This window comes from Pogoniulus pusillus, chromosome 8 (genome assembly GCF_015220805.1).
Source record: "Pogoniulus pusillus isolate bPogPus1 chromosome 8, bPogPus1.pri, whole genome shotgun sequence".
NCBI classification, from domain to species: Eukaryota; Metazoa; Chordata; class Aves; order Piciformes; family Lybiidae; genus Pogoniulus; species Pogoniulus pusillus.
In genome coordinates this window covers 20,101,701-20,172,752 of record NC_087271.1, presented here as the reverse complement: position 1 = coordinate 20,172,752, position 71,052 = coordinate 20,101,701, and the positions used below count along the sequence as shown (strand labels likewise).

General features: G+C 49.9%; 1 long non-coding RNA gene across 1 annotated transcript; it reads left to right on the top strand.

The window, feature by feature from the left end:
- Positions 1-34,569: 34,569 nt before the first annotated feature.
- On the top strand, positions 34,570-47,062 carry LOC135177870 (uncharacterized). The gene is made up of 4 exons (XR_010303211.1): positions 34,570-34,613; positions 41,280-41,309; positions 41,717-41,831; positions 46,543-47,062. It is a non-coding gene; the product is annotated as an uncharacterized LOC135177870 (long non-coding RNA).
- Positions 47,063-71,052: the final 23,990 nt, after the last annotated feature.

The window sequence follows — 71,052 nt, the reverse complement described above, 5'->3', positions numbered from 1 at the left end:
GATGAAGGGTCAGCAAGAATGCTGTGCATAGAGCAGAAAGGACCCTGGGGAAGGGTCTGGAGTATGGGTCTTGTGAGGAGTATCTGAGGGAACTGGAATTGTTCAGCCTGGAGAAAAGGAGGCCAAGGGGAGGGCTTCTGGCTCTCTACAGCTCCCTGAAAGAAAGTTTGAGCCAGGTGAGGGGGACTTTCTTCTCCCTATTAAAGAGTGATAGCACAAAAGGAAATTGCCTCAAGTTCCCCTGGGGAGGGTTTAGGTTGGACATGAGGAACAATTTCTTCCCCTTGAGGGTTGTCAAGGCCTGGTGCAGACTGCTCAGGGCAGTGGTGGAGTCCCCATCCCTGGAGGACTTTCAAAGCCACGGAGATGTGGTGCTGAGTTAGTGGTCTCTTGGTGGTACTGGGTTAAGGGTTAGACTTGATGCTCTTCGAGGTCTCTTCCAACTAAAATGCTTCTGTGATTCTATTAGAGTATTTACCATTAGCTCTGTCTCAAGTGGCCAATTACTGTCATTTTTATTCCCTTTTATTTTGAGATTCAGAGAACACTCTGCAAACAAACCTGCTGATGTTCCTCACCAATTCTTGCTGTGATTATCCACTTTCCTCTTCCCCTGTGTTTGTCTGTACAGCCCTGTGTTGCTCCTGGAAGCGTCTCTGGCTCCCACTGTTCCACACCCCTTGGCAGCAGCACCACTGGTGACACCAACATGCTCTGCAGGTAGCAGTGGAGCTCCTGCAGCGCCCCTGAGGAGCAGCTCTGCTCAGCACTTACCTTTCTGCAGAGGGAGTAGGAGCCCATTGCCTCCACTAGATAAATCCAGCCTGAACCGAGCCCAGATGGAGCGCATTGAGCCCAGCCCAGGGCCACTCTCTGCCTCCTGACCTCTAGCTAGGTCCTGGCCTCCATCCAAGAGATTTGTGGTGAGCAGGGCAAGAGAGGGGATTCTGCCCCTTTAGTCTGCTCTCTTGAGAGCCCACCTGGAGCCCTGTGTGCAGTTCTGGAGCCCCCAGCACAAGAAGGACATGGAACTGTTTGAGCCAGTCCAGAGGAGGCCACCAAGATGCTCAGAGGGCTGCAACAGCTCTGCTATGAGGACAGGACAAGAGAGTTTGGGTCCTGCAGCCTAGAAAAGAGAAGGCTTTGAGGAGACCTTGGAGTGACCTTCCAGTATCTTAAGAGGGCCACAGAAGGGCTGGGGAGGGACTATTGTTGAGGTCTTGTAATGACAGGATGAGGAGGAATGGTTTTAAACTGGCAGAGGGGAGATTGAAACTGGCTGTTAGGAAGAAGTTGTTTGCAGTGAGAGTGGTGAGACCCTGGCACAGGTTGCCCAGGGAGGTTGTGGATCCACAACTTCCCTGGTGGCATTCAGGACCACGTTGGATGTGGGCTTGAGCAACCTGTTCTAGTAGGAGGTGTCCCTGCCTATGGTGGGGGGTTGGAACTGGATGATCGTTGAGGTCCCTTCCAACCTAAACCATTCTATGATTCAGGCTACAAAAGGGATTTTCACCACTTTTCTTTTTCTTGCTGTGATCTCCTAGAGGTGAGATGGTCCTGGCTGGAGGCCCAAGGTCTGTGGCTTGTTCTCCCTCCCTAGAGCAGTTGCTATGACCTCAGTGATGTGTGCCAGACATGGGAAATGTTAAACAAAAGAGTTGGATTTTCTTGGAGACAAGGGAAGCTGTGAGACTTTCAAAACTTGTCTGCTATGTAATAAACTCCCCAAAGCTCCTTTTCCTGGAGCTGGGCTGACCTTTCAGCTGCGATGAGCTTCTGCTTTAATCCCTGAATTACATTTTGGTCTGCATCTGTGTGAGCAGTCTTCTGAGACAGCACATGTGCCTTCATCTGAGGAAGTCTGTGGTGTCTTCCAGCAGGTGCTGAACTGCAGAGAGAGCTGGGGTGGAGGGAAGAGAATCAAGAACCAGGCATGGATTCAGCAAAGACATTGATCTCCAAGACACTGTGTGTTTCTGCTGGGTGGATAGATGCCATGTGGCAGTGGGCACTGCATTGCAAGCCTCCTGCAGCAGTCTCCTTACTCCTTGTGTGCTGCTGCTTGCATGAGAAGTGTCTCTGAAGCACCTGGGTGGCAGGCCACTGCCTCACCCTATGACAGCTGGAGCGTGAGTTAGTGAGGGATGAGGGCTCAGATCCTCCAAGTGGGTTCTTCACCATCATAGATATGTTCAATAAAGTGGATGAGTCCATTGAAACAACCCCTTCACTGCTTCTGTCAGATCATAGGATCATAGAATCAAGCAGGTTGGAAGAGACCTCCAAGCTCATCCAGGCCAACCTAGCACCCAGCCCTATCCAGTCAACTAGACCATGGCACTAAGTGCCTCAGCCAGGCTTTTCTTCAACACCTCCAGGGATGGCAACTCCACCACCTTCCTGGGCAGCTCATTCCAATGCCAATCACTGTCTCTGGGAAGAACTTCCTCCTAACATCCAGCCTGAACCTCCCCTGACACAGCTTGAGGCTGTGTCCTTTTGTTCTGCTGCTGGTTGCCTTGCAGAAGAGACCAACCCCACCTGGCTACAACCTCTCTTCAGGTTAAATCCCACCACATCTGCATTCAGGAGATTATTCTAGTACCTGAAAGGGGCTACAAGAAACTGGGGAGGGACTTTTTACAAAGGCTTATAGTGACAGGATGAGGGGCAATGGCTTTGAGCTGGAAGAAGGAAGAGTGAGACTGGAGATGAGGAAGAAATTCTCTACAGTGGGACACTGGCACAGGTTGCCCAGGGAGGTTGTGGATGTCCCTTCTCTGGAGATGTTCTGGGTCAGGTTGGATAAGGCCTTGATTGACCTGTTCTGGTGGGAGGTGTCCCTGCCTATGGCAGCAGGAGTGGAACTAAATGATCTTTAAAGTCTCTTCCAACCCAAACCTTTCTCTGGATCTATGGAAATAAGCCAACAAAACTGAAATTGGTTTTAGCAATTGATCACTTCAAAAGAGCCAGCTGCAAAGGAGACCTTTTCTTCTGCTGTGTGTTTCAGATTACATTTGCTGTGGTCAATCAGAACCCTCCTGCTAGCCCAGCACATGGAACTCCAGGCCCCTCTTTAGAGGCTGAATGCTTCACAGCAGAAAATGCAGGGCTTTATCATTCTCCATGTTGGCTTTTTTGTTCTGTTTTAGCACAAATAGTTCACAAGTGCATGTTAAAAACACGAGATGTCTGTCAATATCTCCTCACCTCCTCAGCAGTTACTCTCTGAACACATGATAGGGTTGGTTGTTTTTTTTTTGTCAGGTAACTATGGTGATGTGCAGGGTTGGGATTTTGGAGGGGGAGGTTTTGTTCCTTTTTGTTGCTGGTTTTGTTTGTTCACTTTTTTCTCCCCTCTCCTGTAGGTTGGGTGCTGTCTTTTATCTGCTTAATAAATAAAAATCACCTTTTTTTTTTGCTAAGAGAATATAAATAAGAAGATCAGAGCAGCACTGGTGTGATGTGTCACAGCTAAAACAGAGTAACAAACAGCTGCATTTGCCTTCACAGTCTGGTTTGGCTTGGAAGCATCCCCAGCTCCAGTGGGCTACCTGAAGATAGGGGCATGGTCAGCCTACAGCTTTGTGGAAGGGCAACACAAACCCCATAAGTGGTCTCATGAAGTCTAGAATCACAGAATGTCAGGGGCTGGAAGGGACCTCCAAAGCTCATCCAATCCAACCCTCCTGCCAGAGAAGGATCTCCTAGACCAGATCACACAGCAACACATCCAGGGAGGGTTTTGAGTATCTCCAGAGAGGGAGGCTCCACAGCTTCCCGGACAGCCTGTTCCAGTGCTCTGTCACCCTCACAGGGAAAAAAAATCCTCCTCAAACTTCCTATGCCTCAGCTGCCACCCATTGCCCCTTGTCCTGTTGCTGGGCATCACCCAGCAGAGCCTGGCTCCAGCCTCCTGCCACTCACCCTGCACATCTTTAAAACCATTGATGAGGTCACCTCTTGGTCTCCTCTTCTCCCAGCAGCACAGCCCCAGCTGCCTCAGGGTCTGCTCATAAGAGAGAACCTGAGCAGCCCCAGACTCCCCCATGACCAAAGTGGCAAGGGCTGAGATACATCCTTCCAGCTTTGCATTTGCAAGTGTACCCAAGACCAAGCCTGCAGCGGGCATGGGACATGCACAGTCACCTGAGAATCTGATCACTCCTCCAGAGTAAGGAGCACATCAAACTCCGGGGCTGACTTGGTGTCATTTTGGGCCATGTGCTCCTCACTGTTCTCATAGCTGAGGGGGAGGAGGCAAGAACCTAAGGAAAGACACTCCAGCCATATTCCCAACGGTGCTGCAAGCCACAGTCGAGGGTGGCCCAGAAGCTGCTTTGCAGGGACATCAGCCAAATGGAGACTTCAATGTTATGGGCTGTCCCAGTTTGAGGCCACGAGCTACCTGGGGCCCTGGGATGGGCCTCCATCCCCATGGTTTTGTTAAGGGAGACCTGGGACCCCTCCAACTACCACAGTGGCTGAGTGGGGTGCACACAGCTTTCAGACACTCAACTGATGTTCAGCCTTCAAAGGGCCTTCAGGGAAGGAAGCTTCTTCACAGGACCCTATGCAGGCTGCTCTGCAGTGACACTCCCAATCTAGTAGGAGATACAGAGTCCAGACAATCATCTCCTCACTGTCAGTACAGGCTGGGGGAGGAGGTGTTAGAGAGCAGCCCTGTGGAAAGGGACTTGAGGGTGCTGGTGGACAAGAAGCTGGACATGAGCAGGCAATGTGAGCTTGCAGCCCCCAAGTCTGAATGGTCCTTGCAGCCCCTTCCAATGTAAACCATTCTGTGATTCTATGACCTGTAGGAGGCACAATCACCACACAGTCAGAACAAACAGCTGCTGTTTCTCAGCTCGCTGCCAGCACAGCAGCTGTGTGGCCTGGAGATGTTCAAAGTCAGGTTGAATGTGTCTTTGGGCAACCTGGTCTTGCATAAGGTGTCCCTGCCCGTGGCAGGGGGTGCTGGAACTAGGTGATCTTTGAGGTCCCTTCCAACCCAAACCATTTGAGGAAGAGACCTTAAAGATCACTTAGTTCCAACCTGCTGCCTCAGGCAGACACCTCCCACCAGCCCAGGTTGCCCAAGGCTTCATTCAACCTGGCCTTGAACACCTCCAGCGATGAGGCATCTACATCTTCTCTGGGCAACCTGTTTCAGTCTAAATCTACCTTGCTCTAGCTCAAAGCCATTGCTCCATGTCCCATCACCACAAGCCCTTATTAAAAAAAGTCTCCCCAGCTCTCCTGTAGGCCCCTTCAGGTACTGGGGGGTTGCTCTAAGGTCTCCCTGGAGCCTTCATTTCTCCAAACTGAACAGCCCCAACTCTCTCAGCCTCTCCTCAGAAGCGAGGTTCTTGAGCCCTCTAATCATCTTCATGGCCCTATCTGGACCTGCTCCAACAGTTCCATGTCCTTCATGTGCTTGGGATACCAGAACTGGATGTTCCTGGGTGAGCACCTAAACTGAGCAGGATCCTCACCTCCCTGTCTGAGCAGTTCTGAGAAATCACACATTACTGTGTGATGCAGCTGTAAGCAGGAGAGGATTCTGCGTGTCCTCTTGCAGAAAGGCAGACCTCATCCTCCTGAGGAGCTCTGGTGCAGTCAAAAAAAGAAACTCCCCTCCACGTCAGCATGCCCAGAACCATCCCTCCAGAGCACAGCCATTCACTTTGGAGCTGCCCATGTCTTGTCCCTGTGATGCTCCTGAGGAATTGTACCAGGAACTCGTCTTCTAAAGAGCAGATTCCTTTTCCTGACAAAGGATGTCCCATCTGCCACGTCAGCTCTTCCTTGCGGAGATGTTACAACTGTGAGCTTGCTCTACATGCTCAGAATCCTGTTGTGATCTGCTTCTGCTTGATCTCCAGGCATGAGAGGGTTTGCTGGCTCTTTGGTCTCCATTGACAGTCACGCTGCCAGCTTCCCTGGGCGCTGAGACGCTGTCCTCATGCCGCTGCTCAGGGGCCTGGGATGTGCTGCCTTCATCCCCTGCTGCAGCTCTCTGAAAGCTGCTCTTCTTCCCTGACGCATCTAAAGCCTGGGAGGAAGGGTCAGTGCCAGCACTGCTGTGGTTTGGATTCCAGGCACGTGATGTCTGCCTTTAATCTCAGGTTCTCTTCTTGGATTTTACCTTAAAAAAGCAATCCCAGCTCTGATGTAGGCAGCGCTCTCTGATGTGGGCCACTACAGTTTGACATCTCACAGTGGAAAATGCAAGTACTCAGCCAGAAGGGCTGCTCTCTACGACTCCCTGACAGGAGGTTGGGCTGAGGTGGGGGTTAGTTTTTTCTCCCTAGTATTAGGTGATAGGAGGAGAGGAAATGGCCTGAAATTGTGCCAGGGGAGGTTTAAGTTGGACATGAGGAACAATTTCTTTCCTGCAAGAACAGTCAGGCACTGGAACAAGCTGCCCAGGGAGGTGGTGGAGTCACTGTGCCTAGAGGTGTTGAAGAAATGTGTGGAGATGACACTTTGGGACATGAGTTGCTGGCCATGGTGGTGTTGGGTCAGTTGGACTTGATGATCTTAGAGGTTTTTTCCAACCAAACCTCTTCTGACTCTTAGAACTGCATGTGCACAGGGATGGGACATGAATCCAAGCCTGTATCACCTCCATCACCCTGTCCTGTGCCCAGGTCATTGACCTGTCCTGGAAAACTGTCCATCAGTCAGCAATTAGTATGGAGGAGAGCAGGCAGAGGACTCCTCAAATGTGCCAGAGACATCCTTGTTGCCCTCCATGCTGTGGGACTAGCGCAGCCCCGGTAGCATCTTCAGCAGCTCCCACAGCTTGTGGGGCTAATGTGGCAGAAATACCACAGAAATCTGCAGGTGGTTCATAGTTTAATTTATTTACTGTGCTGAGGCAGGAGAAGAATGATCCTGCAATAGCCCTTGGTTGGTGCCATCACCTTTCCTCTCCAGGAAGTTCATAGGGAAGCATGCAGACATTGCATTTTGAGATGTGGTTAAATGGCCTTAGTGGTGGTAGACGAGGAGTTGGACTAGATCTTAGAGGTCTTTTTCAGCCTTAATCATAGAATGTCAGGGGCTGGAAGGGACCTCCAAAGCTCATCTGGTCCAGCCTCCCTGCCAGAGCAGCATCACCTACAGCAGATCACACTGGAACACATCCAGATGGTTCTCGAATATCTCCAGAGGGAGACTCCACAGCCCCCTGGGCAGCCTGTTCCAGTGCTCTGTCACCCTCACAGGGGAAAAAAATTCTTCCTCTTGTTTACAAGGAACTTCCTATGCCTCAGCTGCCACCCATTGCCCCTTGTCCTGGCACTGGGCATCACCCAGCAGAGCCTGGCTCCAGCCTCCTGCCACATCTTTATAACCACTGATGAGGTCACCTCTCAGTCTCCTCTTCTCCAAGCAGCACAGCCCCACCTCCCTCAGGCTCTCCTCCTAACAGAGGTGTTCCATTCCCTTCTGCATCTTTGTGGCTCTGCATTGGACTCTCAAGCACCTCCCTGTCCTTCTTGAGCTGGGGGGCCCAGAACTGGACACAATACTCCAGATGTGGCCTCGCCAGGCCAGAGTAGAGGGGCAGGAGAACCTCCCTCCACCTACTAAACACAGCCCTTCAAGTACACCCTAGAATGCCATTGGCACTCCTGGCCACCAGAGCACACTGCTGGCTCATGGCCATCCTTCTATCCACCAGGACTCCCAGCTCCCTCTCCTCTTCACTGCTCTTCAGCAGCTCCCTCCTCAACCTATAATGGTCCCTGGGATTGTTCTTTCCCAGGTGCCAGACTCTGCACTTGTCCCTGTTCAACTTCATTCAGTGTCTCCCTGCCCAGCTCTCAGCCTGAGTCTCTCTGAATGGCAGCACAACTCTCTGCTGTGGCAGCCACTCCACCCAGCTTGATGTCCCCAGCAAACTTGCTGACAGTGCACTCTGTGCCCTCATCCAGCTCATTAGTGGATATGTGGAATTAGAGTGGTCTCAGTAGTGACCCCTGAGGGACTCCACTAGTTACAGGCCTCCAGGTGGACTCTGTCCCATTGAACACAACTCTCTGACTTCTTTCCTTTAACCAGTTCCCAGTCCACCTCACTACTCCACCACCCAGACCACACCACCTCAGTCTGGCTATGAGGCTGCTGTGGGAGACAGCACAATTTCATGATTCTGTGAAATGCCAGCTAAGGTAGGGGTGAGCATCCCCTCTGAAACACACAAGACTTGATTTGCTGTGCTGTTGAAGGCAGGGACTTGTAAGGATGCTGTGAGGTCCTGCTGGAACATGGGTGAGATGCACCATGGCTGGGACCAGGCATTGGGGCGCTTGCTCCTTGAGAAGGACCAGAAGGGTGCAGTCAGCCAGGGAAAGCCATGCTTAGGTCAGGTCAGGTCTTGCCAGTCCCCAGCAGCCTCAGCTTTGCTGCTGGAGATGAGACAGCTCCTGGGAAGGTTCTTCCTACAAAGCCCAGCCTATGCATGGGTCATAGCTGTCAAGTGTAGACCTGTTGTCATTGATTCTTAATTGTCAGCACCTGAGAATGTCTTCTACCTCAGCTTGCTGCAGGAAGAGATTAGCAGTGGGAGGCCATTGTCAGCTATTTGAATATAGAAATAGAAACCAACTGAAATGTCTAAATATTGACTCTGGTTTCTGCCTATGACACTGGGGAGCTTCTGAGAAGAGAACAGTGATTTAAGAACTGTGTCACATTCAAGACATGTGCTTCCATAAGGTCAGGCTGAAAAGGCTGGGGTTGTTCAGATTGTTTTTTAATCCTTTTTTCTTGTTGTTGTTATTATTTGTTGTTTTTTTATTTGTTGTCCCATATTATTTATGGGACCAGATGGGATCCACCCTAGGGTTGATAAGATAGCTGGAAGATGAGCTTGCCAAGACAGTCTCAGAATCAGAATCAATCAGGCTGGAAAAGACCTTCAAGATCATCAAGTCTAACCTATCACCTAACACCTTCTAATTAACAAACCCATGGCACTAAGTGCCTCATCCACCCTCCTCTTAAACACCTCCAGGGATGAGGACTCCACCACCTCCTTGGGCAGTCCATTCCAATGCCACTCACTCTTGCTGTGAAAAACTTCTTCCTAACACCCAGCCTGAACCTGCCCTGGCAGAGTTTGGGGCTGTGTCCTCTTGTTCTGTCACTGGGTGCCTCTCCATCATTTATCAACAGTCCTGGCTCATTGGAGAGGTCTCTGAAGACTGGACACTGCCAATGTGGTGCCCATCCACAAGTAGTGTTGGAAGGAGGACCCAGGCAATTACAGACCTGTCAGTCTGACCTTAATGCCAGGCAAGATAAGGGGACAGATCATCCTGAGTGCAATCACAGGGCATCTACAGGATGGCCAGGGGACCAGACCCAGCAAGCATAGATTCAGGAGAGGCAGGTCCAGCTTGGCCAACCTGAATTCTTTTTCTGAACAGGTGACCTGCCTGGTGGATGTGGGGAAGGCTCTGGTTGACTCTGCCATTCTTCTGGCAGTCTTCCAGTGCTTAAGGGGCCTGATCAGAAAGCAGGGGACAGACTTTTGAGCAGGGCCTGTTGTGACAGGACAAGGGGTGATGGTCTGAATTATAAGAGGGAGATTCACACTGGAGGAAAGGGAGAAATGTTTGACACTAAGGGCAGTGAGAGCCTAGCCCAGGCTGCCCAGAGGGATGAGAGATGCCATTGCAGATCAGGTTGTCTGGAGGCTCTGAGCAGCATGGTGAAAGGTGTCCTTGTCAAGTTGGAACTGGATGATCTTTAAGGCTCCATCCAACCCAAATCGTTCTTTGATGTACACCACAACTCCAGAAACCAGATTCCTGCTGGAGCTCTTGTGACTGAGAAATGCTTAAAAGCCTCTAGAACCCAGCATGAGGTCGTTCCACCACTCTCCTCCTCATGTTGGTCCTGAAAGCCTGGCAAGTCATTAAAGCCTGTGCCTTTTGCTGCTCAGAGCTGTTGAAGAAGAAATGTACAAGAAATAGTTCTGACTTGAGTCTAGCAAAAAAATAGTTTGTTGGTTTTTTGTTAGTGTGAAAAAAGTCATGGAATGGTGAATGTTGGAAGGGACCTTTGGAGATCATCCAGTTCAACCTCCTGCTAAAGCAGGGACACCCACAGGAGCTTGCCCAGGATCACAATGGCTGGGTGGGCTTGGAGCCTCTCCAGAGAAGTAGACTCCACAACCTCTCTGGGCAGTCTGCTCCAGGGTTCCAGCATCCTCACAGAAAAGAGATTTCTCTTCATGTTGAGGTTGAACCTCCCATGTTCCATTTTGCATCTGTTGCCCCTTCTCTGGTCACAGGAAATCACTAAAAAGAGCCTGGCCTCTTATTCTTGACACTCACCCTTCAGATGTGTATAAACATTCACAAGATCCACTCTCAGGCTGCTCTTCTCCAGACTCTCAGCCTTTCCTCATCAGACAGATGTTGCAGCTGTAGCCTCCATTGGACAGTCTTGAGCTGTGGAGCCCAGAACTGGGCACAATACTCCAGATTTGGTCTCACTAGGACAGAGCAGAGTGAGAGGAGAACATCCTTTTACTGCTGGCCACACTCTTCTTGATGCAGCTCAGGATACAATTGGCCTTTGTGGCCACAAGGGCACATTGCTCTCCCATGGATACCTTATTGTCCACCAGGACTCCAAGGTCTTTCTCCATGGAGCAGCTTGCCAGCAGGCCAAGCCCTAACCTGTACTGGTGCCTGGTGGTGCTCCTCCCCAGGCAAAGGGCTCCACACTTCTTGTTCCTGTCCATGGCTCAAGTGTAGCCTTTAACTTTTCCCCTCTTTTAGTCAATCAGCACTGCAGTAGCTGCCGGTGATGCAAATGCCCCACGCTGAGGAGAATGCAAATCTCCTGATCAATGCTTTTACTGGAACAGAAATCTTTAAAGCTCACAATCAATTAAAAAGTTAGATCTGACCCCTTTTAATTTGATAAAGACCTTTCCCCACCTTGGTGCAGGTTCCTCGTGTTCCAGGAAAGATCCATCACCTCCAGGCAGGGTAAGGCTTCCCGTAAGAGCAGCACATGTGTGGGGTGAGCTGCTTCCCAAACCCACCTCAGCTGATGGAGGCTCTCACCTAAGAAGTCTCTGTGTTCTGTCAGGGTAGGGAGAGGACAGCAGGGCCACCTTTCCTGGTGTTATCCAAACACCAGTGGCATCTTCCAAATAAAAGTGTAGTGGGTGAAAAGTTGAGAGGTGAAGTGATGGGAAACATCTGCTCATGACTTATTCACTGACACAAACATCCTGAGGACTTTGTGAGTCTCATTAAGATGCCTCATCTAGATGGTTTTCAGAGGAGTTTCTCTGACTGCTGTGCCCAAGATTTTCCCATCACTTCCTTACACCATCTCCATGTAAAACTTTGGATCACATCCAGCAGTTCCACCTTCCCCCTTTTTGCTCTCAAAGCTCTTTGAGCCTCCAAAAGTAGACACAATTTCATGCTCCATGGCTCCTGCCATTGGAAGTGAGTTACAGTAGGATGTGCATATTTATGAGATGCTCTCAGGGCACTGCCTGAGGAACCTTGTGAACTTTTGGCCATCCTCAAGTAGGCTGGAGTTTGGCCATCCTCTGCCAGGAACCACAAACACAGCCTGTTCATGGAAACTTGCTGCTCTAAGTGGGGTTGGTGTGTATGGTGGGAAGTCCTGATGCATCCCATCTTCAGCCATGACCTGTCCTGCAGCTCATGGTGGCTTTGAGCAGGCCAGACTCTGTCGTAGTCACATGTATTTTGCTCTGCAAGCAGGTGTACCAGCTTGCAAGGACTGAAGTTTCTTTCTGCAGAAGTTTCTTTCTAAAGGAAAGAATTTGAGGCTAAATTGGTAGCTTGTTTGACCTTGAACAAGTTCTGGCTTGGGCCACATCATCATCAGCTTCTTCCTCCTCATGTCCAGACCAAGGATTCCATCTAAATGGTGGAGTCCCTCAGGGGTCACTACTGAGACCACTCTAATTCCACATATCCATTAATGAGCTGGATGAGAGCACAGAGTGCACTGTCTGCAAGTTTGCTGGGGACACCAAGCTGGGTGGAGTGGCTGCCACAGCAGAGTTGTGCTGCCATTCAGAGAGACTTAGGCTGAGAGCTGGGCAGGGAGACACTGAATGAAGTTCAACAGGGACAAGTGCAGAGTCTGGCACCTGGGAAAGAACAATCCCAGGGACCATTATAGGTTGAGGAGGGAGCTGCTGAAGAGCAGTGAAGAGGAGAGGGACTTGGGAGTCCTGGTGGATAGAAGGATGGCCATGAGCCAGCAATGTGCTCTGGTGGCCAGGAGTGCCAATGACATTCTTGAAGGGCTGTGTTTAGTAGGTGGAGGGAGGTTCTCCTGCCCCTCTACTCTGGCCTGGCGAGGCCACATCTGGAGTATTGTGTCCAGTTCTGGTCCCCTCAGCTCAAGAAGGACAGGGAGGTGCTTGAGAGTCCAATGCAGAGCCACAAAGATGCTGAAGGGAATGGAACATCTCTGTTAGGAGGAGAGCCTGAGGGAGGTGGGGCTGTGCTGCTTGGAGAAGAGAAGCCTGAGAGGTGACCTCATCAGTGGTTATAAAGCTGTGCAGGATGAGTGTCAGGAGGCTGGAGCCAGGCTCTGCTGGGTGATGCCCAGTGACAGGACAATGGGTGGCAGCTGAGGCATAGGAGGTTCCATGTGAACCTGAGGAGGATTTTTTTTTCCCTGTGAGGGTGACAGAGCACTGGAACAGGCTGCCCAGGGACGTTGTGGAGTCTCCCTCTCTGGAGATATTTGAGAACCATCTGGATGTGTTCCAGTGTGATCTGCTGTAGGTGATGCTGCTCTGTTGGGGGGGTGGACCAGATGAGTTTTGGAGGTCCCTTCCAGCCCCTGACATTCTATGATTCTATGAACTTAGAGTTTGAATTCTTCTCCATGGGTCTGATCATATTCCTTTTAATACAAGTAGTCTTAAAGGTATCTCAAGGATGTTGTGCCCCTTCTTTCTGTGAAGCTGACCTATTCAGTTTTGGTCTTGCCAATCAGTGTTCAGCACTCAGACCGAGTTGCTTCAAAAGCCTGTGGTGAGTGGGCGCTCCACTCGCTTCCAGGTTCTGCTGTGTGATGGGTTTGGGCAGACCCCTACCCCAGTGGAGTAAATTCACCACAACTCAGAAATTGTAAAGTCAAAAGAAAGGGAAAAAAAGAAACTTGTATTTCTTATAGAATACGGAGAACAAACTACTACAGGCTATAATAACCTTAAAGAAGATGGGGATGGAGTCAAGCAGCAGTGAAGCAGCAAAGCAGCAGCCAAAACAGCAGTGGGTGAAGATAGTAGCAAACGCAGCAGAAGTGGGAAGGGGAAGATCCAATCTGTGCTTCCAGACTTAAAGCTCTTAATGCTCTAATTAAATTATTCACTTGTCCATCATTGCTGTTTTATGGCCTATCCCTGGAACGTTCACCTCTTCACTCAGAGACTCCAATACTCTTCCAGTAAGTTTCTCTGTTTCCAATGTTTTTATATCTGAGCTAGACATCTAGTTCAGCCATGAGCTGTTTTGTTTGCTCTCTGAGTGTTTCCTGCAGTGATTTATTCCTAGTGAAACATAGCTTGGGCCACGTCTGACATGTTGGTGGATTGCCTGGCCTCTGCCATAGCTCCTGCCACACCAGCTTTGCAGATGCCACAGTCCACAAGCCCAAAGTTGGCAGGCAGTACACACTAATAAAACCCAGGCAGGACGCAGGGCTGCAAATCTTCTGCCACATCCACTGCTCCACGTAGGCACCACTTGTTATTTTCCAAGAAAGCTTTCTGAGGCTGTTCCCATCTTGGATGTAATGCATTCATCTGGATAGTGAGTCTTGCTCAGGAGGACCCCTGGTGCAAAGCACAGCTACTCTTTATTAATTACTGATTGAGGTCTGTCAGTGTTTGAAAGGAGCCTTTCCTGCCTCTTTAGTTAGCTCTGAACCTGAAGGGTTCCAGTACTCAAAGGGATCCTACAAGAAAGGTGGGGAGGAACTTCTTACAAGGGCTGGCAGTGATAGAACCAGGGGCAATGTTTGGAGCTGGAAGAGGGGAGATTGAGACTGGAGATTAGGAAGAAATGCTTTGCAGTGAGGGTGATGACAGAGTAGCACAGGTTGTTGAGGGAGATTGTGGAAGTCCTCTCCCTGGAGTCTTAAGGAGACCTACAAGAAAGCTGGGGAGGAACTGTTTAGACTGTCAGGTAGTGCTAGGACTGGGGGGAATGGAACAAAGCTAGAAACGGGTAGATTCAGAGTGGGTGTGAGGAAGTTCTTCAGTGTGAGGGTGGTGAGAGCCTGGCAAGGGTTGCCCAGGGAGGTGGTGGAAGCCTCATCCCTGGAGGTGTTTAAGTCCAAGCTGGATGAGGCTGTGGCCAGCCTGATGTAGCATGAGGTGTCCCTGCCCATGGCAGGGGGGTTGGAACTGGATGATCTTTGTGGTGCCTTCCAACCCTGACTGATTCTGTGATTCCTCACTGCAAGGTCCAGCACTGTGCCTCAGAGAAACGTTAGAGAGCACTGACATGAGGCACTCCTGGCAAATTGATCTTGACTTTTATGCTCCTTTTGGTTGCTTGCCAGGACTTGCATCAGGTTCAGTTGTTTATTCCAGTGTTTTTCTGAAGCTGAAGGTAAGCTCTGGCAGGTTGCAGCTCTTCTGTTGACCTTTTGTGTCTGCACAAGAGTTTTGGGGTTTTTTTCCCCCCCAAGGAAAGTACAAGAGAGGAATTAACACTCAGCATGAAACATAATGTCTTACTCACTGTTCTCACTGACCAACAGTCACCATGAGGAGTAAAGGGAATTGTCAACAGCTTTAAACTTCCCACTGATCCCAAGACTCCAAAGTCAAATGCGGTCAAGTGGTTTCTATCATAAAACTCTAGGTTAAGAATTAAACAAGTCAGAATTATTTACTTCAGACCAGTGAAGATGAGAAAAGAGCTGAAAGAGTGTTCTTGCCAAGGCCTGGCTCATGGACTGTGTCTGGCAGAAACATTCCTCCAAAAAAGAAAACCCCAAACCCACAAACATGATCTGAAAATCTCTCTGTAGCCATGGGAAATTATAGCCCTGTGATCTGAGCATCCTGCCAACCCCTTCTCAGGTGGAGAGAGGAAACTTCAGGGTCAAATTCAGGTGGCTTTCAAATTCCTCATCTGCTCTCAGAATAACCTAAATACTAGAATCTGAGAATGGTTTTTGCTCCACACAACCTGCCTGTGGGTTTTCTGGGAGGTCACCTTTGCTCTGTGCCTGTTGTGCTCATGATGAATATGATCATGAAGCCAGAGAAGAACAACAGTGCTGGACACTGAGGTGGAAGATGGGGAGGTTTGAGTGCTGGAAGGTCATTGTGCCCTTGTCAGCAACACCCTGGTTAGAGCTGGTGTTGGGGCTGTGCTGGAGAGGCTCAAGAGAAGCTGGTTCAGCCCTTTCCTGGGGGATTCCTGACAATAGAATTGTTTAGATTAGAAAGGACCTTAAAGATCCTGTAGTTCCAACTCTCTTGCCATGGGCAGGGACACCTCCCACTAGATCAGGTTGCTCTGTCTGATCCAGCCTTGATTGCATTAGAACAGCCTGGCATTACGCCTCCTGCTCTGCTTCTTTGCAGGCATGAACGTGATGATCTCTGGAGGTGCCTTCCAACCTCTGCAGTTCTGTGAATTAGAAGGTGTTAGGTTGGACTCGATCTTGAAGGCATTTTCCAACCTGGTTAGTTCTGTGATTCTGTTGAAAAACTTCCCCTCTTTGCTGGGGAAGAACTGAGGATCTTCAGAGCTGGAGAACATGAGGCTGAGGGGAGACCTCACTGCTCTCTACAACTCCCTGAAAGGAGATTGGACTGAGGCAGGGGTTGGTCTCTTCTAGTACCAGGTGACAGAATGAGAAAAAAATGGCCTGAAATTATGGCAGGGGAGGTGTAGGTTGGACATGAGGAACAATTTCTTCCCTGCAAGAGTGGTCAGGCATTGGAACAGGCTGCCCAGGGAGATGGAGGAGTCACCAACCCTGGTGGTGTTCAAGAACTGTAGTATTTTGGGATAAGGTTTAGAGGCCACCAGTGGTGTTGAGTTGAAGGTTGGGCTTGAAGATCTTCGAGAGCTTTTCCAACCCAACCTGCTGGTGGTGGCTCCCAGCAGTGCAGCTCTGCAGAGGAACAAGCAGCTCAGGTATTTCCAGCATTTGCTGACTGGTTTCAGCCCAGGCTGCCATGTGCTGCTCCCCTTGGGCATCAAGAAACCCGAAGTGACAGCAGCTGTACTCCAGCTGAACATCCCAAGGGAAGGAGGCAGCTGGGGTGCTGGGGCAAGTCCAGAGAAGGGCAACAGAGCTGGTGAAGGGGCTGGGAGACCTCATTTCACTCCAGCCAAGACTTGCTTCTCCAAACACTTCATGACAACACAAAGCTGCTCCCCCAGGAGCTTCCTGTTCAGCCAAGCCTTTCAGCTCATCAGGAGTGAGCAGAAAGAAGCAGCTAAACAGAGAGGAGCTCAGCCTAAGGAAGAAAGCCCAACCAGCACCTGGGAGTGAGGTCACTGACATCAGAGTAAGCAGCAAGCCTAGCCCTACCTGGCTGGGGGGCCACCAGGCCCCCCGGCCTTTAGATCCCACTCCCATTCACCCAGGGTGCACCATGGGCACTCACCAGTGATGCCAGGAGGAGGATCCCTCTGCCCACTTGGGCAAGCTTGGGGCTTCTGCTTCTCCTGGGGCTGATTATAAAGGGGATGGGCAGGGAGGGCAAAGTGGTGACACCTGGGGTGGGAGGAGACTCCAGCAGCAGCCAGCTGCTCTGGGTTTGGGGGATAAACCTCTGCTGTGTGGGGCAGGAAAGGCCCAGAGTGGGTGGGGAAGGGGAGGTGGTGCTGGAAGGAGGGAGATGGAGAGAAAGGAAGGGGACAGCCTCCACAGCTGCACTTCTCCTACTCACCTCCCACCTGTTGCTGGATGCTGCAGGAGGAAACCAGGCAGCTGTATGTCCACAGCCCACCTAAGGAAACTCCTATCATGCATCACTGGCATGAAGATTCATAGCAGAGAAGGCAGTGAAGCATATGCAGACCCCAGGGCTGCAGATTCTCCTCCACAATGAGTACAAGAGAAAAGGTATAGTAAGAGTTGAATCTGTTTGCAAACACTTAGGAGAAAGAAAAAGCTCAGTGTGGTCTCAGCAGGTTTGTAGCAAACATTCTGGATGCTGTGAGTGGTGGACACAGCAATTTGCAAGCAGGAGAATATAGGATGTGGGGAGTGGATGGGCTGTGATCACAGACACACAGAACACATCAGGCTGGAGGGTACCCCCAAAGGTCATCTTGCCCAACACCTCTGCAGTCAACAGGGACACCTCCAACTAGATCAAGTTGCTCAGGGCCCCATCAAGTTTGACTTTGAATGTCTCCAGAGATGAGGCCTCAACCACATCATTGAGAAACCTGCTCTAGCACCTCACCAGCATGATTGTGGAGAGCTTCCTCCTGATCCACTCCAAACCCACCTTGCTCCAGTTTCAAACCATTGCCACTTTCCCTATTACCACAAGCCTTTCTAGGCAGTCCCTCCCCAGACTTCCTGTAAGCTCCTTTCCATCTCTAAGGTCTCCATGGTGCCTTCTCTTCTCTGGAATCATAGAATGGTTAGCTTGGAAGGGACCTCAAAGATGAGGTGTGGTCCAAGCCCCTGCCATAGGCAGGGATACCTCCCACTAGAACAGGTCACTCAAGGCTTCATCCAACTTGGTCCTAAACACCTCCAGGAAGGTGACCTCCCTGGGCAACCTGTGCCAGTGTCTCATCATCCTCACTGGAATGAACTTATCCAGTTTCAATCTCCCCTCTGCCAGTTTAAACCCATTACTCCTCACCCTGTCATGACAAGACCTTGTCAGTAGTCCTTCCCCAGACCTTCTGTAGCTCCCTTCAGATACTGGAAGGACACTTCAAGCCTTCTCTTCTCCAGGCTGCAGAGCCCCAGCTCTCTTGTCCTGTCCTCATAGCAGAGCTGCTGCAGCCCTCTGAGCATATTCATGGCCTTCTCTGGACTGGCTCCAGCACTTCTATGTCTTTCTTGTGCTGGGGGCTCCAGAGCTGCACACAGTACTCCAGGGTTAAACAACTCCAACTCACTCAATCTGTTCTTCTAGGAGAGTAGACCCAACCCTCTGATCATCTTCGTGGCCTCCTCTGAACCACTGTGGTCTGCTGTCCAACACAAGCAAGTAACTGGTGCCTGATCCTGCAGCTCCTCCTCATGTTTATTTCTCTCTGTCCCTCATCTGTGCAAGCAGGTGGTTTGCTGCTGCCTCTTGAAGCTGAATCAGATGTGCTGGGAACAGGGTGAGCTGGGTGTGCTCAAGTGTCTGCCCAGGAGTTCCCCAGCCACTGAATCCTGAGGAGTTCTGGAGGTTTCCTAAGTAAGGAGAACAATCCCCCTGGGTAAGGTGATGAGATCTAAGTGTTCTTTTCCTCTTCTGGAATTTTATTCCTGCTCTAATGATGGCAACACGTTTAAGGAGTCTTGAAGAGCCTTCACTACAGTTTGATGTTTCTGTATGACAAGCACTTACGTCCCTTTTTCCCCTCATAGAAGCTGTGCAGAAGGATTGCAGCAGAACTACAATAAATAGTGCCCTGGAGAACACAGACTGGGTTTTGAGTCCAGGGCTCATAAGTTGGACACAGGAAAGAGGTTGTATCCTTGGTGTAAAGAACCTGCATGGAAATGATGCAGGATCCCATCGCCCTCAGACTCAGAACTTCTTTTAAGGAACAAATGTTGATCTGGCTACAGCAAGGAGGAATCCTGCTCTTCTCATCTCCAGGTGGAGCCTCCTGCAATCCAGCCTGTGCCCTTCATTTCTTGTCCTGTCCCTGGGCACCACTAAAATGAGTCTGGCCCTATCCTCTTGCCCCTCACAGGTCCTTTAGCTCTTGCTAAGCATTGATCAGGTCTCCTCTCTGGCTGCTCTTCTGTAGGCTCAACGTCCCCAGGGCTCTCAGCCTTTCCTCCTCACAGACATGCTCCAGGCCCCTCACCACCTTTGCAGCCTCTACTGGACTCTCTCCAGTACTTCTCCATCTCTCTTGAAATGGGGAGAACTGCACCCAAGACTCCAGCTGTGGCCTTCCAGGGCAGAGTAGAGGGCAAGGAGAGCCTCCCTTGACCTGCTGGCCACACTTTTCTTCATGCACCCCTGGAGACCATTGTCCTTCTTGGCCATGAGGGCACATCACTGGAGCATGGGGAACTTCCTTGTGCCTCAGCACAAGCTTTACACAGCAGTTAAACCCTTGTTTGCCTCAACTTTGTTCAGACAGGGCCAGTTTAGAGGGTGCAATGGTGGTAGCTTATGAGCAGTGCACAAAGCAAATTCATTAAGCTAAATCTGCCTGCCTGCTGCAGACATTTCTGCTGCATCTTATCTGAGTTATTGGAGAGCCCTCCTGGAGATCACTCACCCATTATGGAGCTCTGCTGCTCCTCAGGCACTTGCTGCTCCAAGCCTGGGCATAAATCACCTCTCTGTGTGCACCCCTGGTTGTCCTGTACACTCATGTTTTCATCTCCATAATGAATTTGAAGAGGAGAATCTAATTGAGTCTTTCTGTTTCTTGCAAGCTTTGCCTTTCCCATAAACCTGTTCAGTTCTGCACAGGTCAGTGGGGAATAAGTGGCTGGGGAGTCCTGGAAGCCTCTGCCTGCAGCTTCTGCCTTATCTCCAGAACAATCCTGATGCAGGAACTTATGCCCCTGCTTGAGCAACCCAGAAGACTTGAAATCCTCCCTTGCCAACAGAAGATGAGCTGCTGCTGAGTAAGGAAGTTATCTCATTGAGTTCTCCACTACCAGGGACTGCTCAGGGTCAGTGCCTGCCTCCCAGTGACCTCAGACATGGTGAGGCTGGAACAGGAAGAGAAACTTCTCCCCTGTGAGGGTTCAGAACCCTGGAGCAGGCTGCCCAGAGAGGTTGGGGAGTCTCCTTCTTTGGAGAGCTTCCAAGCCTGGGCATAAATCACCTCTCAGTGTGCACTCCTGTCTCTCTTGAACTAGGGGGCCCAGAACTGGACCCACTGTTCCAGATGTGGCCTCCCCAGAGCAGAGCAGAGCAGAGCAGAGCAGAGCAGAGCAGAGCAGAGCAGAGGAAAACTTCATCCCTGGCTTTGCTTGGCAGAAGTCCTCTCTTCATTGGCTCAGGAGCTCTATCTGTCTGATTGCTGCAGATGAATCTTCAGTGTGCTCCTGGGCATATTGTCACATGCTTGCTGTTCATGTTGTCACATGAGAGCTGACCCTGGGTCAAGAGAAGAAGAACCCAAAGGGCTGCAGATATGATCTTCCTTCTCCCCAGAAGTGACTCGTGATCTGCCAGCAGCATTTTGTTGTGGTGGGTCTGGCTGCTGCCACTCCCCAGACACACTGAGCCTTTCTGTGTTAGTGCTGGCAAACACACAAACCCTCCAGCCAGATGACACGTGTCACTTCAACCCACCCCAGATCTGGCCTGGATCTCTGTCAACACTCTCAGAGTTAGCAGATGTCAAAGGACTTTCTCCACCAGCTCCTCAGTTGCCAAGGGAATGGGGAGTCTGCAACTTGGCTCCTAGAGCCCTACCCAAACACCAACTGGTTACCATCTGAGGCTGTAAACATCTCAGTGCTTAGGTGGTGCCTGTTAAGGACCCACAGGGATCTTCTAGCAGAAGTTCTGTGGCTCTGATCAGAGGTTTAGGGAGCTGGGGAGGCAAAGGCCTCCTGCTGCCTGTTGGGACAGAGACTTGCTTGTGCCCGTGCCTCTCTTGTACCTCCTGCCCTCACTCCTCCAGGATCATAGAATCCCAGCATGGTTTGGCTTGGAAGGGACCTTAAAGATCATCTAGTTCCAACCCCCTGCCATGGGCAGGGACACCTCCCACTAGACCATCCTGAGGCCACATCTAACCTCTCCTTGAACACCTCTGCTGAGGGGGGAGACACCCACATCTTCCCTGGGCAACCTATTCCAGTGTCTCACCAGCCCCAATGGAAAGAATTTCTTCCTCATCTCCCATCTAAAGTTCCCCTCTGCCAGCTCAAAGCCACTGCCACTCCTAACACTACAAGCCCTTGTAGAAAGGGTGTCTTGAGGAGCAGCGCTGATGTTCACCCCTGTGCTCTGGTTCTGCCTCCAGCTCTATCTCCTTCACCATCCTCACACCAGGACATTTTTCTGTCCTTTAGAAACCTCAGAAGTTTAAGGGTGAAGAGATCAGAGGATCACAGGCTCACAGGATGTCAGGGGTTGGAAGGGACCCAAAGAGATCATTGAGTCCAACCCCCCTGCCATAGCAGGAGCATACAATCTAGCTCAGGTCACACAGGAACACATCCAGACAGGCCTTGAAAGGCTGCACAGAAGGAGACTCCACAACCTCTCTGGGCAGCCTGTGCCAGTGCTCTGGGACCCTTCCAGTCAAGAAGTTCCCCCTTGTGTTGAGCTGGAACCTCCTGTGCTGCAGCTTCCATCCATTGCTCCTTGTCCTATCGCAGGGATCAAGTGAGCAGAGCCTGTCCCCCCTCTCCTGACCCCCAGCCCTCAGGTATTGATAAACATTGATTAAATCCCTTCTCATTCTTCTCTTCTCCAGACTAAACAGCCCCAGGTCCCTCAGCCTCTCCTCACCAGGCAGTGCTCCAGTCCCTTCATCATTCTCTGCATCCAAGAGAGGCAGCTCTTGGCCCAGCTGCAGCCGTGGGATGAGCAACGTGAGGACCTCTGTGCAGAGCTGAAGCTAGCTAAGCTCTGCTGGTGTCCTCCAGCTACATCTGTAGGCAGACACTGAGCTGACTGCGAGAGTGTGGAAAATAAATCAAATTAGAAGATTCTGTTATTTTTAATAAAGGACTAAGAAGCACATATTCTTTCATTAAATTCATACCCAGCAGGGACCATTAGGATAATCTAATGTCATCCCCTGCACTTCATCAACTAATTTCTTCATAACACATGACTGAGTGTCCCAGCTCTGGCAGTGCTTCCAAACAATGCCCAAGCTTCCATCTAGAGGATCTTCATCGTGTGCTGTCCTGAGAGCAGATTTTATGGCCACTAATTGCTTTTGGTAACCAGAATCATCTTGTTCCTGGTATGAGCTCTCTGCTTTGGGTGTTACCCACTTCAGCCAACCATGCCCATGCCCAAGTGCTGTAAGCATTCAGTCTCAGTGGGACACCTGCAGATGTTGGTGATGATGCCCTGCTGCCCATTAGACATGGCTAGAATCTCTGCTTGAGGGCTTCTGGAGCCCCTACTACAAGAGGATGTGCTGGAAGGTGTCCAGAGAGGGACCATGAGAATGATCAGAGAGCTGGAGCTGTTCTGCTATAAGGAGAGACTGAGGGAGTTGGGGCTGTTCAGTCTGCAGAGGAGAAGGCTCCCAGGTGGCCTTGTTGCGGCTTTTCAGTATCTGAAGGGGGCTACAAGAAAGCTGGGGAGGGACTTTTTAGGCTGTCAGGGAGTGATAGGACTGGGAGGAATGGAACAAAGCTAGAAATGGGTAGATTCAGACTGGATCTTGGGAAGAAATTCTTCAGCATAAGAGTGGTGAGATCCTGGAAGGGGTTGCCCAGGGAGGTGGTGGAAGCCTCATCCCTGGAGGTGTTTAAAGCCAGGCTGGATGAGGCTGTGGCAGGTGACCCTGCCCATGGCAGGGGGGTTGGAACTGGATGATCCTTGTGGTCCCTTCCAATGCTGACTGATTCTATGTTTCTATGATTCATTATGGGAGGTGTTACAGACCCCACCTAAGCTGGTACCTTTCTCCAGTTTGTCACGAAGATGCTCCAGGGCAATGGGAAGCTCTGCAGCCCTGTTTTCACCTGGTACCATCCATGGGTCTTGTTCACCCTCTCACCTGTGGCATATATGGGGATCCAAGCCAGAAAAACATCCACATCCCGCCCTTCATCCATGAGGTGGGTCAACTAGTTGTAGGAGGAGACCAGATCAGTTAGAACTCTCCCCTGATGAACCAACCAGAGGTGACTGTACCTGATGGTGGCATTGTCCCTTAAATGTCTTTCAGCAGCATCTGGTAAGATCTAGCGATGAACCTTCATGGCCAAGAAGGCCAGTGGTCTCCTGGGGTGCATTACTGATGGTCCCCAGGGGTCCCTTCCAACCCCTAGCATGCTGGGATTCCCCTTAGTGTTTCCTGGCACTGATGTTAGACTCACAGCTCTAGGTGTAGGTTCTTAGGTCTTCCTCATGCTCTTCTCGTAACTTCTCAGCCCTGCTGTGTTCCTGGACATTGCCTCCTTCTACCAGAACATTCCTCATCTTTCTGACACTTCAGTTTCAGATTGAGCTGCACCAAGTGGGATGTCCACCTGGGAACAACACCACCACCACCACCACAGCTGAACTGCATGGCTGAGCTATTGCCACCCATCAGCTATTAGCACTCTCTGATGAATGTCCTCTGCAATCAGGATTGTGTTAAGGAGAGGTCCCTATGGCAACCTGCTGGCAGCAGACCCAAGAAGGATGGCTTCCTGCCTTTGATTACATTTTTAGAACATTTAACCATTTTTAACCCATTTAATTTCAGAGCATTGCTGGGTAGAAGGCAATTTGTCAAAGTGCCTGGGGCAGTAAATCAAATCACGTTAGGAAGGCTGCTTTGTGACGGTCGCCGTCAGTCAGCAGAGTGATCACCTCCCATGGTGGCTCTCCACAAGGCTTATGCTTCATAAAGCCACTGTTAGAGAATCATGGAATGGGTTGGGTTGGAAATCAAGTCACAGTATCACAGTATCACACAGTATCACAGTATCACAGTATCACACAGTATCATCAGGGTTGGAAGAGACGTCACAGATCATCAAGTCCAACCCTTTACCACAGAGCTCAAGGCTAGACCATGGCACCAAGTGCCACGTCTAATCTTGCCTTGAACAGCCCCAGGGATGGCGACTCCACCACCTCCCCAGGCAGCCCATTCCAGTGTCCAATGACTCTCTCAGTGGAGAACTTTCTCCTCACCTCAAGCCTAAATTTCCCCTGGCGCAGCCTGAGGCTGTGTCCTCTCGTTCTGGTGCTGGCCACCTGAGAGAAGAGAGCAACCTCCTCCTGGCCACAACCACCCCTCAGGTAGTTGTAGACAGCAATAAGGTCACCCCTGAGCCTCCTCTTCTCCAGACTAAACAATCCCAGCTCCCTCAGCCTCCCCTCGTAGGGCTGTGCTCAAGGCCTCTCACCAGCCTCGTCACCCTTCTCTGGACATGCTCAAGCATCTCAATGTCCCTCCTAAACTGGGGGGCCCAGAACTGAACACAGTACTCAAGGTGAGGTCTAACCAGTGCAGAGTACAGGGGCAGAATGACCTCCCTGCTCCTGCTGACCACACCATTCCTGATGCAGGCCAGGATGCCACTGGCTCTCTTGGCCACCTGGGCACACTGCTGGCTCATGTTCAGGCGGGTATCAATCAGCACCCCCAGATCCCTCTCTGTCTGGCTGCTCTCCAGCCACTCTGACCCCAGCCTGTATCTCTGCATGGGGTTGTTGTGGCCAAAGTGCAGCACCCTGCACTTGGAGCTATTGAACCCCATCCCATTGGACTCTGCCCATCTGTCCAGGTGGTCAAGGTCCCGCTGCAGAGCCCTTCTGCCCTCCAACTCAGTCACATCTGCCCCCAGCTTGGTGTCATCTGCAAACTTGCTGATGACTGACTCCATGCCCTCATCCAGATCATCTATGAAGATGTTAAAGAGGATGGGGCCCAGCACTGATCCCTGAGGGACACCACTAGTGACAGCTGCCAGCTGGATGTGGCACCATTCACCACCACTCTCTGGGCTCGTCCCTCCAGCCAGTTCCTAACCCAGCACAGAGTGTTGCCATCCAAGCCATGGGCTGACAGCTTAGCCAGGAGTTTGCTGTGGGGAGTTTTTTTCTATTTTAAGCTTTTCAGAGATGGAACAATTCCTCAGTAAGTGGACACTGACATAGTTACAGAGTCATTCGATGAAGCTAGAATGACTGTAACTTGCTTACAAATTGACTGTGTATCTTTCAGCTAAATTTCCAAATCATTAGTTTTCTGCAGATGGGTTACTGAAGTAGGATAGAATGGTTCCATAGGTGCTAAGCACCCCAAACAAATGGTCAAGTCATCCAGTTCCAACTCCCCCTGCCATGGGCAGTGACATCTTCCACTAGCCCAGGTTGCTCAAGGCCCCATCCAAGCTGGTCTTGAACACCTCCAGGGAAGTAGCATCCACAGTCTCCCTGGGCAACCTGTTCCAGTGTCTCACCACCCTCAGTGGAAAGAATTTCTTCCTCATCTGCAGTATCCTCATCCTCTCTTCCATCTAGGAGCCATTTCCCTGATCCTATCACTACAAACCCTTGCAAAAGGTCTCTCCCAGCTCTGCTGTAGCCCCCTTCAGGTACTAGAAGGCTGCTCTAAGACCTCCCTGCAGCCTTCTCCTCTCCAGGCTGAACAGCCCCAACTCTCCCAGCCTGTCTCCACAGGGGAGATGCTCCATCCCTCTGATTGTCTTTGTGGCCTCCTTTGGACCAGCTCAAACAGTTCTATGCACTTTTTATGCTGGGGAGCCCAGAACTGGATGTAGTGCTCCAGGCTGGGTCTCATCTGAGCAGAGGGGAAGAATCACCTCCCTGGTCCTGCTGGTCACGATTCTTTTGACACAGTCCAGCACACAGTTAGCTTTGAGCTGCCTGCAATCATTGCTGGCTCATGTTGAGTTTTTCATCAGCTGTTGAGCTGATGCTGAGTTTTCCATCAATCATTTCTCCTTGGCATTAATCACACTGTAGAACCAAGGCATTCCTCAGTGGTGCCATCTCACACTGCCCCTCCCAGTGACGTTTCTGGGCCTGACAACAAGTGGCTGGTCAGCAGGATGTTGATATTCACCCTTTTAAAGCCTAGACACTGATGTGTTTTCTCCCTCTTGGGGACCAAGCTGTTATTCTGGGCTTTGCTAAAACTGGTTATCAATGGCTCCAAGTATTCACCTCAGCTAATTCAATTCTCCTCCAAACCACCTGTCCCATCATGGCAGAGACAGGGTTCTAAGTGCTGCTGTCCCCAGGTAGGTGAGACAGGGGTTTGATTGTTCCTGAGATATGTAGATAATTTCTTTCCCTTGTCCTTTACCTTACCAACCAGCACCTCTAGCATCCTTAGCTCTCAGACTCCTCTCTCTCCCCTGAATCATAGAATCATAGAATCAGCCAGGTTGGAAGAGACCTCCAAGATCATCCAGTCCAACCTAGCACCCAGCCCTATCCAATCAACCAGACCATGGCACTAAGTGCCTCATCCAGGCTTTTCTTGAACACTTCCAGGGACGATGACTCCACCACCTCCCTGGGCAGCCCATTCCAATGCCAATCACTCTCTCTGGCAACAACTTCCTCCTCATATCCAGCCAAGACCTCCCCCTGCACAACTTAGGACTGTGTTCTCCTGTTTTGTTGGTTGCCTGGCAGAAGAGGCCAACCCCCCCAGGCTACAACCTCCCTTCAGGAAGTTGTAGACAGCAATGAGGTCACTCCTGAGTCTCCTCTTCTCCAGACTAAACACCCCCAGCTCTCTCAGCCTCTCCACACAGGGCTGTGCTCCAGGCCCCTCACCAGCTTTGTCACCCTTCTCTGGACATGTTTCAGCATCTCAACATCTCTCTTGAATTGAGTGGCCCAGGAATGGACACAGTACAGGGGCAAAATTACCTCCCTTGTCCTGCTGGTTGCACTCTTCCTGATCCAGACCAGGATGCCACTGGCCCTCTTGGCCACCTGGGCACACTGCTGGCTCATGTTCAGTTGCTCTCTACCAGTACCCCCAGGTCCCTCTCTGCCTGGCTGCTCTCCAGCCACTCTGTCCCCAGCCTGTGTCACTGCTTGGGGTTGTTGTGGCCAAAGTGCAGAACCCTGCACTTGGCCTTGTTCAATCTCATCCCAGTGGCCTCTGCCCACCCATCCAGCCTGTCCAAGTCCCTCTGCAGGGCTCTCCTACCCTCCTACAGATCTACACCTACTTCCAACTTGGTGTCATCTGTAAACTCACTGATGGAGGACTCAATCCTCTGGTCCAGATCATCAATAAAGATACTGAACAGAACTGGGCCCAGCACTGATCCTTGGGGCACACCACTGGTGACACCTGCCAACTGGATGTGGCTCCATTCAGCACCACTCTCTGGGCCCAGCCCTCCAGCCAGTTCCTGACCATTTCAAAGTATCTGTCCAAGCCATGAGCTGCCAGCTATGCCAGGAGCTTATTCTGGCAGATGGTGTCAAAGGCTTTGCTGAAGTCCAGGTAGACTCCATCCACAGCCTGTCCTGCATTCACCAGCTGGGCAACCTGATCATAAAAGGAGATCAGGTTGGCCAGGCAGGACCTGCCCTTCCTAAACCCATTAGCTGTCATTGCTGTCCTTGTTTCCAGCTCTGTGGTGCACAAGGGCAACATTCAAGCTCTTTCCTCCCCATTTCTTGTGCCAAGACTCCCTTGTAAAGATAGGACAAGAGGGAATGGATTGAAGCCCAAGGCAGTGAGATTGGGGATTAGGAAGAAATTCTTTCCAGTGGGGCTGGTGAGACACTGGAATAGGTTGCCCAGGGAAGATGTGGGTGTCTCCCCCCTCAGCAGAGGTGTTCAAGGAGAGGTTAGATGTGGCCTCAGGATGGTCTAGTGGGAGGTGTCCCTGCCCATGGCAGGGGGTTGGAACTAGATGATCTTTAAGGTCCCTTCCAAGCCAAACCATGCTGGGATTCTATGATCCTGGAGGAGTGAGGGCAGGAGGTACAAGAGAGGCACAGGCACAAGCAAGTCTCTGTCCCAACAGGCAGCAGGAGGCCTTTGCCTCCCCAGCTCCCTAAACCTCTGATCAGAGCCACAGAACTTCTGCTAGAAGATCCCTGTGGGTCCCTAACAGGCACCACCTAAGCACTGAGATGTTTACAGCCTCAGATGGTAACCAGTTGGTGTTTGGGTAGGGCTCTAGGAGCCAAGTTGCAGACTCCCCATTCCCTTGGCAACTGAGGAGCTGGTGGAGAAAGTCCTTTGACATCTGCTAACTCTGAGAGTGTTGACAGAGATCCAGGCCAGATCTGGGGTGGGTTGAAGTGACACGTGTCATCTGGCTGGAGGGTTTGTGTGTTTGCCAGCACTAACACAGAAAGGCTCAGTGTGTCTGGGGAGAGGCAGCAGCCAGACCCACCACAACAAAATGCTGCTGGCAGATCACGAGTCACTGGAGGTGTTCAAGACCAGGTTGTACCAGCCCTTGAGCAACTTGATCTAGTGGAAGCTGTCCCTCCCCATAGTGTTGGAACCAGCTGATTTTTAAGGTCCCTTTCAACTAAAATAAATATGTGATTCTGTGAATTTGGTTGTTTGAGAATCCTTGCTGAACAGGTGGTTCTGAAGCATTTCCAGACCTACATCAGAAGAGCTGAGAAGCTTCTTGCCATGCTGCCCCTTGTCGCATCCCTCCCTGTGGCTGTGGCCTCAGGGGACATGAGTTGCACACAGAATCATAGAGTTGTTGCACCTGGAAAAGACCTCTAAGATCACCCAGTCCAGCCATCAACCCAACACTGCCATGGCCATTAAGCCATGTCCCCAAGTGCCATGGCCACACGTTGCCTGGACACCTCAGGGACACTGACTCCACCACCTCCCTGGGCAGCCTGGACTCATGTGGTGGAGCAGCCAGCACTGCACCCCAGACACAGCTGAGGATGGGCAGGGCTGCAGAGAGGCATTCCCACTGCTCTTCTGGGGGTAGTGGGTTTGATGTTTGACTCTTGGTTTAGTTGCTTTTCTTTTCTTGTTGTTTTTTAATAAATCAGATCTCAACAGGGAAGTGAAACCAGAGAAGAAATCTCTTGTTTTGCCTTCCCCCCCCCTCCCTTTTTTCCTCCTCTCCTGCTTTTCATCTGTAATTATTTTCACAACCTGGGATAAATTCACACTGGATTCAAGCACCTCCTCATCCATAAAGAAAGTGATAATGGCTGAAGATCAAAAGAGCAAAAAGTTCAACCTGGGACACACTTCTGCTGAGAGAAAGCCCAGTGCTCTCCTTCCTGGGGGAAGAAGTAATTTACAGACAGTTTTGTCTTCTCAACAGAAATGTCTAATAGGGCCACATAGGAGATTTGTGCCAAAGTAATCAAATTCTCTCTGTAAAGAGAAACCAGAAAAGAGATTCTTAATAACAGCCTAGCAGAGAACCCTATCTGTGTTGAAAGATGGAGGTGGCTTGGTCCAGACTGCATTTACTCTCCTGTGTTGGCATCTGCTGGGCTTTTAGGCAGCTCTTGGATGGCTGGGACATGCTGCTGCCCATGCCAGTGGTGTGAGTGGACTGCAACCATGAAAAAGTTGGCAGTTGTAGGTTACTCATTCAGTACTCTCATGCTGGACACATCTCCTTGGATGGTGTGTCCTGTTATTCAGCAGCTAACCCAGCTACTCCTGAGTGCTTCTGAAAAGAAGGCTCTGAGTAGTAATTTTGTGAGTCACACCCAGACCTCTAGGAATTCACAGAGTCCTAGCATGATGGGGGTTGGAAGGGACCTTTGGACATCATCCAGTCCAACTCCCCTGCTAAAGCAGGGGCAGCCACAGCAGCTTGCCCAGCATCAAAATGCTCAGTAGTGCTGGAAGCCCTTCAGAGAAGGAGTCTCCCCAACCTCTCTGAGCAGCCTGCTCCAGCGCTCCAGCACCCTCACAACAAAGTTTCTCCTTCTGTTCAGGTAGAACCTCCAGGGTTCCAGTTTGTGCCCATTGACCCTTGTCCTGTTCCTGGGCACTACTGAGAAGCCTCTGGCCCCATCCTCTTGCCCTCCACGGGTTCTTTAGCTCTTGATGAGTGTTGATCAGATTCCCCTCTCAGGCTGTTTTTCTTCAGGCTCAACAGCCCCAGGCCTTTCAGCCTTTCCTCCTCACAGACATGCTCCAGGCCCTTTATCAACTTCATGGCCTCCATTGGACATTCTCCAGTATTTCCCTGTTGTTCTTGAACTGGGGGAGCCAAGAACTGGACACAATATTCCAGATATGGTTTCAGCAGGACAGAGGAGAGGGGAAGGAGACCCTCCCTGGACCTGCTGGCCACACTCCCACAGCGTATTAAACCTTCAGAGGTTTTTGTTACCACTTGAGTACCCCCAAATAGGTGCATTTTGTTTGTTTAAAGTTTCCATCATTTGAATTTTGAAAATATTATTCAAAATCCTTTTTCCAAGCCAGATTTCTTTTGACAATTCTATCAGGAGGCTGTGGCTGATGCCAAGTTTTGGGGGTTTGTTACGCTAATTCTCAATTGTGCTTCGCAGGCACTGGTTTGCTGACAACCATCTGCTTCAACCTCACTTTCTTCCTTAAAGTCAGCCCAAGAGAAATTAAAATATCAAAAGGAAACATTTCCCAAGGAGTGGGAAGGAAGCAAGAAATAAGAGTGCAGGAGCTGTAAACAGCTTCTGAACGTAAGTTTCACTGAAGCCACTTGGCGCAGTCGGTTTGCCCGCGGGCGAGCTGGAGGTGGCTCAGCCTGGAGCTCTGCCTGCACTGTCAGCCCCGTGGGGTGCAGCAGCTCTGCAAGCAGGAGCGTTTAGGAAGAATCATGGAAGGTCTGCTTGGATTCCCCAGGGGTCTTCCCAAGGGCATGGCAAAGGTTATTTTATCCCAAATGGCCTCCAGCCCAAGGTGGTGGTAGAGAGGTATCACACAGTATCACAGTATCATCAGGGTTGGAAGAGACCTCACAGATCATCAAGTCCAACCCTTTACCACAGAGCTCAAGGCTAGACCATGGCACCAAGTGCCACATCCAATCCTGCCTTGAACAGCCCCAGGGACGGCGACTCCACCACCTCCCCGGGCAGCCCATTCCAGTGTCCAATGACTCTCTCAGTGAAGAACTTTCTCCTCACCTCCAGCCTAAATCTCCCCTGGCACAGCCTGAGGCTGTGTCCTCTCGTTCTGGTGCTGGCCACCTGAGAGAAGAGAGCAACCTCCTCCTGGCCACAACCACCCCTCAGGTAGTTGTAGACAGCAATAAGGTCACCCCTGAGCCTCCTCTTCTCCAGGCTAACCAATCCCAGCTCCCTCAGCCTCTCCTCATAGGGCTTGTGCTCAAATCCTCTCACCAGCCTCGTCGCCCTTCTCTGGACACGCTCAAGGTGTTCAAGAGGAGGCTGGATGAGGCACTTAGCACCATTGGTTAGTTAATTAGAAGGTGTTAGGTGGTAGGTTGGACTTGGAGATCTTGAAGGTCTTTTCCACACTGATTAATTCTGTAATTCTGTGATTCTTTGGCTTCTTTGCTCTTCCTTGTGTCATGGATTACATACAGAGGCTGGAGCATGTCCAGGGAAGGACAACCAGGTGGTGAGGAGCAGCTAAGAGACCTGGGATTGTTCAGCCTGGAGAAGAGGAGACTTCATGGCTTCCTACAACTCTCTGAAAGGACATTGGAGTGAAGTGGGAGTCATTATCTTCTCCCAAAAAATAAGTAACTGGACAGTGGGAAATGGTCTAAAGTTGGCCCAAGGGAGGTTTACATTGGGTGTGAGGAATAATTTCTTCCCTTTGAGGCATGTCAAGGCCTGGCCCAGGCTGCCCAGGGTGGTGGTGGATTGCCCATCCTTAGAGGGATTTCAAAGAGGTGGAGATATGATGCTAAGAGACATGGTTTAGTGGTGAACTCATAGTGCTGGGATAATGGTTGGACTTCAAGGTCTCTTCCGACCAAATGACTCAGCAGTTCTGTGGTCCCATCCCAAAGAATCACAGAATCATAGAATCAATCAGGTTGGAAAACACCTCCAAGATCATCCAGTCCAACCTAGCACCCAGCCCTGTCCAGTCAACCAGACCATGGCACCAAGTGCCTCATCCAGGCTTTTCTTGAACACCTCCAGGGATGGTGACTCCACCACCTCCCTGGGCAGCCCATTCCAATGCCAATCACTCTCTCTGCCAACAACTTCCTCCTAACATCCAGCCTGTACTTCCCCCAGCACAACTTGAGACTGTGTCCCCTTGTTCTGTTGCCGATTGCCTGGGAGAAGAGACCAACCCCACCTGGCTACAACCTCCCTTCAGGTAGTTGTAGACAGCAATGAGGTCTGTCCTGAGCTTCCTCTTCTCCAGGCTGCACACCCCCAGCTCCTTCAGCCTCTCCTCACAGGGCTGTGCTCCAGGCTCCTCCCCAGCCTTGGTGTCCTTCTCTGGACATGTTAAATCACCTCAACATCTCTCTTAAATTGAGGGGCCCAGAACTGGACACAGCACTCAAGGTGTGGCCTGAGCAGTGCTGAGTACAGGGGCAGAATAACCTTCCTTGTCCTGCTGGCCACACTGCTCCTGATAAACCTGGACACACTGCTGGCTCATGTTCAGCTACTATCTACCAGCACCTCCAGATCCCTCGGAAGGGAGCCCAAGGATCATCTGGCCCCATTTCAAAATGCTGCTGCCCTCAGCATAGGTGAGATCTCAGAAGCGGAGAAGTCTCATGGCAGGAGCAGCCCCTGCATCACTGCGAGGCTGTGCAAAGCTCTGCCCAGCTCCTCTGCCTGTGATCAACTTACCACGTGACTAAATTAACCATTGATCATTAGAATGGTGCTTAAAAACCAGATGGATCATATTAATTAAATGTCACTGCTGGCTTCCTGTAGCCTTTTGGTACCAAGTTCTGAGCTGAATGCGTAAACCAGAACGAGAGGAGATGTTCTCACAGGCTTTGTAATACCCCCACCCCAGCTGATGAAGAAGTGGCCTGAAATTACACCAGGAGAGGTTTAGGTTGGATATTAGGAATCATTTCTTCCCTGAAAGAGTGGTCAGGCACTGGAACAGGCTGCCCAGGGAGGTGGTGGAGTCAGCATGGCCAGAGGTATTCAAGAGACCTGGGGACATGGCAGCTGGGGACGCGATTTATTGACCATGGTGGTGCTGGGTTGAAGGTTGGACTCGATGGCCTTAGAGGTCTTTTCCAGCTGAAGCAATTCTATGATCCTAGGTTCCAGCCTTGTTAGTGCTTTTGCTTAAAAAGTGCTAAATAGCCTAGCTCAGAGCTTCTGCTTAGATAAAAGGAGAAGTCAGACCAACGAAATTAATTCACCAAGCATGATTTTAGCACAGCTGCTGTCTGTGTCTTTGAAATAATTTGGTAGAAGACAGAATTGCTGTCATTTGTGTCAAAGCATTATTTCCCCTGCTAAAACAAGGTGCAGCATGCCCTGGCTTTATGGAAGAACAAAGCAGAATTGAAGGGCTTTTGTGGTTTTTATGTGTTTAGCTATCTGTAAGTGCAAGCGTGGCTGTGGCTGGGAAGTACCCCTGTGAGCAGAAGGGGCTCCTGTGCTGACAGAAGAGGGAAGCACTGAGGGTAGGAGGCAAGGAGGTGCCGGTCCTGGAGCAGGGCTGCACTCTGAGATGGAACAGAAACAATTCAGTTGAGATATTGAGATACTGGAACATGTCCAGAGAAGGGTGACAAAGATGGTGAGAGACCTGGAGCACAGCCCTGTGAGGAGAGGCTGAGGGAGCTGGGGGTGTGCAGCCTGCAGAAGAGGAGGCTCAGGGCAGAGCTCATTGCTGTCTACCACTAAATGAAGGGAGGCTGTAGCCAGGTGGGGTTGGTCTCCTCTGCCAGGCAACCAGCAACAGAACAAGGGGACACAGCCTCAAGTTGTGCTGGGGGAGGTCTAGGCTGGATGTTACAAAGAAGTTGTTGCCAGAGAGAGTGATTGGCATTGGAATGGGCTGCCCAGGGAGGTGGTGGAGTTATTGTCCTTGGAGGTGTTCATGCAAAGCTTGAATGAGGCACTTAGTACCATGGTCTAGTTGATTGGCTAGGGCTGGGTGCTAGGTTGGACTGGATGATCTTGGAGCTCTCTTCCAATCTGGTTGATTCTATGATTCTAAGAATTGTGGTTGGAAAAGATCTCTAAGATCGAATCCAACCTCCAACCCAACACTGCTATGGCCAGAAATCCATGTCCCAGAGGGCCATGGACACACATTTCTTGAACACCTCCATCAATTTGACTCCACCAGCTCCCTGGACAGCCTGTTCCAATACCTGACTACTCTTGCAAGAAAGAAATTGCTCCTCATGTCCAACCTAAACCTCCTCTGGCATCACTTCAGGCCATTTGCTCTCTTTTTTTAGTCCATCTTCTCACCTATCTTCCTCTTTTCCTCTCTATCTCATATTTCCCCACATCTTCCTCTTTCCCCCCAACTTGCTCCTTTTCTCTCAATCTCCTTCCTTCTCCCCCTTCTTCCTCTTTTCACCTGCACCCTTTTTCTCTCTATCTCCCTCCTTTCAGCACCACCTCCCCTTCCCCACCCACTCTGGGCCTTTCCTGCCCCACACAGCAGAGGTTTATCCCCCAAACCCAGAGCAGCTGGCTGCTGCTGGAGTCTCCTCCCACCCCAGGTGTCACCACTTTGCCCTCCCTGCCCATCCCCTTTATAATCAGCCCCAGGAGAAGCAGAGGCCCCAAGCTTGCCCGAGTGGGCAGAGGGATCCTCCTCCTGGCATCACTGGTGAGTGCCCATGGTGCACCCTGGGTGAATGGGAGTGGGATCTAAAGGCCGGGGGGCCTGGTGGCCCCCCAGCCAGGTAGGGCTAGGCTTGCTGCTTACTCTGATGTCAGTGACCTCACTCCCAGGTGCTGGTTGGGCTTTCTTCCTTAGGCTGAGCTCCTCTCTGTTTAGCTGCTTCTTTCTGCTCACTCCTGATGAGCTGAAGGGCTTGACTGAACAGGAAGCTCCTGGGGGAGCAGCTTTGTGTTGTCATGAAGTGTTTGGGTTGGAGAAGCAAATTTTGGCTGGAGTGGCAGAGAGCAATGATGTCTCCCATCCACCTACTCTTCTCTAGGTTGAGCAGGCTCCTCTCTGTCCTCTTCACCAGCTCTGTTGCCCTTCTCTGGACTTGCCCCAGCACCCCAGCTGCCTCCTTCCCTTGGGATGTTCAGCTGGAGTACAGCTGCTGTCACCTCAGGATTGCCCTTTCAGGTTTATTGATGCCCAAGGGGAGCAGCACATGGCAGCTTGGGCTGTTCAGCTGGAGTGCAGCTGCTGTCACCTCAGGATTGCCCTTTTAGGTTTCTTGATGCCCAAGGGGAGCAGCACATGGCAGCCTGGGCTGAAACCAGTCAGCAAATGCTGGAAATACCTGAGCTGCTTGTTCCTCTGCAGAGCTGCACTGCTGGGAGCCACCAGACCTGCTGCTATCTCCTTAGGTCAGGTCTCAGCCTGGATATGAGATCCCTGAGGTGCTCCCTTGATGCTGGATGCTACAGAAACCAGTTCCTGTGGTGCCTGGGGTTGGTTTCTCAGCTACTGGGGTGCTGGTAGATGGCATCATTAATGCATTAATCTGCTTTTATTATGCTTTATTTGAGCAGCTGCTCCCAGGAAGGGAGCAAGAGCAGTTCACCCCCAGCCTACCCTAACCTTGTGGGGCACTGTAAAATCATGGAATTACAGGATCTTGGAATGGTTTGGGTGAGAAAGGTCTTTAAAGGTCCATCTGGTGTAACCTCCTGCAGGTTGCTCAGAGCTCCTGACAACCAGCAAGGGTGAGGGTAGAGTCTTGCACCTGTGAAAGAACAACCTCAGGGATCAGTATAGGTTGGGGACTGAGCTGTTAGAAGGTAGTGAAGGGGAAAAGGATGTGGAGATTCTAGTTGGTGGGAGGCTGACCATGAGCCAGCAATGTGCTCTGGTGGCCAGGAGGGCAATGCCATTCTGGGATGCCTTAGAAGGGCTGTGGGTAGTAGAGGTTCTCCTGCCCCTCTACTCTGCCTTGCTGAGGCTGTATCTGGAGCACTGTATCCAGTTCTGGGCCCGCTTAGAACAAGAGGGACAAAGAACTGCTTGAGAGACACCAGCACAGAGCCACAAAGATGCTGAAGGGAATGGAACCTCTCTGTTAGGAGCAGAGCCTGAAGGAGCTGGGGTTGTGCTGCTTGGAGAAGAGGAGACTGAGAGGTGACCTCATTAGTGGTTATAAAGATGTGCAGGGTGAGTGGCAGGAGGCTGAAGCCAGGCTCTGCTGGATGATGCCCAGTGCCAGGACAAGGGGCAATGGGTGGCAGCTGAGGCATAGGAATTTCCTTGTAAACAAGAGGAAGATTTTTTTTCCCCTTTGAGAGTGACAGAGCACTGGGACAGGCTGCCCAGGGGGGTTGTGGAGTCTCCCTCTCTGGAAATATTAAATATCTGCCTGGATGTGTTGCTGTGTGATCTGGTCTAGGAGATCCTGCTCTGTCAGGGGGGTTTGACTGGATGAGCTTTTGAGGTCCCTTCCAGTCCCTGACATTCTGTGATTCTGATCTGGTATGGGACATTGGAATGGGCTGCCCAGGGAAGTGAGGGAGTTGCTGCCCTTGGAGGTATTCAAGAAAAGCCTGGATGAGGCACTTAGTGCCATGGTCTAGTTGATTGGCTAGGGCTGGGTGCTAGGTTGGACTGGATGAGCTTGGAGGTCTTTTCTAACCTGGTTGATTCTATTATCTCACACCTCTCTGAGCAGCCTGTTTCAGGGCTCCAGTACCCTCATTGCAGAGAAGTTTCTCCTCATATCAAGGTGGAACTTCCCCTGTTCCAGTTTGTTTCCATTGTGCCATGTCCTATCATAGGACACCCCTGAAAAGTGGCTGTCCCCTTCTTGACCTATGAAGATGAAGAATAAAGACCCTTGCAAATAGAGGTTGCACTCCTGACACTTCAAGCTGAAGGCTCTTCAGCACTCCCATCAAGAAGCTTAACCTCATTATGAGCAGCATCAGTGCACTTAGGAAAACAAAAGCAGGGGAAGATGAATAAACTCCTGTCACTAATCAGTGTGAAACTGTTAATTTTAATTGAATTACAGCAAACTTTGAGCTGAGTAGATAAGTCCTAATCCTGTAATGCTTTAATTTGCTTCCTAATATTTCTCTAATATTCTGATCCGCCCTGTTACTGGCACTGCCTAATCAATTTCATGATGAATTTGGGCAACTTTGATAGTCTATTGTTGCTTCAAAACAAATCATGGGAGTGCAGTTTCACAAGCTTATGGAGGAGGCAGCAGTGAAGCCCTGAGGAGGGACTGCTGCAGGAGAAGACAGATGGGCATGGTGATTTGATGTCAAAATCAGACTGCTGGAACAGTTTGGGTCAGAAGGGACCTTAAAGATCATCCATTTTCAAGCCCCCACCATAGGCAGGGACACCTCCCACTACAACAGGTTGCTCATCCAACCTGGTCCTGGACACCTCTGGATCATGTTCTGCGATTGTAATCCACAACCTCCCTGGGCAACCTGTGCCAGCATCACACCATCCTCAGTGTGAAGAACATCTTCCTAACATCCAGTTTGAATCTCCCCTCTGCTGCTCTAAACCTATTATTCCTCATCCTGTTGTTACAAGACCTTGTCAATATTCCCTCTTGTAGGCTCCCTTCAGCTACTGGAAGGCCACTCCAAGTTGAAACCCTCTCTTCTCCAGGCTGCAGAGCCCCAACTCTTGTAGCCTGTCCTCATAGCAGAGCTGCTGCAGCCATCTGAGGATCTTTGTGGCCTCCTCTGGAGCCCCCAACACAAAAACATGAAATTGTTGGAGCAAGTATAGAACTGCACACACAGTACACCAGGTGATGAATTCCCACCAACTCTTCATCCTTCTGTTTATGTCACTACCACAGTCATGAGCAGCCTGGTCATAAACCAGAGCACACCAAAAATGGGTGGAATGGTCCCTACATGTCCATAGGAACCCTGCTGTGGTCCTCCACCTGGAATCTTGGCACCCCTTACAGACATGCCCAGACTCTAGTTGGTCAAGTATGGGTCAATGAGATCTAAGCACATCTTAATGAGCTGCTTGCTTGCACTACAGAGTTCTGAGTACACCTTACTGGGAGCTAAACATGTTACTAGGGACTAGCAGGCATGCTGGAGGTCTGGGTGGGTTTGGGGTAGGTTGCAGAATCCCAGATTCTGACCTCTGAAAATCATCAATGACCCTGCTAAAACAAGGGCACCCACAGTAGCTTGCCCAGCATCACAATGCCCAGCTGGGGTTGGAAGCTCTCCAAAGAAGGAGACTCCCCAGCCTCACCATGTCTGAGGTCACTGGGAGGCAGGCTCCTTACTCAGCACCAGCTCATCTTCTGTTGGCAAGGGAGGATTTCAAGTCTTCTGGGTTGCTCAAGCAGGGGCATAAGTTCCTGCCTCAGGATTGTTCTGGAGATAAGGCAGAAGCTGCAGGCAGAGGCTTCCAGGACTCCCCAGCCACTTATTCCCCACTGACCTGTGCAGCACTGAACAGATTTATGGGAAAGGCAAAGCTTGCAAGAAACAGAAAGACTCAATTAGATTCTCCTCTTCAAATTCATTATGGAGATGAAAACATGAGTGTACAGGACAACCAGGGGTGCACACAGAGAGGTGATTTATGCCCAGGCTTGGAGCAGCAAGTGCCTGAGGAACAGCAGAGCTCCATAATGGGTGAGTGATCTCCAGGAGGGCTCTCCAATAACTCAGATAAGATGCAGCAGAAATGTCTGCAGCAGGCAGGCAGATTTGGCTTAATGAATTTGCTTTGTGCACTGCTCATAACCTATCACCATTGCACCCTCTAAACTGGCCCTGTCTGAACAAAGTTGAGGCAAACAAGGGTTTAACTGCTGTGTAAAGCTTGTGCTGAGGCACAAGGAAGTTCCCCATGCTCCAGTGATGTGCCCTCATGGCCAAGAAGGACAATGGTCTCCAGGGGTGCATGAAGAAGAGTGTGGCCAGCAGGTCAAGGGAGGCTCTCCTTGCCCCCTACTCTGCCCTGGGAGGCCACAGCTGGAGTCTTGGGTGCAGTTCTCCCCAGTTCAAGAGAGATGGAGAAGTACTGGAGAGAGTCCAGTAGAGGCTGCAAAGGTGGTGAGGGGCCTGGAGCATGTCTGTGAGGAGGAAAGGCTGAGAGCCCTGGGGATGTTGAGCCTACAGAAGAGCAGCCAGAGAGGAGATCTGCTCAGTGCTCAGCAAGAGATTAAAGACCTGTGAGGGGCAAGAGGATGGGGCCAGGCTCAACTCAGTGGTGCTCAGTGACAGGACAAGGGGCAGTGGGCACAAATGGGAATCCAGGAGGTTCCATCCAAAAAGATGAAGAAACTCTTTTGGCGTGGGGGTGCTTGAACCCTTGATCAGGCTGCACAGAGAGGTTGTGGAGTCTCATTCCCTGGAGAGGATCCAAACCTTCCTCGATGCTGTGATCCTGGGCAAGCTGCTGCTGGTTCTTGTCAGCAACACACTTGGAGGTGTGACTAAAGCAACACAGGTAGAAAAATGCCAGGTCCATGTCTCCCCCACCCAGCTCCTTTGTGCATCAGCCCTCACTAAAGCCAAACGTTTTCTTTCAAAATGCCTGCCTGAGAGGTGCCTCCAGAGCTCATCTAGAGAGGAGAGCACACATGGGTGAGCTATCTGACCAGGATGCATTCTGACTGCTCATGATCAAGCTCATGACTGAATATTTTGAGATATCTCAGATAGGTTTGTGCACAGGATAAATACTAAGGAACTCAGATTTCCTTCCCAATGGCCTCCACGGAGTGAGATGCTAAATTTAGTGACTAAATTATTCATGTTGTGATATTCTCTTGATCTTAATCTTTGACTCTTTTATGCCAGGCAGCAGAACACAAACATTTCTCAAGGCTGCTGTCTGCTGCAGACAGAAAATGTGCCTAGGCCAGGAAAACAGCAAGGCCATGAGGTGAGACCCCAAAGGTACCTACCCGTGGCAGAGTTGGATTCTCCCTCCATACACAGGGGCTCAAGGCTGCTGTTTGTAACAGCACAGTTGGGGGTCCCAAGCCACTTCTGGGTCTCAAGTCCCATAAGAAGCCTCAGGAGGCTTTATCTTTGGCTTTCCTGGCATTAGCTTTGACCCCATAGGTCTGACATAGCACATGGATGTGCTTCAAGGTCCACAGAGGAGCATTGTGGTGTGGCTGCCCCAAGTTCCTGCACAAACACATCTGTACATCCTGTGCCCAGGCCAGTGGTGAAGCTCTCATTCCTGGAGAGGCTCAAGGCTGTGTAGACTTGGCAACACTGGGTTAGCTGCTGGGCTTGATGTTCTTCTTCCAACCAAAGTGATTCTGTGATCCTACAAAACAGCCTCCAGCATGTTTTGGAGTTAGGTTTGGCAGAGAGGCTGGAGGATTTTCTCCTTTCTGTATCTAACCCAATAATCCACATTAACCCTGCATCCAGATGTCATGATGGAGAGCTCTGGGAGCTGCTCAATATTTGTTGTGTGGTGTCCCCACCATCACCTTCCACCTGCTGGAGAGCCAAAAGCCCCCAACAGATGGAGTGGTAGGACTGGGTGGCAAATGGCTGGAGAGTAGCCCTGAGGAAAAGGCCCTGGGGGTCTGGGGTGATGAAAAGCTCAACATGAGCTGGCAGTGTGAGTGCAGCCCAGACAGCAACTGTGTGCTGGGCTGCAGCAAGAGCAGTGTGGGCAGCAGGGCAAGGGAGGGGATTCTGCCCCTTTGCTCTGCTCTCCTGAGAGCCCACCTGGAGTCCTGTGTGCAGCTCTGGAGTCCCCAGCACAAGTAGGACATGGAAGTGTTGGAGCCAGTCCAGAGGAGGCCACCAAGATGCTCAGAGGGTTGCAGCAGCTCTGCTGTGAGCACAGGACAAGAGAGATGGGTCTCTGCAGCCTGGAGAAGAGAAGGCTTTGAGGAGACCTTGGAGTCTGCTTCCAGTATCTGAAGGAGTCTACAGGAGAGTTGGGGAGGGCCTACTGACAAGGTCTTGTAATGACAGGATGTGGAGGAATGGGTTTAAACTGGCAGAGGGGAGATATAAACTGGATGTTAGGAAGAAGTTGTTTGCAGTGAGGGTGGTGAGACACTGGCACAGGTTGTCCAGGGAGGCTGTGGCTGCTCCTCCCTGGAGATGTTCAAGGGCAGGTTGGATGAGGCCTTGAGCGACCTGTTCTAGTGAGAGGGGGTTGGAATTAGACGATCTTTGAGGTCACTTCCAACCTAAACCATTCTGTGATTCTGTGACTGCATTCCATTTCCACTCCCCCATTTCCAATGTGTTGTAGTCAAAAACCTGCAGCCAGCAGCTCTGGGCACTTCACCAGGCGCATTGGGGCGCATCCCTTCAGCATTCAGCTGGTGCTGGGTCACTGACTCTGCTTTTCTGACAGGTAGAAGCTTCTCTGGAGACCTGCATGGGGGTAAGGTTCATTTTATGCTGTACAGTCAGAATTTATGCTTTTAAATAGCAGACAACTCCATCTCAACTCATCCTGCATCCTCTCACCACCCTTTCAGTCACAGAGCAAAGGTCTGGCTTCTCTCCTGACACCCTGCCGCTGTAACACAGCCAGCTTTGTTGGGTTGGGCTTGTCTGTCTGCTTATTTTTGTGCTGGAATGCTCTGAGAGAAGACTGAGGAGCATCTGCACGCTGCAGTTTTGCTGTTATCTGCTGATTTAGGATGTGGCACAACTTTGCCAGCAATACGGAAATCATCTCCTGTTTGTTAAATTGAGGGTTTGGTTGTGTGAGTCAACAGATTTAATTTCTTGGGTAATAAACTGCTTTGGAGTGATTTCTGACTCACCCTTTTCTTCCTTTAAAAGATGTATGAGGATGATAGGGAGTCCGTGCTGGCGGAAATCCTGCACTGTGCCCGGAGGGACACCCGCTGCGCCAAAACGTTTGCCCCAAAGAGCTCCATGTTACTCATCCTCAGGGGTAAGTGGTGTTTGCAGCCATGAGTCACCCTGCCCCATGGGGGAGGCCTTTGCAAAATCAAGGCAGCAGAAACATGGGGATGGTTCGTTCACCCCTCACGTGGAGTCTGCTCAGTTTTTCCCGTGTCTTAAACTCACAGAATCTTTTTGGTTGGGTTGTGGCAACCCCAAGCACCAGCATAGGGTGCACAGGGACTGGCTTGAGAGCAGCCCTGAGGAGAGGGACTTGGGGGTGCTGGTGGACAAGAAGCTCAATCTGAGCTGTCAGTGTGCTCTGGCAGCCCAGAGAGCAAGCAGAGCCTGGGCTGAAGCAAGAGAAGTGTGGGCAGCAGGGCCAGGGAAGGGATCCTCCCCCTCTGCTCTGCACTGGGGAGACCCCACCTGGAGTACTGCATCCAGCTCTGGAGCCCCTGGGGCAAGAGGGATATGGAGGTGCTGGAAGGCATTCAGAGAAGGGCCATGAGGGTGATCAGAGGGCTGGAGCTGCTCTGCTGTGAGGAGACTGAGGGAGTTGGGGCTTGTGATGGTTTGGGTTTTATCTGCCCTCCCACACTCATGAAATGAACCCAGACTAGACTCAGTCACTGAAAAACAGAATGAAGCTTTACATTCACAGCTTAGCTCAGTGTACAAGCAGATATTTACAGTCTATACAGTTATCTACAGAAATGTACAAGGTAAAAGGTAATACAGAAACACAACTCCCCTCCCAGAAACCTGAGTCCCCAGGAGGGGCTCCCAACTGCCCTTACACCTTCCTCCCACCCCTCTATCTTACCCCAGTGTTTGCCTTATGTTTAAGGTAGCTTGGAGGGTCAGCCAGGGGGGTTAGGAAGCATAAGGATTAGTTAGCAAGTTAGGGAGAGAAGTGCCTGCAGCCAGAGCGCAACTCTGTTGTCTATATTTATGTTCTTGTTCTTATTCATCTCAGCAAGCCTATGAGTGAAGTAGACATAACCACTGTATCCTTTTCACAGCCTGTAATCTAATTCTTCTCACCAAAATATCCTAGCTAGGCTCTAACTAGCATAGGGCTGTTCAGTATGGAGAGGAGAAGGCTCCCAGGTGACCTTACTGTGGTTTTTCAGCATCTGAAGGAGGGTCTTCAAGAAAGCTGGAGAGGGACTTTTTAGGCTGTCAGGTAGTGCTAGGACTGGGGGGAATGGAAGAAAGCTAGAAATGGGTAGATTCAGAGTGGATGTGAGGAAGAAGTTCTTCAGCATGAAAGTGATGAGAGCCAGGAAAGGGTTGCCCAGGGAGGTGGTGGAAGCCTCATCTCTGGAGGTGTTTAAGGCCAGGCTGGATGAGACTGTGGCCAGCCTGATCTAGTGTGAGGTGTCCGTGCCCATGGCAGGTGGGTTGAAACTAGATGATCCTTGTGGTCCCTTCCAAACCTGACATATTCTTTGATTCTAAGACAGCTTTAAGATGAGCTAAAATCATGTATTTACATCAGCCCATACAGCTCCATCTATAACCTTCTTGTCCTATTTTAAATCAAGAGGTTATTCTTATTTCATAGAGTCACAGTATGGTTTTGGTTGGAAGAGACCAAGCACTGCCAGGTCACCACTAAACCACATCCTTTGGCACCACATCTCCATGGCTTTAAAATCCCTCCAGACATGGGGAGTCCATCACTACCTTGGATAGCCTGGGCCAGGCCTTGATAATCCTAAAGGGAAAGAAATGGTTCCTTGTGTCTAACCTAAACTTCCCCTAGGGCAACTTGAGGCAGTTTCATGTTGTCCTGTCACTTGTTCTTTTGGGAATAGAGACCAGTCCCCACCTGTCTCCAAGCCCTTTCAGGGAGTTGTAGAGAGTCAGAAGGTTTCCCCTCAGTCTCCTTTTCTGCAGACTGAACAACCTCAGTTCTCTCAGCTGCTCCTCACCAGCTGTGTTCTCCAGAACCTTCACCAGCTTCACTGCCTGTCTCTGCACATGCTCCTGCCCCTCAATGTCTTTCTTGGAGTGAGAGCCCAAAACTGAACCCAGAACTCCAGGTGCAGACTCACCAGTGCCCAGTAGAGGGGCACCATCACTTCCTCTGTCCTGGCCACACTCTTGCTGATCCAGACCAGGATGCTGGTGGCTGGCTGACCATGTGAGCACACTGGTGGTTCATATTTAGCTGGCTGTCCAGCAGATATTAAATGCCATGGGGAGTTGTGGAGTCTCCTTCTCTGGAGGTTTTCAAAGCCTGCCTGGTTGCATTCCTGTTTGGAGTACCTTAGGTGATCCTGCTTTGGTAGGGGAGTTGGACCTGATGATCTCTGGAGGGCCCTTCCAACCTCTAACATTCTGTGATACTGTGGTTCTGGCTGCATCTGGTTGCTATCAAGAGGTTGCACCAACAACAGGAGGTTGATGCAAGAAGATGAAAAAACCCTCCATGGACATGCAAGGAGAACTTAAAGTGAAAACTGAGATTCTGAAGCACATTCAGCTTCCATCTGCCCCTAATGAAGAGCTGTCACCTTGCAGCGTCTGATCCCTATTCAGAAACTTTTCATCTCAAGGTTCCTTGGGCTAATAAGTCTGTAAGAGCACTATGAACACATTTATCATCTCATTTATCATCTCCCACCTTCAGCAGCACCCCAGAGAGAGGCATCACACCAGGGAGTGAGTTATGGCTGGTGTGACCATTGGCTGCAGATGTGTGTCCAACACAGAGGTTCTGTAATGGGACCATAAATCCTTCCAATTACTCATCCTGCTGCTATTTACAGTGGTGACACTTTTTAATATTGCAACTTCTTATTCATCTCTGATCAATTTGCAGCAGTGACACTTTTTAATACCGTGGTTCCTTCTCCTGCAAGAGGCAGTGACGAGTCTCTGTCCGACCTCGATGAGATTCGCTGGGAAGAGATGAGAAAGGCTCAGCTCACTTAAGTGACAAAGAGATCGTCATGCAGGGAGCCTCCCTGAGCAGATAATGAAGAAAGATGTGGCTGTTTGTGTATGCAGCTCCACCAGCCCAGCTGACTCACCCTTTGATCAAGAGCCATGTGGAGGAAGGAGACGCCTCTCAATGAAGCGGAGTACCAGTGTAAATTAAAAGGGGAGAAGCAGTGTGACATGTTGGTCCCAGACCTGCTATTGACTCCACTAAGAACAGGATCAGACTCATTATGTACCCAATTAACCAGAGGAGGTTATTTGGAGGGCAGAGGGAGGAGGGTGGGAGCTGCCAGGACTCAGCCATGGGGATGGGAACCAGTGCTGATGACAGCCCTGCAAGGTGATTGCTCTCATGGTGGCTCACCAAGGCTTCTCCATGTTGTCTTGGACATGTTTTCCTCTTGTCATAGAATCATAGAATGGTTTAGGTTGGAAGTGACCTCAAAGATCATCTAATTCCAACCCCCTGTCATAAAGAGGGACACCTCCCACTAGAACAGGTTGCTCAAGGCCTCATCCAACCTGCCCTTGAACACCTCCAGGGAGGGAGCATCCACAGCCTCCCTGGGCAACCTGTGCAGTGTCTCACCAACCTCACTGCAAACAACTTCTTCCTAACATGCAGTTTCAATCTCCCCTCTGCCAGTTTAAACCCATTCCTCCTCATCCTGTCATTACAAGACCTTGTCAATACTCCCTTACCCAACCTATCTGCCTGGAAGGCAGAGGGACAGTGATGGGCTGGCACAAAGCAGTGCTGCACAGGCATGCTGGAATGGAGCATGGCACTGGGGAGAGAGAGGGGAGTGGCTGCTGGAAGCCTCTGCTATGCACCAACCAGGGGCCACTGATGCTGAGTGAGTGTCCCAGTGCCATCCCCTGTGTGTGCCTCTCCCTGTCATGTAGGAGACCACCTCACTCTCTGCAGACACCTGAAAGGAGATTTGAGCCAGGTGGGGGTCTGTCTCTGTCCTGGAAAGCTAATAGGCCTATTAGATGTCCTGGCTTGCTCCACCCTTCTGCTGATGGGGGAAGCGAGGGTGGAGGGAAAACAGAGGCTTGGGCCATTATGTCCCCTCCCAGAGTGATGAACAGGTACCCACAGGTGCTAAGGTACTTGTTGGTGTCTTGCCCAAATAAGGCTGAGCAAGCCCTGGTTTCACCTAATGTGGTTGGTTTGGCAAATGCCATTTTGATTGGTGAATCTCTGTGGCCAGAGGAGCCACCACACTCGGGCAAATAATATACATGGAGCTGAGCTGGAAGCAGCTGAGTTGCCTCTGCCTCACTGCTCTTGGACAACAAGTTCTGCTCTGCCTTGCCTGATATTTTGGGCTTGAACTACTTGAAAACTTGTGCTAGTTTTAGCCTAGCTTGGATATTTTAGTGAGAAGAATTAGAAGCTAAGCTGTGAAAAAGAAACAATGTGATGCCTAATTCACTCATAGGCTTGCTGAGATGTATAAAAACAAGAACACAAGCAGAGATAACAGAATTGCTCTTGGGCTCTGGCTGCCTGCACTTCTCTCCCTAACCTGCTGTCTGTGTGACTAATCCCTCTGCTTTCTAACCCCCCTGGCCGACTCTCCAAACTCACCTTGAATATAAGGCAAAGTCTGGGATAAGGCAGAGGGGTGGAAGGGTGTTTGGGAGCCCCTCCTGGGGACTCAGGTTTCTGGGAGGGGTGTTGTGTTTCTGTATATTTTTTAATTTGTATATTTCTGTCTCTAGCTGTATATCTTGTAAATATCTGCTTGCATATTGTGCTAAGCTGTAAATATAAGACTCCATTCTTTAATTTCCAGCCACTGGTAACACCCAAACCATCACAAAATTGAAGTGCCTCAAGTTTCCCAGGAGAAGGCACATAAGTGCTTCATGATGTGGCAAGAAGTGCCACTGACACGGTGCTCTCTGCACATCTGCAAGAGATCCTGCCTGCACCTCTGCAAACCTTCATGCCAAGAGGAACCAGGATCAGGTCAGAGATTGTTTGCTTCTCTCCCAGCACCCTGGAAAGGTCTAGAAGCCTCTCAATGGCTGAGCAGTTCCAACACTGCCACAAAGGAGCCAGGAACTGTCTTGACATTTCTACTCCACTGCAGTGACTAGAATAGGCTTTCCCTAGGGCTCCAGGCTACATATTTGTAAGTGGCCATTTTGTGGCTACACTTTTTTGATGTTCTGATTCTCCTAAATGAATGAATTGCCCATAAGCACCCTTGTGAAGATTGTCCTGACCAAATTAGAACCCAGATTTAACTAAATTGTATATAGCTGTGGGTGGGGCTTTCCAGAAATAAAAATTGACTACATGGTTTATAATTCCTGCCTTGTTAATTGACACAACCAAATCAGTTTCTTCTGCCTAGTAACAAGTGATAGGATAAGAGGAAATGGGCTGAAATTATGCAAGGGGAGGTTTAGGCTGGATATTAGAAGAAACTTCTTCACTGGAAGGGGTCAATCACTGGAACAGGCTCCCCATGGAGGTGGCCGAATCTCCATCCCTGGAGGTGTTCAGAAGATGTATGGATATAGAGGATGTGGTTCAGCCCCATACTGGGTAGTGTTAGAAAATGGTTGGACTTGATCTTAAAAGTCTTTTGCAACCAAAGATGGTTGAGCATAAGATCAACCTTCCCTTCCAACCCCTAACATCCTCTGATCCTGTGAACCTTTATCTGGGTTTGAAAAGCACAGCCCTTTGCAGAGGATTTCTTTAGCCATAACTCACTCTACTGCAGTGGAGAGGCTGATGGACAAGGGTGTTTAGAGCAGGACAGGCAGAAAGGAAGAAGTTTGGTGGTTGTACAGACACAAACCAACTGCTTGCTTAAGGTTCTGTCTTTGTTTCCTGAAGGCTTACATTCTCCTATTAGAAGGGACCTCATATGGAGGCTGGATGAGGCACTTAGTGCCATGGTTTAGTTAATTAGAAGGGTTAGGTGATAGGCTGGAGCCAATGATCCTAGAGGCCTCTTCCAACCTGGTTAATTCTGTGATTCCTCTGCCCATGCCAGGCTATCTTGTCTGAGGCTTTGTTGATCAAATCAGTTACCAAGAAACAGCAATTCCAGACTTGTGCTATAGAGATCCTTTCCTACGCAGCAGTTCCAAAGCTATGGGGGCTTAGAGGACTTGTCCATCTGCTGAGGGTTTGCCATTTTGATTTCAAAACAGCAGCAGAGAAATGTAAAGAAGGTCCTGCATGGCCACTCCATTAGCTGGAACATTTTGACAGCATCACAGAATTCTTCCAGATGGAAAAGACCTCTAAGCTCATTCAGTCCAGCCTTCAACCCAACACCACCATAAGCACTGAACCATGGCTCAAAGTGCCATGTCCACACCTTTCTTTAACACCTCCACCTCCTTGGGCATCCTGTTCCAATGCCTGACCACTCTTGCAGGAAAGAAATTGTTCCTGCTCTTCAACCTAAACTTCTCCTGGCACAATTTCAGGCCATTTTCTCTTGTTGCATCACCTAATACCAGGAAGAAGAGCCCAGCTCCCACCTCACTTCAGCCTCCTGTCAGGGAGTTGTAGAGAGCAATGTCGTTTCCCCTCAGCCTCTTCCTCTTCAGACTAAGTTTAAGGGTTAACTTTAGGGAAGAAATTGTCCCAAGGTCTCTTACAAACCTGCAACAGGACAGGAAGAAGGCTTGAAGCAAGGGAACAATTCTAAACATGGACTTCAGTGCCTGGGGTTAATGTCAACACCAGGGAGGGAAAAGTCTCTTGTGATCATCTTCATTTTCCACTCCATTTTATAAACATTCCTAACGAGCTCTGGAGGAAGCAGCAGTTACATAAGGACACAGGCAGCTTGTAAACAGAGGTTTGAAAGTCCTGAGGGGATGAGAAGAGAACATGCTGGCCTGAGCTCCAAATTTCTGAAGCAGTTCTGAATTTTTCTTGCCTCTTTAATTAGCTCTGAACCTGAAGGGTTCCAATACTCAAAAGGATCCTACAAGAAAGGTGGGGAGGAACTTCTTACAAGGGCTGGCAGTGATAGAACCAGGGGCAATGTTTGGAGCTGGAAGAGGGGAGATTGAGACTGGAGATTAAGAAGAAATGCTTTGCAGTGAGGGTGATGACAGAGTAGCACAGGTTGTTGAGGGAGATTGTGGAAGTCCTCTCCCTGGAGTCATAAGGAGACCTACAAGAAAGCTGGGGAGGGACTTTTTAGGCTGTCAGGTAGTGCTAGGACTGGGGGGAATGGAACAAAGCTAGAAATGGGTAGATTCAGAGTGGATGTGAGGAGAAGTTCTTCAGCGTGAGGGTGGTGAGAGCCTGGCAGGGGTTGCCCAGGGAGGTGGTGGAAGCCTCATCCCTGGAGGTATTTAAGGCCAGGCTGATCTAGCATGAGATGTCACTATCTGTAGCAGGGGGGTTGGAACTGGATGATCCTTGTGGTCCTTTCCAACCCTGACTGATTCTGTGATTCTATGTTTCTATGCTCCTATGATTCTATGATTGGATAGGGCTGATCTTGGAGGTCTCTTCCAACCTGGTTGATTCTATGATTCTGTGAGATCTTCAAGGCCAGGTTAGATGAAGCTTTGAGCAACCTGGGTTAGTGGAAGGTGTCCCTGCTCATGGCAGGGGAGCTGGAAGTAGATGATCTTTAAGATCCCTTCCAACCCTAATCATTTTGTGATTCTATGAAAAAGGAACACTCTGGGAAAAAACTCTCAGCATTTGGGGATTTTATTTGTCCATAAACCCCTGAGTGATAAATCTCTCATCAATTAATCTGAGATGTATTAGGGTGCACAAAGAAGTGATTGCTGAGTATCAAAAATACAGCTCTTATCAGCTCTCTGTCTCACACAGTGAACAAATGAAGGGACCAGGAGTGGAGAGATAGGATCACAGCTTTATTTATTGTTTGGTTCTGTGTCCTGTCCCAGTAATGGAGTTTTAAACAAATGATAGCTTTCTTATCAGCATCTGGGGAGGGATGCACCAGCAGGGAGCACAGCTCTGCACCCACCCAGCATGGAGGGATGGTGGAGATGGCAGAGTATCAGCCCAAGATGGAAGAGGAGGAACATCAAGAGGGATAGGGTTGCCTGTGAGCAGAACGCTGGTAACGGGGAGAAATGCAGATGTTCCTCGGTGCCCACCACTTCTCTGCCAACCTACCCCTGCTCCAACTCCATTTTCAACATGGTAGGAAAGAAATCCTTCTCATTTTTGTCTCCTCGTTGGACAGAAGAGATATGGACCTGTTGGAGCTGGGCCAGAGGAGGCAACAGAAATGTTTGGAAGGCTGCAAATCCTCTGCCAGAAGACGAGGCTGAGAGAGTTTGGGTTGTTCAGCATGGAGAAGAAAAGGCTACAGGGAGACCTTCTGGTGGCCTTTCCATGCTCAAAGGTGACTCCAAGAAGGCTGGGGACAGAATTTTGAGCAAGACCTGTTGTAATAGGACCAGAGATAATGGTTTGAAACTGAAAGAGGGAGATTGAGACTGAAGAGAAGGGAGAAATGTTTGATGCTGAGGGTGGTGAGAACCTGGCCCTGATTGTCCAGAGAGGTGGTAGATGTCCCCATCTCCAGAACCATTTCAGGTCAGGTTGTCTGGGGCTCTGAGCTACCAGCTCTAGCTGCAGATGTCCCTGCTGACTGCAGTGGGGTTGGACTTGGTGGACCTTTAATGGTTCCTTCCCTCCCAAAGCAGTCCATGATGCTATGGTTTTCAAAATACATTTTCTCTCTCAGCAGGGTTTACTTCACAGAATCACAGCAACAGGCAGGTTGGCAAAGCCCCTCAGCATCACCAAGTCCAACCTAAAACCCTACTCTACAAGAGTCACCTTAAACCATAGCCCTGAGCACCACATCCAAACCAGACTTAAACATGTCCAGGCTGGGTGACTCCACCACCTCCCTGGGCAGCTCATTCCAGCCCCTGAACACTCTCTCCATGAACAACTTTTTCCTAATGTCCAATCTAAACCTGCCCAGCCTCAGCTTGAGGCCATTCCCCCTTGTTCTGTCTCCAATGAGCTGTGAGAAGAGCCCAGCAGCAGCCTCTCCACAATGTCCCTTCAGGTAGTTGTAGACAGCACATTTCTGAGACCATGGCTGGTTAGAAACTTGGAAAGATTCAAGTAAAAGAAAATAAGGGATGATGGTGAGAGGATGATGCCAGGAACCCTACTCAGAGGAAAAGCTCTTGAAGATTAAGGAGAGAGAACAGAATTAGCAAGGCCCTGGCCCTGCATTGTGGTCTGCAGGGAGAGATGTAGCTGGTGGACTTGGGGACATGTAATTGGAACCTTCAAATTAAAGGACCAGGGCAATCAGCAGTAAAAAATGGCTAAGTACTGGGCAAGTCTGCTTTGTGCTGCAGACCTTGACTATGATTCTGGGCCACCTGTGCAGCACAGAGCTGAGCACCGCACTGCTGCTTCCTTTCTTTCCACTCCCCTGCACTCTTCACTTCATCTGCAGATATTCAAACAACATCCCCCAGAATTAATATAGCAGCCTGGTGCTGCAGAAGCAGTAAGTGCTGGAAGGCAGAGGATTAGATTATTTACAGTTTCCTTATATTTTAATGTCAAAACCAACATCCCCAGCGTGGTGGTGGAGAAAAGGAGCTTCTGAGGGATTTGGAAGCTAACGAGGATTGTAATGCTGATCAAGATGAATGACCTGTGCTGATGGAATCCTTATAAAAAGCCCTACTGAAGCAACACAGCTCCCAGGATTAGGGAAACTTGAGCTAAATGAGGTGCTGAGGCAGAAATGATTTCAATGCAAATCACAGAGAGCAAAAAGAAATGGGTTCCAGGGAAAAAAAAAGAATGAAGGTATGGCTGCTAGTTGAGGAACCCACAGAGGTGTTCTGAAACACCCAGTCTGAAATAAGAAGCATAGAATCAGAGGATGCTTTGGGTTGGAAGGCGCTTTAAGGATTATCAAGTTCTAATACCCCCACACCATGGGCAGAGGCACCTCCCACCAGCCCAAGTTGCTCAAGGTTGGATCCAACCTAGCCTTGAACACTTCCATGGTGGGGACATCCACAACCTCCCTGGGCAACCTGTGCCAGTGTCTCACCATTTGTCATGGTAGGTCTGATGGGCCAGAAATGGTCTAGTCGATTGGCTAGGGCTGGGTGATAGGTTGGACTGGATGATCTTGGAGGTCTCTTTCAACCTGGTTGATTCTGTGATGAAGTAGGCTTATACATGTACTGGCTTACCCTGGCGTGTTTTTCTCCTGTGGTAAACAAGCTACACATGCTTAGCTTGTGCCTGCTTTGTGCAAGGCTTCTGCTTTTCCCAAAGTTGGGTAAACCAAACCTACAGTTTCACCTAATATGGTCAAGCTTGGCTAACTACCATTCTGATTGGCTGTTCTGTGTCCAAAGTCTCGGCTACATTGATAAAAGAAATATGCAGGTAAAAGCAGTGCTGCTGTGCCACTCTATTTGTGCCTGTTGTTGCCTGTTGTTGCCTTTGCTTGTTAGCTTATTGTTCACCTGGAGGTTCCATTGTCACAAGTTTGCCAGGGACAGGCTCTAAATGCCTCCACGTGATCAGCCTGCATAGCCAGTGAGACATCGTGCTGAGACTGCACATCACAAGACATTTTGCCTGCACCTGAAAGCCTCCTGCCAGGATAGCAAGTCCTGGAGATACACAGATCATCCAGAGGACCAGGTCAGAGACTGTCTGCCTCCTTTCCCCAGAAGCCTGGGAAGAATCAGAGGTCTCAGTGGTTGACAGGAAAGACAGAATTCCCTGAAAGCGTTTGGATGCTGTCTGAGGCTGCAGCTAGCCCTGCCAGTTGTGAGTAAATGCTCAAAGCCTCTTTCTAATCCATCATTGCCTTCTGCCATAAGCAGAAAGATGCTCCTTGAGTGCATCTAGTGGGCAAGCAGGACATTGACTGCAAGCAGTATTTGGCCACAAGACTCTTCTCTTCCAGTTCAATTAATGGTTAAATACTTTGCTGGTTCTTAGTAGGTCTGGTTATCATCTGTAAAATGTTTCCATGACCTTGTGAAGAGCCCATTATTGTTAAAAGTAGTGGTCAGGGGTGGCCAGAGTTCTGGGTATCAAAATTAATGACCAATATTAATTTTAGGAAAACATAATTTTGCATTAATTAATTACCCCTTCACAACACCACCCTCAGTGGAAAGAATTTCTTCCTAATCTCCAGGCTCAATCTCCCCTCTTCCAGCTCAAAGCCATTGTTCCTTGTGCTGTCACAAGCCCTTTTCCTCAGCTGTCCTGCAGACTCCTTCAGGTACTAGAAGGCTGCTCTAAGGTCTCCCTAGAGCTTTCTCTTTTCTTGGCTGAAAAGTGTGGCCAGCAGCAGCAGGGCAGTCCTTCTGCCCCTGTACTCAGCACTGCTCAGGCCACACCTTGAGTGTTGTGTCCAGTTCTGGGCCCTTCAATTTAAGATAGATTTTGAGGTACTTGAACATGTCCAGAGAAGGGCAGCAAGGCTGAGGAGGGCCCTGGAGCAGAGCCCTGTGAGGAGAGGCTGAGGGAGCTGGGGGTGTGCAGCCTGGAGAAGAGGAGGCTCAGGGCAGACCTCATTGCTGTCTGCAACTACCTGAAGGGAGGTTGTAGCCAGGTGAGGTTGATCTCTTCTGCCAGGCACCCAGGGACAGAAGAAGAGGACACAGCCTCACACTGCATCATGGCAGGTTCAGGCTGGATGTTATGAAGAATTCTTCACAGCAAGAGTCACTGGAATTGGAATGGGCTGCCTGGGGAGGTGGTGGAGTCCCCGTCCCTGGAGGTGTTTAAGAGGAGGGTGGATGCAGCACTTGTTGCCATGGGTTAGTTAATTAGAAGGTGTTAGGTGATAGATTTGACTCAATGATCACAGAGGTCTTTCCAACCTGGTTGGTTCTGTGGTTCTGTGAATGACCCCAACTCTCCCAGTTTGTCACTCTAGGTGAGATGCTCCAGCCCTGTGATCATCTTTATGGCTTCCTCTGGACCTAATCCAGCAGTTCCATGTCCTCCTTGTATTGATGGCATCAGAACGCAAGAAGGATGTCAAATTCTTTGAGCAGGAACCCAGAGGATTCCACTGAAGTGCCCAGCCTGAACCAGAAATGCTAAGACTTTCCAGAAATGTCAAATGCTACAAGCTGGAAAGTTACAAAATTAAGTGTCTACAGATTGCAATGTGCTCATAGAGGTGCCACCAGGTAAATGCCCTCAGCTGAGGCACTAGAAAGCCTCAAGGATAACTTCAAGTGGAGTTTATGGAGTTTTAGTTTTGAGTTTAATCTCAATGATTCAGTATTTTAAGAGGGCCTACAATAAGGCTGGGGAGGGACTTTTTAGGCTGTCAGGCAGTGATAGGACTGAGGGGAGTGAAACAAAGCTAGAAATGGGTAGGTTCAGACTGGATGTTAGGAAGAAATTCTTCAGCATGAGGGTGGTGAGAGCCTGGGAGGGGTTGCCCAGGGAGGTGGTGGAAGCCTCATCCCTGGAGGTGTTTAAGGCCAGGCTGGATGAGGTTCTGGCCAGCCTGATCTTGTGTGAGGTGTCCGTGCCCATAGCAGGGGGTTTGGAACTGGCTGATCCTTGTGGTCCCTTCCAACCTTGACTGATTCTATGATCTTTACAGTGAGGGCAGTGAGACACTGGAGCAGGTTGCCCAGGGAGGTTGTAGATGTTCCCCTACTGGAGGTGTTCAAGGCCAGGTTGGATGAGGGCTCAGCAACCTGGGCTAGTTGGAGGTCTCCCTGCTCATGACCGCAGGGTTGGATGTAGATGATCTCTAAGGTCCCTTCCAACCCAAACCATTTCATGACTGTGATTTTTTTTCATTAATTAATAATGTTCTGCTGAAGTAGGTTATAATTAACTAATTATTTGCTCTGTTAGTGTTTCCTGCTGGCTTAAACCTTTTTGTTATGCTTCTAAACCTGGAGATAATCTATTCAGAAGTATCTCCATCTCCAGGTGCTTGTCCAGGGGGGCTTGGAGCACTTGGGCTTTCTCTTCTGGGGGAAGAGTCTTATCCTGCCACAGGAGACCCAGGATGGCCACAGCCATGGCCACAACATTGCCCTTGCAGCTCTGTGGTCTTTCCCATGGTGTCTTGTCCTGCAGCAGGGCCTTGAGGTGGAGCCATGGGAAGGATCAGCTCCACTTCTAGTCTGTTGCTGTGTGAAATTATGCAGCTCCTCATTTGTCTGGGCTAAAAATAAGCACGGAATAGCTGCTTTAATTAATAAGTAAATAGAATTAATTGATACAATTACAATTAATGCAGGGAAAGTGGTGAGAAGTCGGAGTGGTGTGGAACTAATCGGTGGCTGTCGCTTGGGGTAATGAAGATTCTCATCTCCCTGCTCCTGCGAGCTCTGGGCTGCTGCTACCTCCCTGCTGGCAGGGCTGGATGTCCTTCAAGGCAATGGGAGGAGGCAGGAGGAGAACCAAAACACAGTGTTCTCCTTGGTGCCAGCTGCACAAGCAGGAGTGGTAGGGACTCATGGAATTGTAGAGCAGCTTGGGTGGGAAGAGACCTCCATAAGTCATAGAATCATAGAATTACAGAATCATAGAATCAGTCAGGGTTGGAAGGGACCACAAGGATCATCCAGTTCCAACCCCCCTGCCATGGGCAGGGACACCTCACACTACATCAGGCTGTCCACGGCCTCATCCAGCCTGGCCTTAAACACCTCCAGGGATGAGGCTTCCACCACCTCCCTGGGCAACCCTTCCAGGCTCTCACCACGCTCATGCTGAAGAACTTCTTCCTAACATCCAATCTGAATTTACCCATTTCTAGTTTTGTTCCATTCCCCCCAGTCCTATCACTCCCTGACAGCCTAAAAAGTCCCTCCCCAGCTTTCTTGTAGCCCCCTTCAGATAATGAAAAGCCATGATAAGGTCACCTGGGAGCTTTCTCCTCTGCAGACTGAACAGCCCCAACCCCCTCAGTCTCTCCTCACAGCAGAGCAGCTCCAGCCCTCTGATCATCCTTATGGCCGTTCTCTGGACACCTTCCAGCACCTCCATATCCCTTTTGTCCTAGAGGCTCCAGAACTGGATGCAGTACTCCAGGTGGGGTCTCACCAATGCTGACTCATTCAGTCCAACCCCCCTGCAGTCATCAGGGACAGCTGCGACTAGAGCAGGCTGATCAGAGACCCAAACAACCTGACCTACAATGGTTCTAGGGATGGGACATCTACCACCTCTCTGGACAACCTGGGACAGGCTCTCATCACCCTCAGTGTCAGATATTTCTCCCTTTTCTCCAGCCCAAATCCTCCCTCTTTGAGTTCAAACCATCACCCTTTGTCTTGTCACATCAGGCCCTGCTCAAAAGTCTGTCCCCAACTGTCTGGTGTGCCTCTTTAAGCACTTAAAAGGCCACCAGAAGATCTCCCTGGATTCTTCTCTTCTCCAGGCTGAACCACACCAGCTTTCTCAGCCTGGCCTCCCAGCAGAGGGCTTCCAGCCCTCCCATCATTGCTGTTGCCTCCAACAGGCCCATGTCTGTGCTGTGCTGAGGTCTTCAGAGGTGTCCCCAGCACTGCAGGTGGGGTCTCAACAGAGCCATCCCCTGGTAGCCCACACCAAGAGGTGCTGGTATGTCACAGTGGTGGGCTGTAGCACCCCACAACAGCCATGGGCTGTTCTGACTCTACTGACTCTCAAGGGACAAGCCAACCCCAGAACTCTTCCAGTGGACATCTCCATCCAGGGCGGGAGGCATTTCTTTACTGACTGTACTGCTCCTTGCACTCCTGCAGGAAACCCTCTGGTGTTACCTGTCAAGGGTGATGGCTGCTGTCCTTCCTCTGCCCCAGAACACTGGGCTGGGCCTCAATGGAGGAGCTAAGCAGAGAAAAGCTGGGGATCAAATGGTTCCTTATCTTCATTCCTGCAGATGCCATTTCTGTGGTGCTTATTGCTGGAAAGTCTGGGCAGGGCTATCACAGAGGAGGACTCAGAGCCCCCACTCATGATAGCATTCTCAGGCTGGGGTCTGACTGATACTTTAATCCACTCCTGAGGCAAGGCCAGCTGGACAAGTGGTGCTCCAGCTCACCTGGTTCTGGCCTTCCATCCTGCTGTAAGGTTGGCACAAAGAGGGGCATGGGGGAACTGCAGCAGGCTGCCCCTGCTGAATCCTCGAGGAGGGCTTAGGTAGAACTGTGGGTCATAGAATCACAGAATTGTTTAGGCTGGGAAAGACATTTTAAGGTCATCAAGTCCAACCATTAACTGCCAGTTCACCACCAAACCATGTCTCCTTTGAGACCTGTCTAAGAATGGGGCCTCCACCACTGCCCTGGGCAGCCTGGGCCAGGCCTTGACAACTCTAAAGGGGAATAAATTGTTCCTTATGTCTAATCTAAACCTCCCTTGAGTCAACTTGAGGCCATTTCTTTATCCTATCACTTGTTCCTTGGGAGAACAATTGGCTCACACCTCCTTTCAGGCAGCTGCAGAGAGCCAGAATGTCTTCCTCAGCCTCCTTTTCTCCAGGCTCTTGTCTCTTGTGATGGCTGCACAGCTCACACAGCAGCTCTCTTGGTCAAAAACCAGAGAAGGCAGCCTGAAAGAACTGTAGAATGGTTTAGGTTGGAAGGGACCTCAAATCTCATCCAGTTCCAACCCCCTGCCATATGCAAGGACACCTGCCCCCTAGAATAGATGGCACAAGGCCTCTTCCAATCTGGCTTGAACACCTCCAGGGAGATCATGGATCACAGAATGTGATCAAATCCTGAAGATCACATTCTGTGATCCACAACCTCCATGGGCAACCTGTGCCAGTGTCTCAACACTGAAAGAACTTCTTCCTAACATCCAGTTTAAATCTCCCCTCTGCCAGCTTAAACCCATTCCTCCTTGTCCTGCCATGACAAGACCTTGTGAACAGTCCCCAGCCCTCCTGCAGCCCTCTTCAGACACTGGAAGGAGGACATGAGTGCATTTCTGGGGAAAACAAGGTGCAGTAATGAGGGAAACCTCTCTCTGCACAGGAAGCTTTAGGACAGTTATGGCTGCTAGACAGCAAGGACAGTTAACCAGTGACAAATGGCAGCTGTGATGGGCCTTCAGCATGTGCTCCTCTGCTCCTCGCTGAAGAGTGGAGGGTTCCAAAGGCAAATCTGCACACAGCTGATGGACGATGAGGAGGCTGAGGACAAAGGACAGGTTTTGGCATGTACGAGTGGCAGCTGTTAGAAAAGGTGTTTGTGCTGGCTGGGTAGGGGGCACAAGTGAAGGAGGGAGAGGAGCAGAGAGGAAGGAGGTCTCTTGGTTGTGGCTTGGGGGAAAGCAGCTCAATTTGGTAGTTTAAATAATTTCTGGGAAAGGACCAACATAAAATCAGAGAATCATAGATTTGTTTTGGCTGGGAGAGACCTCCAAGATCATTGAGTCCAACCATCAACCCAACACCACCGTGGCCACTAAACCATCTCCCAAAGTGCCACATCCACATTTCCTGAACAGCTCCAGGGGTGGTGACTCCACCACCTCCCTGGGCAGCCTATTCCAATACCTGACTGTTCTTTCAGAAAGAAATTGTTTCTCATCTCCAACCCAGACCTCCCCTGGCACAATTTTAGGCCATTTCCTTTCATTCTATCACCTGATACTAGGGAGAAGAAACCAACCCCCACCTCTCTGCAGACTCCCCTCAAGACATCTTCCAGCTTGGAGGAGGAAAAAAAAGTGGCTCATTGTTCTAATTCTCTTAAGCCATAAGATTTCTCTGTGCTCATCAGTGTTCAGCTCAACATTCTTAGACTCATCAGAGCTGTAAGGAAAGAAACAATGAGGAGGAAAAGAGAAAAGCTCATTAGGAGAAGCCAGATTAAAGGCAGGAGCTGCCTTCCAACGCCGCTGCATCTCCTTTGGAGCTGGCTTACTGACCCAAGCTGCCCTCTTCCAAGTGGTGGCACGTGTCACGTTGCTCATCAGGCTGGCTGGAAGGCTCAGAGCATCTAATTGCATCTGCTACTCCTGCATTGTGTGTCAGGGACCCCAGAGATGACAGGGACACGCTGCTGCTATGTGCCAGCTGCGGCGCCTCTGTTGCTGATCCCCCCGCTGAAAAGGGCAGCTGGGTAATTGGGATGTCTCCAGCTTCGCGTTGACAGCAGTGAGATGAAACATTTTGCTGGTGGCAGCTTTGCTGGGACTGATCCTGCTCAGGATGCTCATCACAAGCCCTCTGTACCATGGCTGGATGGAAATCGGTCCCATGTTGTGTTGGCCATGAGCAGAGGAGTGGTCTGGAGACACCATACAGACAGCATGCAAAATGCCAGGTGATGTTAGAGTCATCACAAAATGTCAGGGGCTGGAAGAGACCTCAAAAGATCATCTAGCCCAACCCCCCTGCCAGAGCAGGATCATAGAATTGTTTTGGTTGGAAGAGACCTTTAAGGTCAACTAATCCAAACATTAACCCAGTATTAGCAGCTCACTGCTAAATCATGTCCATCAGCACCACAACCCCATGGCTTGGGAGCCCTACTAGGCATGGGGACTCCACTGCCCTGGGCAGCCTGGGTCAGGCCTTGACAACCCATTTATAGAGGAAACTGTTCCTCATGTCCAAACCAAACCTCCCCTGGACCAACTTGAAGCTGTACCAGAGGTACTAGAGTTTCCCAGGGTGCTTTGCAGGAAGGGTGGCCCACACCACCTCCCTGGCATGTGGGACTTTGGAAATAGTACTGTCCTGATCTGTACCCCTCCAGGAGGGAACAGTCCTCCTTATCAGCACTGCAGAAGATTTCCCTGCACAAATGCAGCTTCCCTAGCTGCTCCTCAAGGTATTTTTTTAAAAGTCAGGATTTTATTCTATTATTTTTTATTTGCATGTGGAGTTCACTTGTTTATTTGCTTGAGAAGATGAGGGAAGTCCCATGGGGGAGTGTGTTCTCACTCATCTCCATTTCCTACCTCGAATTACATTACCAGCACTTTCTGTAGCCTTCCTGGGGCTTGGAATTAAAACAGAACATGAATATTGATACCAGTGTCCTTGATGCACACACATTGCACATGGCATTCCCACCTACAGGGAAAAGGAGCGGGAAGGCAGCTGCAGCTCAGCTGAGATGGACACAGCTGGTTGTGTCCCAGCTGTGGGGTGCATGCAGGGACAGGTGGAGCTGTTCAGCCTGAAGAAGAAAAGGCTCCAAGGAGACCTTAGAGCAGCCTTCCAGTACCTGAAGGAGGCTACAGGAGAGCTGGGGAGGGACTCTTTACAAGGGCTTGTGGTGGCAGGACGAGGGGAAATAGCTTTGAGCTGGAAGAGGGGAGATTTAGACTGGAGATTAGGCTGGTGAAAGACTGGCACAGGTTGCCCAGGGGGATTGTGGATGTCCCCTCCCTGGAGGTGTTCAAGGCCAGGTTTGATGTAGTCTTGAGCAGCCTGGTTTAGTGGCAAGTGTCCCTGCCTATGGCAGGGGGTTTGGAACTAGATGACCTTCAAGGTCCACTCCAACCCAAAGCATTCTAGGATTCCATGAATGGTCATTGCTGTTGTGCCAGATGTTCATGCATGTAGACCTTTCCTCATCTCACGCTGTGGCCATGTGACCACCCTGGAGAGATCTCAGAATCCCAGCATGATAGGGGTTATTAGAAGAGACCTCTGGCTATAACCCAGTCCAATCCCCCTGCTGAAGCAGGGCACCCACAGCAGCTTGCCCAGGATCACAAAGGCTGGGTGGGGTTGGAATCTCTCCAAAGGAGACTGCACATCCTCTCTGGGCAGCCTCCTCCAGGGCTTCAGCACCCTCACACCAAAGAACTTTCTCTTCCTGCTCTGATGGAAAGCAGCTGCTGCACAGGCCCTTCGCTGCCTCTTTCCCCTCAAGGTAAAAAAATTATCTCTTCAATTCTTCCCCTTTTTATGAAAAGAGCTGCAATAACGATGTTTCTGTGAATTGCTTTTGCAGATAAACAGAGCAGGGCTGGTTCCTGAAGCGAGGAAATCATGGTACACACCTAAGGAGTGCTCTGCCCTTTATCTCCCGCCTTCACTTCCTCCCCTCAGCTATCTGATGGGCTCCTGCTGCTCATTTCACACTGCTTCTGCTCCTCATTTTGTTATCCAAGTTTGTTTTGCTCGTTCTTCCAGTGAAGTCCTTGCTATGGTGGGTGGAAGAAAGGACCCTCTGGTTTTCCACAAGCTACCTGTTGACTTCCAACCGGTTAAGATAATTCTGCTCATTGAGGCTTTATTTTTTTCTTCTCCCTAGTACCAGCTAATAGAACAAGAAAAAATGGCCTGAAATTGTGTCATAGGAGGTTTAGGTTGGACATGAGGAACAAATTCATTCCAGTAAGAGTGGCCAGGCATTGGAATAGGCTGCCCAGGAAGGTGGTGGAATCACCACCCCTGGAGGTGTTTGAGGAACGTGTGGCCATGGCAATCTGGGGCATGGTTTAATGGCTGTGGTGAGGCTGTGTTGGTGCTTGGACTCGATGATGTTAGAGATCTTTTCCAGATGAAATAATTCTATAATTCTATGTGGGCAGCAGGACAAGGATTGTCTTGATCAAAGCTCCTCCAAGAGGATGGGCAATGCAGCATCCACAGCACCAAGGGGTGGAGAATGGGGTCCCTTTTTATGTGAAAACATAAACCTAAATTCAACCAGCAGTTTGGAAACCACCTACTAATTATTTCTCCTTTGTAAGACCCATATCGGACCTTTTCTCTGGTGAAAGCATTAACAGTGCAAAGCTGTTCCCAGGTCAGAGGGAATATTTCTGCCATGAAACATAAGAAAAGTCCTTTTGTAAGATCTGGACAAGTTTGTAGTGCTTTGAGCAGGACCTTGGTGATGCTCAGTTATTACAGATTCACAAATTCACAGATTGCATCAAGTTGGAATGCAGCCTCAAAGGTCATCTTGTCCAATGCCCTTGCAGTCAGCAGGGACACCTCCGACCACTTCAGGCTGCCCAGAGCCACATTAGGTCTGATCTTGAATGCCAGTTGAGTCACCAACCCTGGATGTGTTTTAGGATGTGGTGCTCAGGGCTGTGGTTTAAGGTGGATCTTGTAGAGTAGGGTTCTAGGTTGGACTTGGTGATGCTGAGGGGCTTTGCCAACCTGCATGTTGCTGTGATTCTGTCTCCAGGGACAGGGTCTGAACCCAGAGCTTCAGGAGACTTCATGGAATCCCAGAATTCCAGCATTGTGCAGGTTGGAAGGAACATCTGGAGTTCATCCACTCCAACTCCCCCCTCTAAAGCAGGGCAACAGCCTTGCCAAGCTGTTCTGGGATGGCTCAGGTGGCTCTCCAAGGAGCCTGTGAAAAACCAGCATGAAATAAGAATCTTTCCATGAGTGCTGCATGGTCTGGAGCTTCATTCAGGGATTTTATTATGGAAAATGCTCGTCCAGACTCTCAAACTCCATTAATGTACCTTAAGTGCCTCTTCTCCTTCAGAGACTCTTCCAAACTGCCAGCTTTTGTTTGGTCTTTGGTTGCTAATTAACCCCCCTGAGCTGCGTGCTGCCTGCGCTGCAATGGAGCCTGACCTTTCACTGAAGACATCTCATGTTCTAAAGCGCTGATTAAAACATTTCCATTAAGTGCTTCTGCAGTCAGCAAAGGGCTTTGGGCAGCAACAAAAAAAATCAAAACCCAGGTATGGTCTGAAATATTCACTTTGGCTAAAACCTATCAGTTTGCCGTGGAATCATTTTAGCAGCACGAGAAATAAGTATCAGCAATAAAGCGAAGCAGGGACTGCAGTGGGAGACATTTGAGGGTTTGCTGCTTATTCATAAAGGTTCAACATAAATAAGAGAGATTTAGGGAATGCACTGAATTCAAAGTGCCTGTGGAACAAAAATGTGGGAGGTGAGCATCGTTATGTCCTGCTCATACCTTTCAAATGGCTCACAGCCAGAATCATAGAAGGGTTTAGGTTGAAAGTGGACCTCAAGGGTCATCCAGTTCTAACCCCCCACCATAGGCAGGGACACCTCCCACTAGAGTGGGTCATTCAAGGCCTCATTCAACCTGGCCTTGAATGCCTTCAGGGAAGTTGTGGATGACAGAATCACAGAATGTGATTGAAGATCACATTCTGTGATTCTGTCATCCACAACCTCCCCGGGCAACCTGTGCCAGTGTCTCACCACCCTCACTGCAAACAACTTCTTCCTAACATCCAGTTTCAATCTCCCCTCTGCCAGTCTAAACCCATTCCTCCTTATCAAGACCTTGTCAGTAGTCCCTCCCCAGCCCCTCTGTAGCCCCCTTCAGGTACTGGAAGGCCACTCCAAGGTCTCCTGGAAGCCTTCTCTTCTCCAGGCTGCAAAGCCCCAACTCTCATAGTCTGTCCTCATAAGAGAGACCTCACAGTGCTGCACCTAATGACTCCCATTCTCATGTCATGGAAGCCACCAGGGTTTTTGCCCTGAACTTTGAGTCTTTGGTTTGTTACTTCCCTACTGGAAGCTTCATGAATGCTGTGCTAGTTAGAAGCAAGCTGGAATGTTTTGGTAAAAGAACTAGATAACAGGCAGTGAAATGAAAACAATTGATGTCAACTTCTCTCACAGTCTCGCTGAGAACTCTGGGAAGAAGAAGAAAACTTTCTCCATTTTGTTTCTCACTCTTGCTTTTGCCTTAGACCTGGACACATCTCATTAACCCTGCTCCTACTAACCTTGCTCCCTAACCTCTTGGCCGCACCTCTCTTCTTCCTGAGAACTGGGGTAAGGTTGAGAGGGCCGGGGGGAGGTGTTGGGGTGGTTTAAAAGCCCCTCCTGGGGACTCAGGTTTCTGGGAGGGGAGTTGTGCTTTTGTATTGTTTATCCTTTGTATATTTCTGTATATAATTGTATATAAGTGTATATATTGTAAATAGCTGCTTGTAAATTCTGCTAGCTGTAAATAAATTGCTTCATCTATATTCCCAGGGGGCGTCTGAGTTAGCTGGGGCAAATACAAAAGTGTGGGGGGGCGGGGTAAACCCCAAACCATCACAAATGCACAGGCAGAAAAAAGACAAAGGTCACATTTTCTTTGTCCTCACCACTTTGGGAGCTGCAGCATCACCACCAGCAAAGTTGTTCTGCAAGAGCTGTGGGAAACCCTGGCCACCACGCAGTGACCATGGCACTTAGACATTTAGAAAATCATGGAAGTGTTTTGATTAGGAAAGGCTTGGAAGGTCATCAAGTCCAACTGTTAACCCAGTACTTCCAGGTCACCACTAAACCATGGCCCTCAGCACCACATCTCCATGGCTTTGAAACCGCTCTGGGGATGGGAACATCACCATTTCCCTGGGACAGCCTGGGCCAGTGTCTGAGAATCATTTCAGTGAAGACTGTTTCTTCTAGTATTTAACCCAAACCTCGCCAAATCTGCCACAAGTTGAGGCTGATTCCTTGGGAGGAGAGACCAACCCAGATCTGGCTCCAGCCTCCTCTCAGGCAACTGTAGAAAGCAATGGCCTGTTCTAGTGGGAGGTGTCCCTGCCTGTGGTGGGGGGTTGGAACTAGATGATCTTTGAAATCCTTTCCAACCTAAACCATTCTATGATTCTATGATTTCACTGCTCAGCCTTCTCTTCTCCAGGCTAAACACCCTCAGTTTTCTCAGCTACTCCTCACCAGCCCTGTTCTCCAGACCCTTCACCAGCCTTGTCGCCCTTCTCTGGACCTGCTGCAGCACCTCAAGTTCCTTCTTGGAGCGAGTGGCACAAAACTTAACCCAGTACTGAAGACCCAGTACTCTGAGGGAGGCCTACAGGAAGGCTGAGGAGGGACTATTTACAAGGTCTTGTAATGACAGGACAAGGAGTAATGGGATTAAACTGGCAGAGATGAGATTGAGACTGGATGTTAGGAAGAAGTTGTTTGCAGTGAGGGTGGTGAGACACTGGCACAGGTTGCCCAGGGAGGTTGGGGATCACAGAATCACATCTTTGATCACGTTCTGTGATTCTGTGATCCACAACCTCCCTGTAGGTGTTCAGGACCAGGCTGGTCCCCTGTGGCAGGGGGTTGGAACTGGAATAGTTTTGAGGTCCACTTCCAACCTAAACCATTCTATGATTCTGTGATGCTGTAAGGCATGGGCTCACCAGTGCCTGTTACAGGGGCACGATCCCTGACCTGGTTCTTATACAAACTTAAACTCATACCAACCAGCATCTGCTTACAAGGACTTCAAGATGCCCATGCTGCCTCACATGGAAGAGGCAAGGCCTCCTCTGAGGCTGCTCCTCTGCCAGCTCTGTGCTCCTGGTGCCTCATTCACATTCTGCTGGAGCTGTGCTATTCATAAAGGTGCAGAAATGATGTTATTTCACCCAAATTCACTGGGTAAGGGGCTGGGACGGGAGCTCTGCAAATAAAGGAATTCATTTGCCTTTCAAAGCAAGTTCCCCACGCATCCCACTCCTCTTGCTCCTCTCCTTTTCATATTTATGTCTTTTCTTCTGCATTTCCTGCCTGGATTATGATTGTACCCCAGACATGATTTACATTTAGTGTAGCTTAGAACAACAGAAGTCAAGGCAGCGCTCCACAAGGCTAATCCTCCCTTACACAAACCCTACTCTGAGGAGCAGCTTGTGTTGACTGATCTAATAGTGATCTAAGCAGGCAGATTGTTCCACCTAAACCAGCCACAGGTAGGAGTTTGTTAGAGGTGACACTCCTGAAGCTGTTAGACACGCACTTGAAACACGTTCCTAATGGTAATGTTGTGATCATGAAATGGTGGTTAAAGAGGAGATGACATCCTGGTGACTGTGCTTTATGTTCTCTGGAACAGAAGGAATTTAATGATAGGGAGAAAAAGAAGAAAAATCAGCCCACAACATAAAGAGTTTCACCTACTTATATCTCTCTGCGGTGCTGCCACACACTGAAAAAAGAGATACTTGAGGAGATTACAACTGAAAACCTCTCATCTAACCAAAGGTAAAATCACACAACTGATTCACTTGAAAAATACCTCTAACATCATCAAGTCCAACCATCAACCCAATGCCACTATAACCATTACACCTCGTCCAAAAGTGCCATGTCCACATGTTTCTTGAACACCTCCAGGGATGGTGACTTGATGTAGATGTGAAACACGTGAGGCAAACCCTGTTGGTTGGGGAACATCACACAGACAAACTGGGAAGAAGCTGAGACCAGACAGCAGAGTAGTAGGATGGGACAGGAATGTGCTTCTGAGAAAGGTGACAAGAGTAGAAAAGGGACATGAAGAGGTGGCTCTAGCACAAGAAAATCATCACAGAATCCCAACATAGTGGGGGTTGGAAGGGACATGTGGAGATCATCCAATTCACACCCCCACCACTAAAGTTCTGCACTGATAGAGGTGGAGATGCTCCTAATGTGAAGATACTCCTCGTGTGGAAGCAGCAGTAGGTTACCATGAGCTGCAGCATCTCCATCTCTACCTGGTCTACAGTGGCACAGGAATGGTTTATCAACAAGGCTGCCCCATTCTTCCAGGCCAGGACAATAGACTTTAGTGGAAGTTTTGTCCCTGTCCCCCTTGCTGTGTCCTGTGCAGCCTCATCCCTTGTTTTGGTTTGTGTGTCTCACAAAGGATGCTCAACCATGCTCTTGTCCATCACATTTGGGGACAATAGTACCGGAGTCTTATCCTGCCTCCATTTCCATGAGATGCTCTGGCAGGAGTTTGGACTCAATGATCTCTTTGGGTCCCTTCCAACCCCTGACATCCTGTGAGCCTGTGGTGGCCAGGGTTTTGAATCAAGGGACTCTGGACTGAGAACTTTCCTGTGGTTGGGATAGAGCAGCTTCAATCCTTCTTCAGGAGAATTGTCTAACCTTCAGCAGACTTCAACTTGAAGCCATTTATTAGGCTCTGAAGGAATCTGATTGTTTTCCTGCATCCTGGAACAAAGCCATGGGATAGTGTTCCCATGTGTGTCGACAAAATCCTTGTGACCAGATGGCAGAGCAACAGGAGAGGCTTTGGGCAGCTGCTGCTCCCCTATGGAGTGGTGGGACAAACATAGCAGTCTGCACAGGACTCCAGGGTGGCAATAAATTAGAGAGAAGAGTTGGAGCAAGGCCATGAAGGAGATTTAACTGCACATTTTTGTGTTCCCTGGGGCTGAGTTTTGTTGGCCAGGCTGCTTTCTGGAGGAAAGGAAGAGCTGACACCTGGTGAAACATTGCTGGAAGAAGCTGTGTTTAGTGACACCTGCACTGAGCAAGCTGCTCCTTTGATAGAGGTCTGATGTCCACATTCACATCTTGAGACTTGGATGCCTTGAGGATCTGCTCAGCAATAATTTCTCACTCAAGGAGCACCGCGTAGAAGGAGTGTGGTCAGAGTGCGGCCAACACCTCCTCCTGCTGAGCACTAGAAGATAAAGTAGGCAGGCTATGATCAGGAGCAGTCAGCCCAGGCTTTCAGGAGGATATTGGGAGATTTGTGTGTGTCTGACCTCCATGGAGTTGCCAAGCTGATCCTCATGCAGCTATCGAGTTGACCTCCGTATCTGTCTGCTGAGCGCTGAAATTCTCTTTCCTGGTGATGGATTTTGAGGCTTTTAGCAGGCTAATTTTACAATCATTTGCTTCTCATATCTCCACTCATCACCATAACTTATAACTTTCCTCAACTGTGGGCAGTTTTGCTTCTGATGTGGTTGGAAGTGCTTGCAGAGAGATGAGGAGCTGGGCTGGAAAGGAGGTTGGGTTTCACACCGGTTCAGTGTCTCTCCCCTTAAGCTTGATTCCTGCGGTGGGCAGGGTGATGTGACCCCTCCTGTGACTTGTGTGGAGGAGTGGTCCCTGTGAGGAAGGAGAGTCTTGGCCACTGTAAGGCTGTGAACAAGGGGACACCTTCTCCTTCACCTACAGACAGCAAAGCTGTCTCCAGCCCTGGTACAAGCTGATTTCTAGGTGTTGAAGGTGATCTCGTTGGTGGCTTCACTGCAAGGAGCTGTTTGTGAGAATTTTTGTTCCTTTATTGAGTTGTAAAACCTTCATATGACCTTTTTATGAGTCAGATGCAGACAAAGAGAAAATGTTTTGTGTTATCACTTAAAAAAATATCCTGCCTGCTGTACCTTCCTCCCACAAACAATTAGAGAATAAAGTGGTAATTACATGAGTCTATTGATAACAGCTCTTAGCTCAGACAATGCTGGAAGAGAAACTGTAATTTCAGCTGAAGGTGTACAATGAAGTTGACTAAGAAAATGGAAATTTATGTAAATTCCAATATACAATTTATAAGGTTAAGGAAGCCGTGGGATGCACATTTGTGAGCAATTCTTCAGGTTCAGTGAGCTTGGTTAGTTTTCCAGACTAAGCAGGTGCTCCCCTTTGGGAGACCACCCTCTGAAAAGCAGCTTTGCTACTTTAGGAGGGTAAAAGAAAATTGCTTGTGACTAGATGAAAACATCCACTTGGCAGCCAGTCACTAGTGGTGTGCCCCAGGGATCAGTGCTGGGCACAGTCCTGTTCAGTATCTTTACTGATGATCTGGACCAGAGGATTGAGTCCCCCATCAGTGATTTTGCAGATGACACCAAGTTACGAGTAGATGCCAATCTGTTGGAGGGTAGGAGAGCCCTGCAGAGCGATCTGGCCAGGCTGGATGGGTGGGCAGAGGCCAATGGGATGAGATTGAACAAGGCCAAGTGCAGGGTTCTACACTTTGGCCACAACAACCCCAAGCAGTGCTACAGGCTGGGGACAGAGTGGCTGGAGAGCAGCCAGGCAGAGAGGGTCCTGGGGGTGCTGGTAGAGAGTAGCTGAAGATGAGCCAGCAGTGTGCCCAGGTGGCCAAGAGAGCCAATGGCATCCTGGCCTGCATCAGGAACAATGTGACCAGTAGGACAAGGGAGGTTATTCTGCCTCTGTACTCAGCACTGCTCAGGCCACACCTTGAGTGTTGTGTCCAGTTCTGGGCCCTTCAATTCAAGAGAGATGTTGAGGTGCTGGAACATGTCCAGAGAAGGGCACCGAGACTGGGGAGGGGCCTGGAGCACAGCCCTGTGAGGAGAGGCTGAGGGAGCTGGGGGTGTGCAGCCTGCAGAAGAGGAGGCTCAGGGCAGACCTCATTGCTGTCTGCAACTACCTGAAGGGAGGTTGTAGCCAGGTGGGGTTGGTCTCTTCTCCCAGGCAACCAGCAATAGAACAAGGGGACACAGTCTCAAGTTGTGCCAGGGCAGGTCTAGGCTGGATGCTAGGAGGAAGTTCTTGCCAGAGAGAGTGATTGGCATTGGAATGGGCTGCCCAGGGAGGTGCTGGAGTCCCCATGCCTGGAGGTGTTGAAGCAAAGCCTGGATGAGGCACTTACTGCCTTGCTGTAGGCAGGGATATCTTCAGCTAGCCCAGGCTGCTCAAGACCCCATCTGATCTGATTTTGAACACCTCCAGGGAGGGGACATCCACAGCTTCTCTGGGAAGCCTTTTCCAGTGTCTCATCTCCCTCACTGGAAAGAATTTCTTCCTCATCTCCAGATTAAATCTCCCCTTCTCCGTCTCAAAGCCACTGCCCTCATCTTAGCACTACAAGCCCTTGTAAAATCCTGGCTGCCTTTTAGCCCCTTTCAGGTACTGGAAGGCTGCTCTAAGGTCTCCCTGGAGCCTTCTCTTCTCCAGGCTGAAGAACCCCAATTCTCAGCCTGTCCTCATAGGATGGGGTACATGCAGAGACCTTACAGGCCCTCACTTCATCTGCCCGTCCTTGTTTTGAGGTACTGAAGGTTTTGAATGGATACTGATAATTTGCACAACATAGTATCCTTTGGGTCACTTTGAGTCCTTGTCTCACTGGAGAGAGTCAGCAAACTACAGGGGAGAGCCTGGTGGAGGCTATTCCTGGTCTGTATCAGCAGTAGTGTGGCCATCAGTACCAGGGCAGGGATTGATGCCCTGTGCTGGACAATGCTGAGGCCATACCTTGATTACTGAGTACAGGTTAGGGCTCCTGAATCCAAGAAGGACATTGAGGTGCTGGTGTAGGTCAGGAGGATGTCACTGAAGCTGGTGAGAGGTCTGGAGAGCAGATCTGGTGAGGAGCAGCTGAGGGAACTGGGGTTGTTCAGCCTGGAGGAGAGGAGGCTGAGGAGAGACCTCATTGTCCTCTGCAACTCCCTGAGAGAAGGTTGGAGCCAGGTCAGGGTTGATCTCTTCTCCCAAGTAACAAGTGATAGGATGAGATGAAATGGCCTAAAGTTGCCCCAGGGGAGGTTTAGGTTGGACATTAGAAGAAATTTCATTGGGAAGGTTCTCAAAGGCTGGAACAGACTCCCCAGGGAGATGATTGAATCCCCAGAGGTGTTTCAAAGAGGCAGAGATGTGGTGCTGAGGGAGGTGGTTTAGCAGCAGCCTCAATAGCGTTAGAGAATGGCTGGACTGGATGATCCTAAAGGGCTTTCATGACCAAAATGGTTCTGTGATTGTGTAAGGAGGCCTTGACCCTTTAAGGGGGTGACAGAAAAAGTAGCTTCATGTGGTTTTTTTTTCCTCCAAATAACTCAGTGTAGCTCATTCTTTAATCTGCCAATTTCCATTCCCATAAAGGTCTTTTTTCTCCCCAGTTATTAAACATCTTTAGAATATGATTTAAAAAATGTAATAACCTCTGTCGTGTGCTCTGCAGCTCGCCCCCAGCCAGGGCACAGCTCCTGAATGCAGGAGTCGAAATTGAATTTACTCATCTCAGGGAAAAGGGACACTTCAGAATATATTGCTTTCTCCCTTCACAGGGCCAGAGCCAGCTCAGAACTCATTCTATCAAGAAAGTAAATAAATTCTACCTTCTGTCTGCTGGCTGAGCTCAAACCTTTCATAAAATTAGTGAGGTGTTTCTCAAGAAAGAAGCATAGAAAAGCACCAATTAATCACCCAGGTCCTGGCTGATGAAGGGAGGCTGATTAGGAGCTTTTCACTCTGAAGCTAATGGGAACCAGGCTAACTGTTGCTCAGCAGATGTGGCCACTGAGAGGGGCAGAAGTAGTTCCTCCATGTCCCCGTGGATTCTGTAGAAACAGGTCTGTGATCCCTGGAGGTGTTCAAAAACCGAGCAGACATGGCACTTGGGGGCATGGTTTAATGGCCATAATGGTGTCAGGTCGATGGTTTAATGGCCATGCTGGTGTCAGGTCGATAGTTTAATGGCCATGCTGGTGTCAGGTCGATGGTTGGACTTGATGCCCTTTAGAGTTCTTTTCCACCCAGCACGATTCTATCATTCTATGTCCATGCCACTGGGCACAGTTGTGTCCCAGGGTGATGATCTAGTTTCAGCCAAGCAGAGCTCTCAGGCTGGAGAACATCCCTCAA